Source organism: Delphinapterus leucas, chromosome 20, assembly GCF_059928025.1.
Source record: "Delphinapterus leucas isolate spDelLeu-1000000601 "Yukka" chromosome 20, BTC_Dleu_Yukka2, whole genome shotgun sequence".
Lineage (NCBI taxonomy): Eukaryota > Metazoa > Chordata > Mammalia > Artiodactyla > Monodontidae > Delphinapterus > Delphinapterus leucas.
In genome coordinates, this window is record NC_143148.1 from 4,861,927 (window position 1) to 4,934,015 (window position 72,089).

At 39.1% G+C, this 72,089-nt stretch overlaps 3 protein-coding genes across 4 annotated transcripts in view; all 3 read right to left on the reverse strand.

The window, feature by feature from the left end:
- Nucleotides 1–20,468: 20,468 nt before the first annotated feature.
- Nucleotides 20,469–33,355, reverse strand: LOC111180498 (vomeronasal type-1 receptor 4). Its single transcript, XM_089902112.1, has one exon. The coding sequence runs from the start codon at nucleotides 26,255–26,257 to the stop codon at nucleotides 25,370–25,372; it is 888 nt and encodes a 295-aa protein (XP_089758238.1). The 5' UTR covers nucleotides 26,258–33,355; the 3' UTR covers nucleotides 20,469–25,369.
- Nucleotides 33,356–33,548: 193 nt separating this feature from the next.
- On the reverse strand, nucleotides 33,549–46,124 carry LOC111181040 (zinc finger protein 525). Of its 2 annotated transcripts, none has more exons than XM_089902111.1 (3): nucleotides 46,032–46,124; nucleotides 44,541–44,667; nucleotides 33,549–33,662 (listed from the first exon to the last, which is right to left on the reverse strand). In XM_089902111.1, exons 1-3 carry the CDS (start codon nucleotides 46,044–46,046, stop codon nucleotides 33,622–33,624), a joined length of 183 nt encoding a protein of 60 aa, XP_089758237.1. In that variant the 5' UTR covers nucleotides 46,047–46,124; the 3' UTR covers nucleotides 33,549–33,621. The 2 variants fall into 2 exon arrangements, with proteins under 2 accessions (XP_089758237.1, XP_089758236.1); XM_089902110.1 differs by lacking the exon at nucleotides 33,549–33,662 and adding an exon at nucleotides 33,675–38,051 and having other exon boundaries at nucleotides 46,032–46,061.
- A 21,978-nt stretch (nucleotides 46,125–68,102) lies between these two features.
- Nucleotides 68,103–72,089, reverse strand: part of LOC149744556 (uncharacterized) — a 6,994-nt gene continuing 3,007 nt past the window's right edge. The window contains 1 exon segment of the mRNA XM_089902072.1: nucleotides 68,103–72,089. This exon segment is cut by the window's right edge and continues 1,838 nt beyond it. The gene's annotated coding sequence lies outside the window, so the exon portion shown is untranslated.

Genomic DNA, 72,089 nt, shown 5'->3' on the forward strand with positions numbered 1-72,089 from the left:
GGTCTTAGAATTGTGATTTCTGTGGTTTACAAAACTGAGACTAATCATTTAGTGAACATAAAAGGACATTAATTTTATGACCTCTTACTAAAGGGTTACCTATACTTTTCTTGTATATCTGTGAAGATGTCTTTATTTCAACCACGTCAGCTAATGTTCATGACTTCTATCTATTACTATTATGACAATACACTAAGACTTTAAAAAACTGCAGTTTTTTATCCATAAAAAACAAGTGGTACAGCTATTTAAAATTTAGAATGATCCTCCATATACTTTAATATGAAGATGATTCCCTGAATATTTATCTAATGTCACGTCTACAATGGTTTTCAATCAATGACAAGCAGTATCTCCATTTAGATTTTCATTGTACATTTTACATTTCAGGATTCTTAGTCTTCCATGGAAAAGTAGATATAAGTGATTCACACCTAATATAGAAGGGCTTCTCTATTTTTAATGCAGCAACAGTCAAAACCATGAGTTCACATACATACTAGAAATAAAAGCATCGCATGTCATAATTTGAGAGTTATGTTTTGTTTTCAAGTAATCTCAAATAATGTCACTATAAATAAGGACACAATGTTCATAATTATACCTGTGCAATCATCCATTCCCTTGATGATCCATACTGACAAATAATTTTTCAAAGTGTTTTAATTTTGGATTATTTTCTATAATGTTCTGATTTAGACTAATACCAGAAAACAGTTATTGACTGAATGCTATCTACTATGGCTTATGTGGTATTTATTTGCATTTGATTTTTTATTAAAATCTTTCTTACGTCTTTCATGTCATTAAACTTTCTTTGCAGTTTGAACTTTTTGGTGTTTTCAAATGTGTATATTTAGGACTAATGTCTTTCATCACTTACTACACTTGTAGGGTCTCTCTCCTGCATACACTCTCTGATGTTGAGGGAGGTGACAGCTCTGGTTAAAAGTTTTGCCATACTTGGCAAAAAAACTTTGCCATATTTCTCTGCTTATGAATTATTTGGTGTTGAGTAAGATTTGAGCAATGGGTAAAGGCTTTAGCACATTCTTTACATGTGTAATGTTTCCCTCCAGTATGGATTTTCCTATGTCTATTTAGATTTAATAATTGATTATAGACTTTCCCACATTTATTACACTTGTAATGTTCTTTCCTAGTGTGACTACCCTGATGTTGAGTAAGTTTTGAAGACTGGTTAAGAACTCTACCACATTCACTAAATGTGTAATTCTTCTCTCCAATATGGATAGTCTCATGGGTAATAAGACCTGAGCTTTGACAAAGGACATTACTACATTCATTCCTTATATAATGGTTCTCTGAAAATTGAGTTCTCTGATGTTTCATAAGATTTGAGTCTTGGTCAATGGTATTCCCAGTTTCAATGCATGGATATCCTCCAGTTCCATTATAAACACTCTCATAATTATTGAACATAGGGCTTTTGCTTAAGGTGTCACTCATTTGATTACACATGTAATGTTGTTCCACATTATCTCTACTATGATACCTACTGAAGGATGATGGTTGGATAAAGACTCTCCCTTTATTATCAACATTACAGAGTTCAGAACAGGGGGAAAATGTTTGTTGGTTAAAGAATAATGAACCCTTGGTAAGGGACCTCTCAAATTGATCATATTGGGATATTCTTTCTTCATTTTTAAACCTCTGGTTTTCACACGTTTGAATAAATGTTTAATCCAAGCCTATATTCATAATGATCTGAATGATTATTTGCAGCATAGGGTAGATGACTTTCCATAGTTTTCAAAGTTCCTTTCAGAGAATATGGATTTTTTAAAAAAAGTAATGTGGGTCTTTGCTTTCAAAACTGTATTTTTCTGCAAATATTATTGTAAAATAGATTTTTCCCCCAATTGGACTTACATCCTTGATTTCTTTTCAGAGTAATGTTTTCAACATGAGTAAATGTCAAAATTTGTTTGTGTCCATAATAATATCCTTTCAACACTTCACATGCTTGCTTACATTCCCAGTCTTTTATTAAATATAAATTTCCAAGGTGACAGCTTTCTTATTTTCCCAGCAGCACTTTTTTGGAATAAATCTTCTATGCATGGCTTCTTTGGCAACAAACCCTGAGTGTCATGAGAAGTGTGGCTGAAAGATATCAAATAGCAAATTATCCCACTTACTACTTTGAGTGAATATACTTTACAATTTTAAATAAACTTGACAAACCCTTACCTAGATGAAGAATATAAGAGAGAAGATGTAAGTAAAATCAGAAATAAAAAGAGACATTATAAATAATACCATAAAACTGAAAGTAATTACAAGACACTGCTATGAACAATATTACACCAACAAATTGGACATTTTGAAAAAAAGAGATTGAATTTCTAGAAAGATACAACCTACTCAGACTTTATCACGAAGGGATTTTAAAAACCCACAACAAAAGTACAACTAGTAAATAGGCGAAAAAAGTAATTTTAAGAATCCCTGAAGCAGATAAATTATCTGGATGATTCCAGCAACATTTCAAGAAAAAGTAACACCAATTCTCCACAAACGTTTCCAAAGTTTAAAGAGAAATTATCAAAACAGTTTCTGTGAGTCCAGGGTTACCACATATCAAAGCCAAACAAAGACAGTCCAAATTATTTTTTTAAAAAAACCCTGCAAACCAATATCTGTGATGAATACAGCTACAGAGCCTTCAATAAAATACTATCAAGCTACATTATAAAGGACATTAATATAATTATATGCCATGGGGACTTCCCTGGTGGTCCAGTGGCTAAGACTCTGCGCTCCCAGTGCAGGGGGTCCAGGTTCAATCCCAGGTCAGGGAACTAGATCCCACATGCCACAACTAAGAGTTAGCATGCCACAACTAAAAATCCCGCATGTCACAGCTAAAAGATCCCGCACCCCGCAACTAAAAGATCCCACGTGCCGCCATGAAGATCGAAGATCTGGTGTGCCACAAATAAGACGGGGCACAGCTATATATATATATATATATATATATATATATGCCATGAAAAATTCAGAATTATTTGTAGAATTCAAGGGTGTTTCAACAAATAGAAACGTTAAAAAGACCACATACACAGAATGAAGTTTATACCATATAATCTTATCAAATGATGCAGAGAAATAAATTGGCAATATTCAGTACCCTTTCATCATGAAAACACTCATTCTAGGAATCAATGGAACATACATAAATGTAATAAACGTATACAAAAAGCCCAGAGTTGGAGAGAGCGGGAAGATGGTGGAAGAGTAAGACGCGGAGATCACCTTCCTCCCCACAGATACATCAGAAATACATCTACACGTGGAACAACTCCTACAGAACACCCACTGAATGCTGGCAGAAGACCTCAGACCTCCCAAAAGGCAGGAAACCCCCCCCACGTACCTGCGTAGGGCAGAAGAAAAAAGAATAAACAGAGACAAAAGAATAGGGACGGGACCTGCACCAGTGGGAGGGAGCCGGGAAGGACGAAAGGTTTCCACACACTAGGAGCCCCTTCGCGGGCGGAGACTGCGGGAGGCGGAGGGGGGAAGCTTCAGAGCCACGGAGGAAAGCGCAGAAACAGGGGTGCGGAGGGCAAAGCGGAGAGATTCCAGCACAGAGGATCAGTGCCGACCGGCATTCACCAGCCCGAGAGGCTTGTCTGCTCACACGCTGGGGCGGGCGGGGCTGCGAGCTGAGGCTCGGGCTTCGGTCGGAGCGCAGGGAGAGCACTGGGGTTGGTGGTGTGAACACAGCCTGAAGGGGTTAATGCACCACGGCTGGCTGGGAAGGAGTCCGGGGAAAAGTCTGGACCTGCCGAAGAGGCAAGAGACTTTTTCTTCCCTCTTTGTTTCCTGGTGCGCGAGGAGAGGGAATTCAGAGTGCTACTTAAAGGAGCTCCAGAGACGGGCACGAGCCGCGGCTAACAGTGCGGACCCCAGAGACGGGCGGGAGACGCTAAGGCTGCTGCTGCCGCCACCAAGAACCCTGTGTGCGAGCACAGGTCACTCTCCACATCTCCCTTCCGGGGAGCCTGTGCAGCCCGTCGCTGCCAGGGTCCCGGGATCCAGGGACAACTTCCCCGGGAGAACGCACGGCACGCCTCAGGCTGGTGCAACGTCCCGCCGGCCTCTGCCGCTGCAGGCTCACCCTACATCTGTACTCCTTCCTCCCCCCGGCCTGAGTGAGCCAGAGCCCCTGAATCAGCTGCTCCTTTAACCCTGTCTTGTCTGAGCGCAGACGCCCTCCGGCGACCTACACGCAGAGGCGGGGCCAAATCCAAAGCTGAACCCCGGGAGCTGTGCGAACAAAGAAGAGAAAGGGAAATCTCTCCCAGCAGCCTCAGAAGCAGCGGATTCAATCTCCACAATCAACCTGATGTACCTTGCATCTGTGGAATACATGAATAGACAACGAATCATCCCTAATTGAGGAGGTGGACTTTGAGAGCAAGATTATTTTTTCCCCTTTTCCTCTTTTTGTGAGTGTGTATGTGTATGCTTCTGTGTGAGATTTTGTCTGTATAGCTTTGCTTTCACCATTTGTCCTAGGGTTCTGTCCGTCCATTTTTTTTTTTTTTACTTAAAAAATTTTTTTTCTTAATAATTATTTTTTATTTCAATAACTTTATTTTATTTTATCTTACTTTATTTTATTTTATCCTCGTTCTTTCTCTCTTTCTACTTTTTCTCCCTTTTATTCTGAGCCCTGTGGATGAAAGGCTCTTGGTGCTGCAGCCAGGAGTCAGTGCTATGCTGCTGAGGTGGGAGAGCCAACTTCAGGACACTAGTCCACAAGAGACCTCCCAGCTCCACGTAATATCAAACGGCGAAAATCTCCCAGAGATCTCCGTCTCAACAGCAACACCCAGCTTCACTCAACAACCAGCAAGCTACAGTGCTGGACACCCTATGCCAAACAACTAGCAAGACAGGAACACAACCCCACCCATTAGCAGAGAGGCTGCCCAAAATCATAATAAGGCCACAGACACCCCAAAACACACCACCAGACGTGGACCTGCCCACCAGAAAGATAAGATCCAGCCTCATCCACCAGAACACAGGCACCAGTCCCCTGCACCAGGAAGCCTACACAATCCACTGAACCAACTTTAGCCACTGGGGGCAGACACCAAAAACAATAGGAACTACGAACGTGCAGCCTGCAAAAAGGAGACACCAAACACAGTAAGATAAGCAAAATGAGAAGACAGAAAAACACACAGCAGATGAAGGAACAAGATAAAAATGCACCAGACCTACAAATGAAGAGGAAATAGGCAGTCTACCTGAAAAAGAATTCAGAATAATGATAGTAAAGATGATCCAAAATCTTGGAAATAGAATAGACAAAATGCAAGAAACATTTAACAAGGACCTAGAAGAACTAAAGAGGAAACAAGCAACGATGAACAACACAATAAATGAAATTAAAAATACTCTAGAAGGGATCAATATCAGAATAACTGAGGCAAAAGAACGGATAAGTGACCTGGAAGATAAAATAGTGGAAATAAGTACTGCAGAGCAGAATAAAGAAAAAAGAATGAAAAGAGCTGAGGACAGTCTCAGAGACCTACGGGACAACACTAAATGCACCAACATTCAAATTATAGGGGTCCCAGAAGACGAAGAGAAAAAGAAAGGGACTGAGAAAATATTTGAAGAGATTATAGTTGAAAACTTCCCTAATATGGGAGAGGAAATAATTAATCAAGTCCAGGAAGCACAAAGAGTCCCATACAGGATATATCCAAGGAGAAACACGCCAAGACACATATTAATCAAACGGTCAAAAATTAAATACAAAGAAAACATATTAAAAGCAGCAAGGGGGCTTCCCTGGTGGCGCAGTTGTTGAGAGTCCGCCTGCTGATGCAGGGGATGTGGGCTCGTGCCCCAGTCTGGGAAGATCCCACATGCCATGGAGCAGCTGGGCCCATGAGCCATGGCCACTGGTCCTGCGTGTCCGGAGCCTGTGCTCCGCAACGGGAGAGGCCAAAACAGTGAGAGGCCTGTGTACGCAAAAAAAAAAAAAAAAAAAGCAGCAAGGGAAAAACAACAAATAACACACAAAGGAATCCCCATAAGGTTAACAGCTGATCTTTCAGCAGAAACTCTGCAAGCCAGAAGGGAGTGGCAGGACATATTTAAGGTGATGAAGGAGAAGCCATACAACCAAGATTACTCTACCTAGCAAGGATCTCATTCAGATTTGATGGAGAAATTAAAACCTTTACAGACAAGCAAAACCTGAGAGAGTTCAGCACCACCAAACCAGCTTTACAACATAATGCTAAAGAAACTTCTCTAGGCAAGAAACACAAGAGAAGGAAAAGACTTAGAATAACAAACCGAAAACAATTAAGAATATGGGAATAGGAACATACATATCGATAATTACCTTACATGTAAATGGATTAAATGCTCCCATGAAAAGACACAGATTGGCTGAATGGATACAAAAACAAGACCCATATGTATGCTGTCTACAAGAGACCCACTTCAGACCTAGAGACACATACAGACTGAAAGTGAGGGGATGGAAAAAATATTCCATGCAAATGGATATCAAAAGAAAGCTGGAGTAGCAATTCTCATATCAGACAAAACAAACTTTAAAAGAAAGACTATTACTAGAGACAAAAAAGGACACTACATAATGATCAAGGGATCAATCTAAGAAAAAGATACAACAATTGTAAATATTTATGCACCCAACATAGGAGCACCTCAATACATAAGGCAAATACTAACATCCATAAAAGGGGAAATCAACAGTAACACATTCATAGTAGGAGACTTTAACACCCCACTTTCACCAATGGACAGATCATCCAAAATGAAAATAAATAAGGAAACACAAGCTTTAAATGATACATTAAACAAGATGGACTTAATTGATATTTCTAGGACATTCCATCCAAAAACAACAGAATACACATTTTTCTCAAGTGCTCATGGAACATTCTCCAGGATAGATCATATCTTGGGTCACAAATCAAGCCTTGGTAAATTTAAGAAAATTGAAATTGTATCAAGTGTCTTTTCTGACCACAATGCTAAGAGACTAGATATCAATTACAGGAAAAGATCTGTTAAAAAATACAAACACATGGAGGCTAAACAATACACTACTTAATAACGAAGTGATCACTGAAGAAATCAAAGAGGAAATCAAAAAATACCTAGAAACAAATGACAATGGAGACACGACGACCCAAAACCTATGGGATGCAGCAAAAGCAGTTCTAAGAGGGAACTTTATAGCAATATAATCCTACCTTAATAATCAGGAAACATCTCGAATAAACAACCTAACCTTGCACCTAAAGCAATTAGAGAAAGAAGAACAAAAACCCCCCAAAGTTAGCAGAAGGAATGAAATCATAAAGATCAGATCAAAAATAAATGAAAAAGAAATCAAGGAAATGATAGCAAAGATCAATAAAACTAAAAGGTGGTTCTTTGAGAAGATAAACCAAATTGATGAACCATTAGCCAGACTCATCAAGAAAAAAAGAGAGAAGACTCAAATCAATAGAATTAGAAATGAAAAAGGAGAAGTAACAACTGACACTGCAGAAATACAAAAGATCATGAGAGATTAGTACAAGCAACTCTATGCCAATAAAATGGACAACCTGGAAGAAATGGACAAATTCTTAGACAGGCACAACCTGCCAAGACTGAAATAGGAAGAAATAGAAAATATAAACAGACCAATCACAAGCACTGAAATTGAATCTGTGATTAAAAATCTTCCAACAAACAAAAGCCCAGGACCAGATGGCTTCACAGGTGAATTCTATCAAACATTTAGAGAAGAGCTAACACCTATCCTTCTCAAACTCTTCCAAAATGTAGCAGAGGGAGGAACACTCCCAAATTCATTCTACGAGGCCACCATCACCCTGAAACCAAAACCAGACAAAGATGTCACAAAGAAAGAAAACTACAGGCCAATATCACTGATGAACATAGATGCAAAAATCCTCAACAAAATACAAGCAAACAGAATCCAACAGCACATTAAACAGATCATACACCATGATCAAGTGGGGTTTATTCCAGGAATGCAAGGATTCTTCAATATACGCAAATCAATAAACGTGATATACCATATTAACAAATTGAAGGATAAAAACCATATGATCATCTCAATAGATGCAGAGAAAGCTTTCGACAAAATTCAACACCATTTATGATAAAAACCCTGCAGAAAGTAGGCATAGAGGGAACTTTCCTCAACATAATACAGGCCATATATGACAAACCCACAGCCAACATCATCCTCAATGGTGAAAAACTGAAACCTTTTCCACTAAAATCAGGAACAAGACAAGGTTGCCCACTCTCACCACTCTTATTCAACATAGTTTTGGAAGTTTTAGCCACAGCAGTCAGAGAAGAAAAGGAAATAAAAGGAATCCAAATCGGAAAAGAAGAAGTAAAGCTGTCACTCTTTGCAGATGACATGATACTATACATAGAGAATCCTAAAGATGCTACCAGAAAACTACTAGAACTAATTAATGAATTTGGTAAAGTAGCAGGATACAAAATTAATGCACAGAAATCTCTGGCATTCCTATACACTAATGATGAAAAATATGAAAGTGAAATCAAGAAAACACTCCCATTTACCACTGCAACAAAAAGAATAAAATATCTAGGAATAAGCCTACCTAAGGAGAAAAAAGACATCTATGCAGAAAATTATAAGACACTGATGAAAGAAATTAAAGATGATACAAACAGATGGAGAGATATACCATGTTCTTGGATTGGAAGAATCAACATTGTGAAAATGACTCTACTACCCAAAGCAATCTACAGATTCAATGCAATCCCTATCAACTACCACTGGCATTTTTCGCAGAAGTAGAACAAAAAATTTCACAATTTGTATGGAAACACAAAAGACCCCGAATAGCCAAAGCAATCTTGAGAGCGTAAAACGGAGCTGGAGGAATCAGGCTCCCTGACTTCAGATTATACTACAAAGCTACAGTAATCAAGATAGTATGGTACTGGCACAAAAACAGAAATATAAATCCATGGAACAGGATAGAAAGCCCAGAGATAAACCCACGAACATATGGTCACCTTATCTTTGATAAAGGAGGTAGGAATGTACAGTGGAGAAAGGACAGCCTCTTCAATAAGTGGTGCTGGGAAAACTGGAGAGCTACATGTAAAAGTATGAGATTAGGGGCTTCCCTGGTGGCACAGTGGTTGAGAGTCCGCCTGCCAATGCAGGGAACACGGGTTCGTGCCCCAGTCCGGGAAGATCCCACATGCTGTGGAGCGGCTGGGCCCGTGAGCCATGGCCACTGGGCCTGTGCGTCCGGAGCCTGTGCTCCACAACGGGAGAGGCCACAACTGTGAGAGGCCCGCGTACCGCAAAAAAAAAAAAAAAAAAAAAATGAGATTAGAACACTCCCTGACACCATACACAAAAATAAGGTCAAAATGGATTAAAGACCTAAATGTAAGGCCAGAAACTATCAGACTCTTAGAGTAAAACATAGGCAGAACACTCTATGATATAAATCACAGCAAGATCCTTTTTGACCCACCTCCTAGAGAAATGGAAATAAAGACAAAAATAAACAAATGGGACCTAATGAAACTTAAAAGCTTTTGCACAGCAAAGGAAACCATAAACAAGACCAAACGACAACCCTCAGAATGGGAGAAAATATTTGCATATGAAGCAACAAAGGATTAATCTCCAAAATTTACAAGCAACTCATGCAGCTCAATAACAAAAAAACAAACAACCCAATCCAAAATTGGGCAGAAGACCTAAATAGACATTTCTCCAAAGAAGATATACAGATTGCCAACAAATACATGAAAGGATGCTCAACATCATTAATCATTAGAGAAATGCAAATCAAAACTACAATGAGATATCGTCTCACACCGGTCAGAATGGCCATCATCAAAAAGTCTAGAAACAATACATGCTGGAGATGGTGTAGAGAAAAGGGAACACTCTTGCACTGCTGGTGGGAATGTGAATTGGTACAGCCACTATAGAGAACAGTATGGAAGTTCCTTAAAAAACTACAAATAGAACTACCATATGACCCAGCAATCCCACTGCTGGGCATATACCCTGAGAAAACCATAATTCAAAAACAGTCATGTACCACAATGTTCATTGCAGCCGTATTTACAATAGACGATAGATGGAAGCAACCTAAGTGTCCATCATTGAATGAATGGATAAAGAAGATGTGGCACATATATACAATGGAATATTACTCAGCCATAAAAAGAAACGAAATTGAGTTATTTGTAGTGAGGTGGATGGACCTAGAGTCTGTCATACAGAGTGAATTAAGTCAGAAGGGGAAAGACAAATACCGTATGCTAACATATATATATGGAATTTAAGAAAAAAAAAGGTCATGAAGAACTTAGGGGTAAGATGGGAATAAAGACACAGACCTACTAGAGAATGGACTTGAGGATACGGGGAAGGGGAAGGGGAAGCTGTGACAAAGTGAGAGAGTGGCATGGACATACATACACTACCAAACGTAAAATAGATAGCTAGTGGGAAGCAGCCGCATAGCACAGGTAGATCAGCTCGGTGCTTTGTGACCACCTAGGGGGTGGGATATGGAGGGTGGGAGGGAGGGAGACCCAAGAGGGAAGACATATGGGAACATATGTATATGTATAACTGATTCACTTTTTTATAAAGCAGAAACTAACACACCATTATAAAGCAATTGTGCTCTAATAAAGATGTTAAAAAAAAAAAAAGAGTTGCTGGTTTTGGAGAAGATCAAAAGAATTTAGATAAAGATGGCATTTAAACAAAGATGGAAATTGAAAAATTTTTTTGATTGTGTATTCAGTAAAAACTTTAATAAACAAGAAGAAATGACAAACATTTCCAACAGGTCCAAAAAAACAAAACAAAACAAAAAAAACAAAACGCCCAGAGTTATCAATATACTCCATAGTGGAATACTGAAAGCCTTTCCTTTGCAATCAATAACGTCAAGAATGTACACTTTCATGACTTTAATTCAACATAGTACTGTATTGCCTAGATAAAACTATCAGACCAATAAAAAAGGGGGGCATCCAATTCAGAAAGGGGGAAGTAAACTGATCTCTATTCACAGATGATAAAATCTTACATAGAAAACCCTAAAGAATCCTCATGAATAAACAAATATAGAACTCATAAACAAATTTAGCAGAATTCAAAATATAAAATCAAACATAAAAATTAGTTGTGTTTCTATAACAGAAAAAAATCAAGAAAGATATTAAGAATATATGTACAGTGAGAGAGTGACATGGACTTATATATACTACCAAATGTAAAATAGATAGCTAGTGGGAAGCAGCCACATAGCACAGGGAGATCAGCTCAGTGCTTTGTGACCACCTAGAGGGGTGGGCTAGGGAGGATGGGAGGGAGACGCAAGAGGGAGGAGATATGGAGATATATGTATATGTATAGCTGATTTATTTTGTTATAAAGCAGAAACTAACACGCCATTGTAACGCAATTATACTCCAATAAAGATGTTTAAAAAAAGAATATATGTACATTTATATTCTGTAGCATCAAAGAATAAAATACTTAGGAATTAACTTAATGAAGGAGGTGAAAGACTTGTATGATAAAAATTATAAAAGATTGCTGGAGGCAAATAGAGAATATATAAATAAACAAAAACACATTCAATGTTCCTGAACTGGAATACTTAATATCATTAAGTTGTCAATAGTACCCAAGGTGATCTATAGTTGCAAAGCAATCTCTATCAAAATCCCAATCAAAATTTGACAGAAATAGAAAAGCTCATTCTAAAATGTATGTGGAATATCACAAAACACTAAACATCCAAAACATTCTAGTAGAGAAAGTGTGAAGTTGGAGGCATGACACTTCCTGATTTTTAAAACATAAAACTATAGAATTTTACAACGCTATAGTTATCAAAAAGGGTAGTACAAACATGTAGACAGAAAAAGAATAATGGAACAATAAAGAGAGCACAAATATAAGGTCTCAAGGTCATGGTCAAATAATCCTCAACAAGAGTGGCTATACCACCCAATGGGAAAAGGATAGTATCTTAAGCAAATGGCACTGGGAAAGTTGGATGTTTGAATGGAGAAGAATGAAGTTGAACTCTTACCTAACATCACTTACAAATACTATCTCAAAAGGGACTGAAGATTTAAACATAAACCTGTATCTATGTATCTCTTAGAAGAAAACGGTGGGGAAATGTCCTAATACATTTGCTTTGGCAAAGATTTCTTGTATATGAAACCAAAAACTCAGGCAACAAAAGCAAATACAGTCAGGGAATTCCCTGGTGGTCCAGTGGTTACAAATCTGTCTTCCAATGCAAGGAGCAAGGTTTCAATCTCTGGTTGGGGAACTAAGATCCCACATGCCGTGGGGTGACTAAGCCTGCACACTGCAACTACTGAGCACGTTGGCCACAACTAGATAGCACGTGTGCTGCAACTACAGAGCTCACTTGCCACAACTACAGAGCCCATGTGCTCTGGAGCCTGTGCGCCACAACTAGAGAGAAGTCCACGCGCTGCAGGGGAGGATCCTGCATGCCCCAACAAAGATCCCATGTGCCGCAGCTAAGACCCAACAAAGCCAAAAATAAAATAAATAAATAAATATATTTAAAGAAAAGCCAATGGGATTACATTACATGTAAAAACTCATGCACATTAGAGGAAACAGTCAATGGGGTGAAAAGGTATCCTGTGGAATAAGAGAAAAATTTTGCAAAGCAAGTAACTCATATGGAGTTACAATCCAGAATACATAAAAAACTCCTACAACATAAAACATTATGTTTATGTTGCAACTCCTAGCAACATTAATAAACAAATAACACAATATATGGGCAAAGGATTAAATAGACATTAATCCAAATAAGATACACTTGTGGACAACAGAAATGTGAAAGATACTGAAAATCAGTAATCATTTGAGAAATAAAAAAGAAAACGACAATGAGGTGTCACCTTACACCCAACTTGCATATATATATATATGCAAGGATGTGGAGAAATTGGAATCCTTATGCACTAAGGAAATATAAAATGTCACAATCGCTATAAAACACAATATGGAGGTTTCTCAAAAAATTAAAAATAGAATTTCCCTCACATAACAATAATATAAATTCATCAATAAATAGATGTGAAATTAAGACTATTTCTATAACTACTCACCAAGACAGAATAAAACAAACATTGATCATTAACTAAGAAGAGAAATAAAGTAGGTAAGCCACAAACACAGTAGGGGTAATAATTAAAAGACAAAGACATGCATAATTTTATTGGCAGTAGACATATGGGACATTCAAATTTGAATGCAACACCACACGGTCTTAGTGTACTGAGTTGAAAATTGCCATGTACATTCATGAAATATAGGTAAAGACAAAAGTACAATTAACTAATTTGGGACAACCTATCATTAAAAAAAAAAGAAAATAGTTATGGAATTGCTAAACAAGAATAAGAGAAAATTTTACTCTTTCTCAATTTCTGAAAAATCGTATATATACTATTAAAATATAATCCTTTTAAATACTATAATTTTGAAATGGTTTATGCACGCAAAAAGCAACCATTTTGAATCACTGGCATGTGTTGCAAGGCAGGAGAATTTCACAGAAAATGCATTACAATGAATCATTTAAAAATCTCTAATGGGGGCTTCCCTGGTGGCGCAGTGGTTGAGAGTCCGCCTGCCGATGCAGGGGACACGGGTTCGTGCCCCGGTCCGGGAGGATCCCATATGCCGCGGAGCGGCTGGGTCCATGAGCAAAAAACCTCTCATGGAAAATTTGAATGAATTATTTAAATAACAGTAGAGAAATTTGTCATGTTATTAATATATTACTGCTATACATACACAAATTATCAAGGCTGTAACCCATACTTTAGAAGAAAAATAAAACCTTATTTATAAATAAAAGAACATGAAAGTTGTAAAATCTGCAGAGAATCATTGATATATAAATTAATAGTTGTGATTACATTATACCATGATTCAGATACACACTGAGGAAAGTAAATGAATAAAATGACTACTTTTTGGTTGAAGAAATGAACCAAACATTTTCACAAATACAGGGTGCCTTCTAATTATCTAAGGCACTTCTTACCAAAGACGTTTTCATCTGAGCATGTTATACTAGATCTTTTGAATCTAAAATCATGTATGATTTTGACACAGAACTAATGAGAAAGTGAAAAAATACAGGACACAGCAACCATAATGCCATATTAAATAAGGCAGACTTATAAAATTACAGTTATTAGGAAATTAAACAACAATTGGGACTTTAAAATATGGTAGCCAGTGTTCCAAGCGCTGCTATGGAATGAACATATTCAAGACTTCTATGAGATAAATAAACATATTAAGTTATTCTACCATTGATGGATTGGGCAAGTACACTTAAAATGTCTCACCTTAGTTCATAGAAAGTAAAAATGTCTCATGTTAGTTCATTGGAAGTAAAATGGAGGATTACATTCTATAATTCTGGGGAGATGCTTGATGCTCTGATGAAATTACTGAGTCTGAACTTTGTAGGGTCATGTTTGAAGTTTCCACTGGATTGGGTATTCCAAGAATTTTGTCACCTAATCCCAATATCTCCATGACTCTCCTCACACATTTCTGACTTGAGGCAGAAACAGAACTTAACATAGAGTTACTCAGAAATGTAAACAGTTTTCCCTAGAACCTCCAAAGCAACAGAAGAGCAGTCAGGTCATGAGGGTCATCACAGGCCAAGAGGAGGATTTTGGCTCTCACTGTGAATGTGAAGGATAATCACTGGGGCTGAAGAAGAATACACGGAGGATTTAAGAGCCTAAGATGGGAGCAGGAGATGTCCCTCTATGACAGCAACAGAAATAAATCTAGGGTTCGCAAAAATCATTTCCATTGAAGCATGTCTTCCCAAGCCATAATATAAGACATGACTTCCTCTGTGATCTTTGGACCTCTCACCTGTGTCATCTGCTTCATTCATTTGCACGTACCTGGTTATACAGCTACTGTCTCCATTCCCTTCACATCTCAGGGATTCTTCTTTTACTCCAAAAAGGGGACCTGTTAATTAGAAAAATGAACATAAGTTTTCCTGGAGATCCTACATTTTCCAATCCAGTATTGAGCTTAGATGAGAAGAGAAGGTATTGTAGAATGTTAAAATATTCTAGAAATTGGCTTCCCCAATTACCGGTCTTTTGAAAACTCCTTTATTTTAGTAGACAACAGTTAAAAAATCAGATCCTGAGATTCTGACCAAGAACTATTAAGTAAAAAATAAAGGGTAAAAGTCTGATTTTAAGATGCGGGCAGCACTATCTTATAGCACTGAACTTATAGAATTACCACTAATCTAGTGAAGGATGAAGATTACCTCAAGAAAGCAGAAGGTTGGAATTATGATGAATCATCATGCAGCCTTTCTGTCTATACCCACAAACTCCCATTTTTTCCTTGAAAGCAGGGATCTGAAACTCTATTGTAGGACACAGAAGATTCCAGGAGACTTTCTACAAATGAAGGAACCAAAACCCTGTGGATGGATAAGGAATTCTGGAAGGAAGTTATCCACACCCAAGGAGACCAGGTTCCTATTGTTCTCTAACATCACATTCTTGTGAACAAGATCAGGCATTCCCACTCATCCTGAGAAAATTCTATGGCCACATTTGTGAATGTCAACAGCCCCTGAGATTAAAGAGTACATTTGCCAAGTGGCAATGGGAAGCGTTCATTATTTCTTTTTTTAACATCTTTATTGGGGTATAATTGCTTTACAATGGTGTGTTAGTTTCTGCTTTATACCAAAGTGAATCAGTTATACATATACATATGTTCCCATGTCTTCCCTCTTGAGTCTCCCTCCCTCCCACTCTCCCTATCCCACCCCTCCAGGCTGTCACAAAGCACCGAGCTAATATCCCTGTGCCATGCGGCTGCTTCCCACTAGCTACCTACCTTACTACGTTTGTTAGTGTGTATATGTCCATGACTCTCTCTCGCCCTGTCAAAGCTCACCCTTCCCCCTCCCCATATCCTCAAGTCCGTTCTCCAGTAGGTCTGCGTCTTTATTCCTGTCTTACCCCTAGGTTCTTCATGACATTTTTTTTTTCTTAAATTCCATATATATGTGTTAGCATACGGTATTTGTCTTTTTCTTTCTGACTTACTTCACTCTGTATGACAGACTCTAGGTCTATCCATCTCATTACAAATAGCTCAATTTCGTTTCTTTTTAAGGCTGAGTAATATTCCATTGTATATATGTGCCACATCTTCTTTATCCATTCATCCTATGATGGGCACTTAGGTTGTTTCCATCTCCGGGCTATTGTAAATAGAGCTGCAATGAACATTTTGGTACATGACTCTTTTTGAATTATGGTTTTCTCAGGGTATATGCCCAGTAGTGGGATTGCTGGGTCATATGGTAATTCTATTTGTAGTTTTTTAAGGAACCTCCATACTGTTCTCCATAGTGGCAGCGTTCATTATTTGACCCAAGATGAAAACAGCAAGTTAAGAGAACTGGTTTGTTTTAGGACAGTGTCTTGAATTATGCAATAAAATAATTTTTTTACACAGAAATATTCTGTACCATATTTCTAACTCCAAGAAAAGAGGATGACATATGATTCATGACACCACTGTAGAGACTATTATTATCTTGAAGAGAAATTATAAAATGATGGCATCAACACAGGCATATGCATTTTTGAATGTTGTACTTCCATTACACAGGATAAACTGTATATATTTCTCAGGTGGAAAAGTCATAATGAGTTAGAAGTAAAACTGTCATATTTTAATATGTAAGAAACCAAACTGGGGATAATGTAAAAATGCAGATTTTTGACTCAAGAGCTCTGGAGTGGAGCCTGAGTTCCACATTTTTAACAAGCTCACTTTTAACTAGTAATGCCAATGTCTCTGGTCCATGTACCACATATTTTGATACCATAACAGTAGAACAGCATGGTAACAATCTATGGTTAACTTTGAACTTAAAGTGTTTAATGGATTTTGCAGGTCTAATAGAATAGTAAGCATACCAGCAACAATTGTTTTTCAATATTTATGATATATAATATAGCTTTCTACCTTTTTTTAAACATATTATTGAATGCACCACATAAATAATTGAAGAAACATAATGTTACTCTTCCTTTTTTTGAGAATATTTTGTCAAACATTCATAAAATGGTAGAGCTTCGGTTTCACTCCAGTTTACTTGAACTAGAATTCATCTAAAAAGAACACAGACAAATACACAGACAATCCTACTCAAAGTTTATAGCAGTTTCCATAACTGGGAAGAGCAACAGAAACAATAAAAATGGATCAGATAATGTTAACATATCGTGCACAGAGTTATACATAAAAAGAGCAACTTTGTACATATTTAAAGTGATACAGTATGTGGAGTCCAAACTACAACACAAATGAATATGTCTACACAACAGAAACAGACTCACAGACACAGAGAACAGACTTGTGGTTGCCAATGGGGAGGGGATTTGGGGGAGGGAGTTTGGGATTAGCAGATGCAAACTAGTGTATATAGGATGGATAAACAACAAGGTCCTACTGTAGAGCACAGGGAACTGCATTCAATATCCTGTGATAAATCATAATGGAAAAGAATATGAACAAGAATATATATATGTATAAATGAGTCACTTTGCTATACTGCAGAAATTAACACAATATTGTAAATCAACTATACTTCAATAAAATTTAAAAACATAAAAGTGATAGAGAAGAAAATATACATGTCAACGAAATCAAAATTTTTACTTAGATAAATCTTATAAATCTGTGGAGGATAATCTTTGTATTTTTTTATTTTTATTTTTTTTGCAGTACGCGGGCCTCTCACTGCTGTGGCCTCTCCCGTTGCGGAGCACAGGCTCCGGACGCGCAGGCTCAGCGGCCACGGCTCATGGGCCCAGCCGCTCCGCGGCATGTGGAATCTTCCCGGACCGGGGCACAAACCCGCGTCCCCTGCATCGTCAGGTGGACTCGCAACCACTGCGCCACCAGGGAAGCCCAATCTTTGTATTTTTAAAATACACTAGGGTGCAAACATACATAGTGATATAAAATAAATTAGAGCTATTGGTTTAAATCTTTTCGTTCCTTTAAGATCTTTATAGTTTGTGCTGAGCTATATATTAGAAATTTGACACCATTAATGTAATATGATGCTTGGAAACTTTCTGGAGAATGCAAAGGAGTGATTAAAAAAAAAAAGAGTATGTCGGCGATATGAGTGTGGAGTATAATGGAAACTGTCAAAACCTTGACTGATGAAAAGGCTTGACGAAAACCTTCACTTAAGGGCTTCCCTGCTGGCACAGTGGTTGAGAGTCCGCCTGCCGATGGAGGGGACACGGGTTCGTGCCCCGGTCCGGGAAGATCCCACATGCCACGGAGCGGCTGGGCCCGTGAGCCATGGCCGCTGAGCCTGCGCGTCCCACATGCCGCGGAGCGGCTGGGCCCGCGAGCCATGGCCGCTGAGCCTGCGCGTCCGGAGCCTGTGCTCCGTAACGGGAGAGGCCACAACAGTGAGAGGTCCGTGTATCGCAAAACAACAACAACAACAAAAAAAACCTTCACTTACAAAACCCAGTATCTCTAATAAGTAAAGTTGAATTTTTATATTTCAAAGCCAACTGCAAACAAAGAGAAACTAAAAAGAAATGGAGTTTCTACATTAACTGGAATGGTTTATACATTTCCCTCATTAAATCTTTCCAAGACTGTTATTAAGGCTAAAAAAAGTTTGAACTTCATAGTGCAGGAAATTGGCAGAAAGTACCTGAATCAGTGAACCTCAGGTGTAATGGGATAAATTGGTATCAGGTGACTGAAGCACGCAGCAGGACACATTATCACTGCTTAGGTATTTTGGGCAAAAATAAGGAAATCAGAATCTACCAGGGGAAAATATGAGTTTTATGCAAATTCCAATCCATATATACCTCCCTTGTTCCGTATCCCTAACAGTGCATTTAAATAGTAAGTTTTTCTTACAAATAGTCTGTTTTCTTCAGAACTTTCTGAGGAATTCTGGACCATTAAAGTCAACCTGTTTATACGTGCATTTCCTTAATCCTGTTCTAAAGAGCTGATGTTGCATCCATATATCAACTAAACACTTCACTCTTCCCTTCTTCACTAAGATCCCCAGATCCAACCCCACCCCAGTGGGAAGCTTGGCTATCAATGCCTTCCCGTGTTGATCTCTCACAAAGAGCTCTCAGTAGCTGAAAGTCATTAATTCTTGGTGAGAATTCTTCAGGCTCTGCAGGGAGCCTTGATGCAGACACCTGAGAAAAGGCTCTGGGATATGAGGGAGAAGTATTCTAAAGCACTGATTTTGACTATAATAAAAGGAAAAAAAATTAAGTAGTTGAAAATAACCACACTAGGCAACATCAGAAGTAGAGAATTAAAGGTTTGTAAGTTCTTAGCCCATGATATTTCAGGAGGAAAAGCAGACACAGCCTCTGATATAGGACTGGATATTTACCTGAGAAACTGCCGTTTCCTCCTCTTTCTCCTCCTGTGCTGGGTCCTTTTCTCATCAATATTATGTTGAGGAATCACACCAGCATCTTGAGAATATACCTTCAGTGGTGTCAGCACAGCTCCTTCACCTGCTCCCAGCACAGCCACAGGCGGAAGGACCTTGAAATGCTGAAAAAGCCAACCTCTCCTGTCCTTTGTCTCAGGAGAGACTGGGGAACAATCAGCTACTACAAGGAAAACAAACTGAGGTTTTTCTTTGTTGTCTACAGTGTTCTCTCCTCATACAGACAACCAAAAATTCTTCTAACACAGAATATGTGGGCTGCACTGACATTCCCTTTCCAACCCCCCGTACAGGCGACCCCGCTGCCTCTCCCAGGACTGAAGCTTTGTCTGAACTCTCACAAATGTAGCGGTGAGCTGACGTATTTCACCCAGGCCTCACCTTAGAATCACCTGGAGCACGTAATACAAACAACACTGACGCTCCCACAGCACCAATAGCCAGACGCTGTGGGGAGGGCACAGGTGATGTGATTTATTTATATTGGTCATGTGATCCCACTGGGAAACCAGATGAGAGTCACTTAGCTAAACGTTTTCTCTGAAGCTTTAAAGTGAATACAAATCCTTTGGGGCTCAGCTCCCCAATCTAAGAAGTTATGAATCAGCAGGTTTGAGGTGAACCCATGAAATGACATGTTTAACAAGTTCTCTGCTGGTGCTGATGTTACTGCCTACAAGACCTGTTTTCCATAGCACTGAGCTATAGCGATATCACACACAGCACACCTGAGACCTCTGAGTAGGGTGAGCAATTTGGGGCTGTAACTTCTAGAAGCACTGGCTCTCAGCCTGATATCCTGGGGATGGGGCTCTTTTTGTTATGGGCATGGCCCTGTCCCAGCCTAGTTCATATGCCCTTGGGGAAGGGGAGGTGAGTGATTGACAGGAATCACATGATGGCATTGGGATTGTGTGAGACTTGTTCTCAGAATTCTCTCAAAAGTTACCCTGAGTCCTTAGGTCCTTTCACCCCCTCCTCTCCCTGGGGCCACATGCATTCACAAAATGATTTGCAGCGACCTCCTGTCTGTAGGTGAGAGAGCCTCCATCTTCAGAGAGGAGGTGCATGAAGGTTTTTACATCACAGCTTTCTTTGAAAATAAACCAAAGGCAGCAATGGAGGATGGATTAAAATGTATGTTGGAAAGGGACAAAAGCCTTTGGAAATGATGTCATAAATGTGTACTTGATGATACACAAAGGAAGTAATGATCAATATTAAGTAATAATGCACATTATAACTGAATTAACAGATGATTTTTTTTGGTGTTTTTGCCCTATTGTATGTGTGTTTCTATGTTTTAAGAATTGTATGGCTATAGTTTGTTCTCTCCCCACTCCTTACATAATACTTATATTTTATCACATCTATATAGTGCATTAATTGAGATAAAAATAAAAAAAGGGAAACATGTCCATTTTCTAAATATTATTTGAGAGCATTAAATATTTTGAAATATCATATTAAGTGTGTATGCACCCATACCAATGTTTTTTTTTAAGTTTAAACAGTTTTGGTTTTTTTAAAGAGTAATTTTATTTCTTGGGCTTTTTTTTTTTTTTTTACATCTTTATTGGAGTATAATTGCTTTACAATGGTGTGTTAGTTTCCGCTTTATAACAAAGTGAATCAGTTATACATATACATATGTTCCCATATCTCTTCCCTCTTGGGTCTCCCTCCCTCCCACCCTCCCTATCCCACCCCTCCAGACAATCACAAAGCACTGAGCTGATCTCCCTGTGCTATGCGGCTGCTTCCCACTAGCTATCTACCTTACGTTTGGTAGTGTATATATGTCCATGACTCTCTCTCGCTTTGTCACAGCTTACCCTTCCCCCTCCCCATATCCTCAAGTCCATTCTCTAGTAGGTCTGTGTCTTTATTCCTGTCTTATCCCTAGGTTCTTCATGACATTTTTTTCTTAAATTCCATATATATATGTTAGCATACAGTATTTGTCTTTCTCTTTCTGACTTACTTCACTCTGTATGACAGACTCTAGGTCTATCCACCTCATTACAGATAGCTCAATTTCATTTCTTTTTATGGCTGAGTAATATTCCATTGTATATATGTACCACATCTTCTTTATCCATTCATCCGATGATGGACACCCAGGTTGTTTCCATCTCTGGGCTATTGTAAATAGAGCTGCAATGAACATCTTGGTACATGACTCTTTTTGAATTATGGTTTTCTCAGGGTATATGCCCAGTAGTGGGATTGCTGGGTCATATGGTAGTTCTATTTGTAGTTTTTTAAGGAACCTCCATACTGTTCTCCATAGTGGCTGAACCAATTCACATTCCCACCCGCAGTGCAAGAGTGTTCCCTTTTCTCTACACCCTCTCCAGCATTTATTGTTTCCAGATTTTTTGATGATGGCCATTCTGACTGGTGTGAGGTGATACCTCATTGTAGTTTTGATTTGCATTTCTCTAATAATTAGTGATGTTGAGCATCTTTTCATGTGCTGCTTTTCATGTGCTTCTTCTATGTCTTCTTTGGGGAAACGTCTATTTACGACTTCTGCCCATTTTTGGATTGGGTTGTTTGGTTTTTTTGATATTGAGCTGCATGAGCTGCTTGTATATTTTGGAGATTAATCCTTTGTCAGTTGCTTTGTTTGCAAACATTTTCTCCCATTCTGAGGGTTGTGTTTTCGTCTTGTTTGTGGTTTCCTTTGCTGTGCAAAAGCTTTTAAGTTTCATTAGGTCCCGGTTGTTTATTTTTGTTTTTATTTCCATTACTCTGGGAGGCGGGTCAAAAAAAATCTTGCTGCGATTTATGTCAAAGAGTGTTCTGCCTATGTTTTCCTCTAAGAGTTTTATAGTGTCTGGCCTTGTATTCAGGTCTTTAATCCATTTTGAGTTTACAAACACTGAAACTTTTAATGTCTTACACCTGTGTCTTTAGCAAATATATTGTTAAAATCATATATTATGTAGTCTTTTCGGATTGGCTTCTCTCACTTAGTAATATGTGTTTAAGGATCTTCCATATATTTTCATGCCTTGATGCTTACTCATTTTAGCACTGAATAGTATTCCATTCCCAGTATGTACCAGAGTATATTTATCAATTCACTCACTGAAGGACACCCTGATTGCTTTCAAGTTTTGAATAAAGGTGCTATAAATATCCATGTACAGGTTTCTGTGGAAGTAAATATTCTATTCCTTTCAGTAAATACCAATGAGCAAGCCTGATGGACTGCATGGTATGGGGATGTTTATTATTGTAGAAACTGGCAATCTGTCTTCCAAAGTAGCTGTACAATTTTGCATTTCCACTCACAATGAATGAGATTTCCTATTGCTCCACATCCACCACAGCATTTGTTATTGACCCTGTTCAAATTTTGGTCATTCTAAGGGGTATTTAGTGTTATATCATTGAATTTTTAATTTGTATTTCACTGATGACATGTGATGTGGTTCATCTTTCCACTTGGCTTATATGCCAAGTGTCTATCTTCTTTGGTGAGGTATTTGTTAAGTTTGTTGACCCATTTTTAATCCAGTTGCTAGTTTTCTTATTTTTTTCTTCCAATCTATCTTGTATCCAATCTGTATTCATTTTACTTCCTATTCTTGTCTAATTGCATTAACATGGACTTCTTATACAATATTGAAAAGAAATAGTGAAAGGAGACAACCTTGCTTCGTACCTGAACTTAGTGAGAAAGCTTCTTATCAAGTGTGATGTAAGCTGTAAGGTTTTTTGTAGATTTTCCTTATTAACATGAGGAAGCTTCTTTCTATCCCCAGTTTACACAGAGTTTTTATCAAGAATGGTGTTGAAGTTTGTCAAAATTTTCTTCTGCATATTGATATTATCATATATTTTTTCATCATTAGTGTGTTGATGACATGGATACAAGTACTTAATTTTGCAGTATTGAAGCAGCCTTGCCTGATTGGGATAAATCCCTTTTGGTCGATTGCACAATTCTTTTAAAACATTGTTGGATTCAACTCGCTAATATTTAATTGAAGATTTTTGCATCTTTGTTCCTGAGACATATTGGTCTGTTATTATGAATATTATTAATGTTTTTGTCTGGATTTGGATATTCTGGTTTGATGTAAGACATTTGGGGAAATTTTCAGTCATTACCATTTCAAATACTTTGTATTCCTTTCTCTCTTTATTCTCCTTCTCATATACCCATCGTACATATGACACACTGTTTTAATTGTTGCACAATCTTTTCATATTCTGTTCTGTTTTTCTTTTCCAGCCCATTTTCTCTTTTGCTTCAGTTTTGGAGGTTTTTACTACATCTTCAAGCACAGAGATATTTTTCCTCAGTTGTGTCCAGTCTACTAATAAGCCTCTCAAACACATTCTTTATTTCTGTTAGTTTTTTTCCTAATGTATAGCATTTCTTTTTGATTTTTATTAATTTTTTAATCTCTCTGCTTATATTGCCATCTAATCATTCATGCTGTTTATTTTATCCATTACAGCTCTTAGCATATCAATTGTAGTTGTTTAAAATTCCTGGCTATTTCCCCAATTTTTAATTCTACTTCTGTTTTTTTTTGTGGTACGCGGGCCTCTCACCGCTGCGGCTCCTCCTGTTGCGGAGCACAGGCTCCGGACGCACAGGCTCAGCGGCCATGGCTCACGGGCCCAGCTGCTCCGCGGCATGTGGGATCCTCCTGGACCGGGGCACAAACCTGTGTCCACCGCATCGGCAGGCGGACTCTCAACCACTGCACCACCAGGGAAGCCCATCAAATTACATGCAATTTCACCCCAGAAATCATGTATTTAAAAATTTTCAACACTCACCTGATGTCTTTAAAAAATTAGCAAAAGCATGTTTTGTGCTCTCTTTCAGCCACTCTAGATCTTACTGGCCAATTCCAAATGAAAATGTTTAAATGTGCATTCATAACATCACATTTCAAATGAGTGCAATCTCTTCAAAGATGAAATATAAGAAGTTCATATTTAGGCCCCCCCAAATCTTTACTCTCTGAATCTGAAATACCCTTCAGCTTAGCACCACACTGTTCACTCTTTTCTGGGATTTTTTTTCTTGAATGACCATCTTGGATGCTGTTTATGTCATGTAGCTTTTCCTACAGTTCCATGCATACTTTATTTCTAGGAAAATTATTATTCCAGATTGATAGTTACACACACAAACACTTCTCCTTAAGTCTCAACTCCTGCTTAATACTGCCTAGACTCTGAAGCTCTCTTACAAGCATTAATAAAATTTCATTTACATAAGTATTTATATGATAATTGCATAATAATGTATTTAAAATTGTATTATGATGTATTGCTTCTTCTTTTTTTTTTTTTCAGTACGCGAGCCTCTCACTGTTGTGGCCTCTCCCGTTGCGGAGCACAGGCTCCGGACACGCAGGCTCAGCGGCCATGGCTCACGGGCCCAGCCACCCCGCGGCATGTGGGATCTTCCCGGACTGGGGCACGAACCCGTGTCCCCTGCATTGGCAGGCGGACTCTCAACCACTGTGCCACCAGGGAAGCCCAATGTATTGCTTCTTTAGGAGCACAAACTTAACTGTTTTGTTCACCACCCTTGTAAGTGACTGTTTAATAATTGTACTTAGGACTCAAAGAGGGATGAATAAACAGCTGAACAAAGTGCAAATACAAGCAATTTACATATGTCTCATAAGACTAGGTGATTATTTAATCTTTATACAAGAAAAGAAGAGCCTGGATACTCTGAGGTCATGACTCATGAGAATATAGGGGCTTACAGTTGGGAAACATGCAGTAATCAGTGCAGCAGAGTTCACCAGCCACCTGCTGGGATTGTTAAAAAGAGCCAAACACATGTGAAAGATTGAAGAGAGAGTGTACAAAGACACAAAAGTGTTCACCAGGACAAGGATGCTTTGGGTGGCTCTAGATTCAGGGGAGGATCTTGGAGAGATATTGGTTGTATGAATGTATAGCACCCTTTGCTTGTGCCTAGGCAAGATGAAAACCATGGAGCCACAGGACCAGATCATGCGCACCAAACATGAAACATCAGGAAATAACAATAATCCTACATTCAGTAAGACTGTGATTCTGTTATGAATTAAAGCAGAACAGAATCCCAAATCTTTTTGCTTTGTGATGTTTTTGTTACTCCCATTATCTGTCACACACCTAGTAAATATAATATTTATCAACATGTGCAGAATCCAGCGGAGGAAAATAGAGGATTCAATGTATTTGGGAACTTTCATTTTAAGCTGTGCCCACCTGGAGTTCCTGGGACTGATGTTGATGGTCTGGCGGACACTCAAGAGGCAGATGTTGCCAATGGACACATACCTGGCCTCTCTGTGAATACAGTAAACAACTTTGCGTTCAACATCATTGAGAAAATGTTTCCACCCAAACGCTCCCATTGTCCTTGGGATTCCTGCAGAGAGCATGACCAAGGATTTGGCTATAAGCAGACGCTCAACACTCAGATCTGTGAATCTTAGGCTGTATCCAGTGAAGTGACAGAAGAGATAATGGTAAAGAAGAGAGAAATTTCCCAGGATTCCAAGTATATTCTGGGATAGGAAGATCATTTTACTGCAAAATCTCTGGCAACCATCCTGTCAGTTCTCTGTGAATGATATTTCCCTTCTGAGCTAGAGTTTCCTGAACAGAAAGATGAGGCATGTGTTACATGTGTTATATCAACTGAAATCCAATCTTCTCAACTTATTATTAGTTTCCACTGAGATAGATTACCTTAATGTTTTTCTTTTAATAAGAGGTTTCCAAGATTTTAATATATAAATTTTAAAGAGCTTTTATATGTCATATGATATCACTTATATGTGGAATCTAAAAAAAAAATGGTACAAATGAACCTATTTACAAAACTGAAATTGAGTCACACATGTAGAAAACAAACTTATGGTTACCAAGGGGGAAAGGGGGGAAGGATAAATTGGGAGATTGGGATTGACATATACATGTTACTGTATATAAAACAGATAACTAATAAAACTTACTGTATAGCACAGGGAACTCTACTCAATACTCTGTAATGACCTATATGGGCAAAGAATCTTAAAAAGAGTGGATATATGTATATGTATAACTGATTCACTTTGCTGTACAGCATAAACTAACACAACATTGTAAATCAACTATACTCAAATAAAAAAATTAATTTAAAATGAAAATAAAATAAAATAAAAGCAGAGAAAATCTGAAAAAAAAAAAAGAGCTCTACTGATGAGTGAATCACTGCTATGAAGGTCATATATGTACTTGGTAACTTCTTTATTTTTCCCAAACCTGTGAGAAGGAACTACTATTACTTTTATTCTCAAGAAGAGGAGAACTTAGGCACAGAGAAATTAAGTGATTGGACTAAATTTATACCATAGTTATAGGCAGGAAAGGACTTAAACTTAACTTGTCTGATAAAAACCTAGCACGTTTAATCACTATGACATACTGACAAATCCAGGTAGCTGTGTTCTCCTAATAGTTTAAATATATATTTAGCTGCTTTGATAATGTGTCGTAATATTTTAAGTCAGTGGTCATTTATTTTATAATTTTAGTTGTAACAAGTTTCCATTATGTGTAAAAATGTATTTCATAGACAAATAACAATTGTTCATAAAGATTTAGAGATCTTAACCAAATGTAAATTCTGGGATTTTTAAATACTACAGAAAGCTGCCACATGGCTAAGTTGGATTTAATAAATACAAGAGCGGCTCAGTGTCAGGACCACAATAGAAAGTGTCAACCGCTTTTGTGCCTGAACGAAATGTAATACCACCAAACACAGGAATTATCGATCATACTGTGCCATAAAGTAGTGGATATGAATCACTAATGTGTAATATAATCGCTAGTGTAGAATAATTTCTAATAATTTCTGATCATGTATCCACGAATATACTAATTCATGAGTAAAAGTATTAACAAGAAAGGTGGATTGTCTTATATTTTAACATTTAAGAAAGTATGCAAAATGGAATCTCCTCTAATGTGTAAAACTGTGCTTTTTATTAAGTTGGAATTAGACATTTTTAATCGACAGTAGAACATTTTTAAATAAGTGAAAGTATCACGATATATTTGTGTCTGACTGCGGCTATCTGAGACTCATCATAAATTTACATTTTTCTTATGTACTGATTCCTTTTCTTCAATAGGGAAAACAGACTCATCAAATTAAACAGACCAAAGACATTTTCAGGAGGTAACAATTACGGTCTCCATTAAGTACTTCATATACCCAAAGGAAACAGTTTTATACCAGGAAATGCCATTTCGATTCACCATTTCTGCACAGGCCTAAATAACTTGTAGATTCATCTTACTCTTTATGATAAGCAGAAGGTGTTATAGGCACGCACATCTTCAGTAATCCTGAAAATTTAATATATGGTTTCAGTAAACGAGGCTGAACTTCAGACTGCGTTCAAAACTATGGTTCTTCAGAAAATTAAAAGTCAAGCTGCATTATCACTTGGAATCAATGCTGGGAATCAAGGTTATTGTGGATTACACTAAATCATACTCCATAAGTCAGGAAACATTATGGATTGATGTTGGATCTATAATCCTGATCTCTCTTTACTAGTCCAGCTCAGAATCATTCCATCTTTCTGTGTGGCTTTGGCGCTGGACTAGATCTGAACCCTGAAGAATTCCTCTTTCTGAGATAATCACTTACCCCTGTTCCTGATACTGGCAGACTCTCCCTCTCAGACTGAAATAGAAAATTGTAACACGACTTCTTTCAGTTCCCAGGATGCTGTGCAATGCAGTGTGATGGTTTGAAAACCAGTACCTGTGTTACATGGGGGGCAGTCAGACCCCTAGATATGGGTTTACATTTCTGTGATCTCCCCTCCCCTCAGAACTGCATTTATCTTTTCACTTTTAGCTGCAGTGCGAAAGCAGGCTCAAGAGGATATGTGTGAAAAACTTAATTAACTTTTTAAAAGCTGTTAATTACCATTAAAACTACAATCAATTTGTCATTCCCAAGGAGACCATTGTAGTGCTTTGAGAAGCTTTTTCTTTCTTTTTTTTGGGGGGGGGAGAAGCTTTTTCTTTTATATGATCTGGGGAGGCTGACAGGTTCTCATATGGAATGAGCAGGAAATACTGAGTTGACTGGTGAGAGTCTGGCAGTGAAGCTCTTGTATCTTGCTGACTTCTCTGCTCCCCTGAGAAATTTTTCTACCCAACAGTGAGTTCTTTCCTAATCTTCAGACCCGCAAGAACAAGCATCAGTTAAGTATGAGCAGAGAAAAAGAACCAAAGTGCCTGAGAATTTCCAAGCCCTATAAGTAAAAGGAAGACCATGATGACAGCAATTTATATTATAAATTATTGCATATATTTGTCCAACTCAATGCCAATGAATTTGGAAGTCTAAGTGGTGATAAAGATGCTTTCTAGTAAAATGTATTTTGCCAATATGGACCCATTCTCAAGTAGTCTAAAGAGAAAAATATACATAGAAATATATAAATCTATAAGCCTCTCCCCCCAAAAAGCACCTCGATAGTAAGTTTTAACAGATGCTACTATTTAACTGTCACATAAGTCATTGCTACTTGCTCAGTTCAAGAATGTTGAATGGTTACTACCATCCTCTACAACATTTTTTCCCTGCATTTTCAGCAGAATTGATTGCTTTTGTAAATAAATAAATATACAACGTGAGTTCAACTAATCCTTTTTTCTGCATACAAGTCTACATTTTTTTTCTGGGTTTACTGTTCAAACCCTCCCAATTTCCAAGCCAGAAATAAGAGCAATAAGCTAGACTTCCCCAGTAACTACTACATCTATATACACACACACAGAGAGAATTTACGTTCATTTGTTATTGCTATAAAATCAGAGTGACTAAGATTGTTGTGGTCTGATAAAAGAAGAGGGATAAGCATGAGATGGAGGCTTGGAAGGTTAGTAGGTTGATTAGTAGTAAACCTACTAGTAGGTTTACACTCTCTTCTCCATCTTCCAAGTCTGTGTTGCTCTTTTTAATAATCCCAGTTGGTTACCAGTGAACATCTCTGCATTCGTTGCTGCATGTTTCCCAACTGTCAGTCCCTTTCTTCTCACAAGACATAACGTCAATGTAATACAGGCTCTGCTTTGCCTGTGTAAGGAATGCAAAAGCTCCTGATCTTATCAGAAAGAGATAAAGTTATGTTTTTGTACCATGTTCACTTGTGTATTCACTCATCCTCACGGAGCTGTAAGTGAAATTATGGAAGTCACATCACAAGGGAATGGTGCACAAGACATAAAATTCTGCCCCATAATAAACGATGAAAAGTAGTAGCAACTGTAAATGAAACATTATGTAATTATTATGTAATTACTTATACAATTGAATTGTATTAATGTTTGTAGTGGAGTAGTTCAGAGTCAATGAAATTTTAAAAAAACAGAAACAAAAAAACAGTAGAGCCTGACACAATCTGGACATCCTGAGGATGTCTTTGAGTGTGTAACTTTCAATTTCACATAATGAATTTATCCAGAAATTAACTAAACATGGAATTCCTGGAAAAGTTCCATGAAAAAAAAGAATAGCATGCAGGATGGTCATTAAGAAACTGAAGAGAAAAATGTTCTCAGGGAGTAATGAGGTACCATGGGGTGAAGATGGAATGGAAATCAGTTTCAGAGAGTAGGTATATTAGAAGCCAAGTTACGAAATTTGTATGTTTCATCGTTATAAAGATGGTGCTCATGTGAAGTATAATGATATATAGGAAGACAGCATATTTAATTTTTTTTCATGTAGCAATGGCCAGATTAAATGGAGTGGGGAAAAAGAGAGTATAAAGATGTTTTGGACAATTTTAAAAAAAGAAAAAAAAAAACCATGAGGTGAGTGAGAAAATTTAAAAAGACGTGATGTTTGGGATAAGATGGCATGGGTTTTGGCATCTGTAGAAGATAGATTTTCCTGTATAGTGTGAGGATGCCATCTGAGCGTATTGGAAAGAAAGCGATTTGAAGGAGTACTCTCATGTCAATTACATGAGGAATTAAGCGGAGGTTTTTACTAAACACACACAGTGGAGGAATACTTATTTGGGGAAGAAAGTCACGAATCCTTTTTGTTTCTGTGGAGTTGATGGCAGGTGGATTTCTGCAGGAGCAAAACAGTTGTCTCAAGTATAGGAAATATTTTAATATAGCTATCTCTGTAAAGTATTAAAGATACAATCAATTGAAAACAAAGAATGAGTTTGAAATAATGGATATTGATATGTTGAACCTTGTGGCCTGGAAATAGAGAAATACAAATTTTTAGCTGAGAAGAGGCACTTTGAAATATTTACCACATATTAGACCATAAACATACACACACACACACACACACACATATATAATGTTAGATTATGTTTGTTATTCATCAAGTAATAGTACTGGGAAATTGTACCTTAATAAATGTTGTAATAGTACCATTTAATTATACTGATGACCTACTGTAAAGTCTATTATATGGTCATGTTGTGTTTTTAATAGGTTAAAAAGCCATGACATATATTTTTCTTTTTTTTTTTTTTTTTTTGCTGTACTCGGGCCTCTCACTGTTGTGGCCTCTCCCGTTGCGGAGCACAGGCTCCGGACGCGCAGGGTCAGCGGCCAAGGCTCACGGGTCCAGCCGCTCCGTGGCACGAACCCATGTCCCCTGCATCGGCAGGCGGACTCTCAACCACTGCGCCACCAGGGAAGCCCTATATTTCTTTATTTTACTTTAATCCAAATGTTTTAACTAGATCTCTTGAAAAAAAAATCCAACTGGAGTCAAACCATGTTAGACCTGGAGGAAGGAGATGAGGATGGTGGAGGAGGAGGGTGCTGAGCTCACCTCCCCCTATGAACATATCAAAAATATTTTTACATCTACATGGGGAAAAATTCTCTTGCAAAACTAAGTGGAAACTGGTAAAAGGACTCCTGTACAACCAAGGCTGTAAAGAAAGATATACACAGAGTCACGCAGGAAGGGAGGTGAAGCAATCAGGGTGGGATCCACAGGGATATCACAAGCTTGGAGATCCTCCCTGGAGAGTAAGGGGTTCAAACCATATACTGGGCACCCTAGCCCTGGGGTCCAACCCCAGGAAGACAATTCCCCTTGGTTAGTTTGAAAACCAGCGGGACTTAAAGGAGGGCTGTAAGAAACAGATTCCGCTTGTGAAGACCACACGCATGCTCACTTACTCCCAGGAACAAGGTGGTGAAGGAAGCAGACTGAAACTGCCCGGGGCTCTGGCCAGTGTCCCGACTGCTCCAGTGAGTGCCCTGGCCCACACCAAGTGCCCGCCCCAGCCCCTCTAGCTCCAGCACAGCTCCCCACCAGGGAAGAGACTACCACTGCAGGGGAGTGTGCACTTGGGGAAGCAGGGGGGTGGTGAAGAGCAGGCTAGACCCGGCACTGCATCTGAACAGGGGGAGAGGGGAGAGCACTCATTACTGGTGCTCATGGAAGCGGCAGATGAGGAGTTGTCTGGAACTCTGACATGCCAGGAACATCCCAACACACTCCAGCCCACACCGGGCACCTGCTCTGACCCCTCTTGCTTCAGCACCGCTCCTTTTGGGTTGAAGGTGCTGTTGCCAGGAGGATGGAGGGCACACACTCAGAGGAAACAGAACCAGCTTGGGCCCTACCCTCAGGGCTTCTGCTCCAGCACCTTGGGACCCAACCCCACCCCTAATAGGGTGGTGATGGTCACTGAGCAGAGGGGAGGGCAAGTTCCTGCTCGCACCTGGCTCTGGCTCTATCTCCTCCATCTCCAGCAGCACCTCCCACCAAGGTGACAGCTGATAGCAACCCTGGGGAAGACGTGACCTGTGCTTACTTCAGATGCAGCTCTCCCACCAAAGCCACTGGGCACACGCAACCGCATAGAGATGCTCCCACATAAGGGAGGCTTACTGACTCACCTAATTTCATTGAGACAGAGAAAGTTAACCAAAATGAGAAGACAGAGGAATTTGTTTCAAATGAAAGAAAAAGAAAAAAAATAACTGAAAAGACAACTTATAAAAGAGAGATACACAATTTACCAGATAAAGAGTTCAAAGCATTAGTAACAAGAATGCTAATGGAACTTGAGGGGAAAAATAGATGAACACAGTGAGAATTTTAACAAGGAACAAAAAACATAATAAAAAATCAGTCAGAGTTGAAGAATACAATAACTGAAATGAAAACCTCAATAGAAGGAATTAACAGCAGACTAGGTGATACAGAAGAAAGTATAAGTAATCCGGAAGACAGAATAATGGTAATCATCTAATCATAACATCAAAAAGAAAAACAATTTTTTAAAAAATGAGGACAGTTTAAGAGACCTCTGGGACAACATCAAGTGTACTAACATTCCCACTATAGGGGTCCCAGAAGGAGAAGTGATAAAAAGGTTAAAAATGTATTTGATGGGGGCTTCCCTGGTGGTGCAGTGGTTGGGAATCCACCTGCTTATGAAGGGGACATGGGTTCGAGCCCTGATCCAGGAAGATCCCACGTGCTGTGGAGCAACTAAGTCCATGCGCCACAACTACTGAGCCTGTGCTCTAAAGCCCACGAGCCACAACTACCAAAGCCTGCACATCTACAGCCTGTGCTTCCACAAGAGAAGCCACCACAATGAGAAGCCTGTGCACCACAAGGAAGAGTAGCCCCCCACCTTGCCACAACTAGAGGAAGCCTGCATGCAGCAATGAAGACCAAATGCAGCCAAAAATAAAATAAAATAATTTTTTATTTTTATTTATTTTTGCGGTACATGGGCCTCTCACTGTTGTGGCCTCTCCCGTTGCGGAGCACAGGCTCTGGACGCGCAGGCTCAGCGGCCAGGGGTCACGGGCCCATCCGCTTCGCGGCATGTGGGATCTTCCCAGACCAGGGCACGAAACCGTGTCCCCTGCATCAGCAGGTGGACTCCCAACCACTGCGCCACCAGGGAAGCCCTAAAATAAAATAATTAAAAAATATATATATTTGATGAGATTATGGCTGAAAAATTCCTGACCCTGAAGAAAGAAACAGATATCCAGGTACAAGAACCACAGAGAGTCCCAAGCAAGATGAACCCAAAGAGACTCACACCAAGGCTGAGAGAATGGCTTTGGAGGTGGTATGCTCTTACAAGAGCATAAATTGCTCTTAAATTGAGAATACCATGAATTAGAATACAGTTACATGCCCTATAATGGGAAGGCTCACACAAGCATAGTGCCTTCTATTTACCAAATGATTGCACAGGAAGGTCCCCGTGAGGCTCACAGTTCTCAACTGAGATTAGCAGGACAGGTGCCACCTCAAAGGAGCAATCTGAGACTCACAAAGGTTAAACAACTTGTCAGGACCCAGAAGTTCTGCACAAAACTCAACTAGTAATCCTCATACTACACCAGAACTATCTTTATACTCCTATTCTTGTCTCATGCTGTATAAAATTAAAAGAATCTCCCCAACTGTCACTACTGGAAGTGCATGTGTTTTATTTCAGGAACTATGACATTCACCAGTATGCCCATAAAATTCTCTTAAAAGCACTAGGAATGCCTGGACCCCACTCAGAGTTTTTGTGCAGAGACATACGGTATTAGAGAACCATATTAGAAGACACATTCCATCCAAAAGGTAAGACCTGTGCTTGCGCATCTTTCTCCATGGTCAGGCTCTTGAGAAGCCCTGCCTTGAACAACCAAGCTTCTGATCCCTGTTTTTAAGGACAAGATTGAAGCTCTGTTCATTCAGAAATGAAAAGAATCACAGTGGTGCTTCTAGACTTCGGTCTTCCTCTTTCTTCAGAAGGTCTGCTCACTTCATGCAGGACTGGTGGTGGTTCCAAAACGAAGTATCCACCAATCCATATACAGCAAACACATTAAATACCGAATTCTCTAGTTCTACCCTTGTGCTTCTGATTCAGGAGTTCTTGGAAGTAGAGTAGACCTGTATTATGTGGGATGTAGGCACATCCACATTTACAATACTCATGAAACAGGAAGAGGTGATGAGTAGACAGTTGTAAGAATTATTGTTAGACTCATTTATCATATCCTTTATTCTCATATCAACAAACAGCTGGATTTGAATTTTGTAAAAGCCACAGCAAACCACATTCCCTTTAACTTTTTATTTTGAAATAATCACAGATGTACAGGAAGGTACAAAGATAGTAGAGGCATTCACCTAGTTTCCTCCGATAGTTATATCTTACACAAATATAGTACAGTATCACTCTGTGGACACAGTAAACAAATTTGCAACCAAAATCGCTGAGACAATGTTTCTGCCCAAAAGCCATCACTGTCCTGGAGATTCCTGTAAAGATGAAGACGAGGGAGTTGGCTACAGGCAACCTGACCATCAAATCTGTGGACCCTAACCTTCACCTAGAGAAGGAAAGCAAGATATAACGGTAAAGAAGAGAGAAATTCTCCAGGATTCTACTCATAGTCTGTGATAAGAAGACCATTTCTATTGCCAAGAAAACCTGGAGGATCTGTTAGCTCCCAATGACTGACATATTTCTTCTGGGGGATGCTGCAGGAGAACCTGAAGCAATGGTTATATTTATGATTTCAACTGAAATTCAATATTCTCCATTTACCATTAGTTCTCACTGAGAAATATTTACTTAAGTTTTACTTCCATTAAGAGCCTTCTAAGAGTTGAATATGTAACTCTGAAAAACCTTTACAATGTAATAATCACTGCTAGGAAGCTCAGTAACATCTTCATTCTTCACAAATCTTGGAGATGGAAACTACTACTATTTTTATTCTAAAGAGGAAGAAAACTTAAGCACAGGGAGTTCAGTGATTTCAATAAATTCACACATTGGTGAGCAGCAGATATGGGGACTTCAACTTAGTGGAGACGGTAACAAAGTATAGTATTTAACCATCATGATATACTGAAGAAGTTTAGCTATGTTCTTCCAATAATCTAGACCTATATTTAGTTGTTTTTGTAACTTGTCAGCATGTTTTAGATTAGTGGTATGTTATTTTGTAGTTTTGGCCGTGACAAGTTTCCATTTGAGTAAAGATTTTTCTATATGCCAATACCAATTATGCATCAAGCTTTTGAGATCTTAATAAAATGCAGATGCTCTGACTGCAACACAGAATAACAGGAACCTGGCCCATGACCAATTCGGATTTAATGACTGTAAGACTGCGTCAACATTAGTATGGTAACAGAGAGGCTCTTTACGCCATGAACAAAACGAGGTGGCACCTATCACTGGAATTGAACAATTGCATGATACCCTAAAGTGTGGTACATAAAACACTACAATACAATAAATACCCTACAATACAATAATACCCTAAAGTGTGGTACAATAAAACACTACAGTAGGGCTGCAGGATACAAGGTTAATGTATATATACCACCAATGAACAAGTGCAATTGAAAATTAAAAACAAAAACCAAAAATAAAGGAAAGAAAATTTAAAACAAAGCACTTTTTACATTAGGACCGAAATTTTTAAAAAGTTCCTTTACAGGTGTAAAGTTCCTTTACAGGTGTGTTTCATCATGGCAGCACATGAGAGGTCTGTGATGAAGATATAACATCATTAACAGATTTTGAACCTCAGATTAAAAGTCACTAAAAATGGAGCCTTATCAAGAAATCTAAGAATAAAAACATTTCATAACTTGGTAAGTGGGCCTTTTCAAACATCCTTGATCCTTTGACCCCCCCCGCCACCATCTCATGAATTTTAAATGATTTTAACTTTTAATTACTCTGCAGAGTGTAACATGATTTGACTAATCTTCAAGAAGGACTAGACTTAGTTCTCCCTACTAATAATTCCCTGATGCACGGTACATTCTGAAACCTGCTTCAACAATTTACCTCACTCATTATATTTGTAAGGGTTTTCTCCATTATGAAATCTTTGGTGGTCCTGAGGCCAGGTCATTTCTTGAAGGCCTTAATATATTCTCCTGTAAGGTTTCTTTCCAGTATAAATTTTCTCATCACTCCAAACATATGAACATTTAATAAAAGCCTTACCACACACTTTACATCTGTATCTTCACTCCATGTATATTCTGGTGTCTGTTGAGACTTGAGTACTGCTTAAAGGCTTTGCCACACTCGTGACACCTGTAAGGTTTCTCCCCAGTATGAATTCTCTGATGAACTGTAAGGCTTGAATTCTGACTGAAGGCCTTGCCACATACATGACATTTATATGGTTTCTCTCCAGTATGAACTTTCTTATGTTGAGTAAGGTTTGAGCTCCCAGTGAAGGCTTTGCCACACTCATGACATTTGTAAGGTTTCTCTCCAGTATGGATTCTCTCATGGCCCCAAAGGTGTGAACGTGTGGTGAAATCCTTACCACACTCATTACATTTATAAGGTTTCTCTCCAGTATGGATTCTCTTATGTTGAGCAAGATTTGAATGCTCAGAAAACGCTTTGCCACACTCATTACATCTGTAAGGTTTCTCTCCAGTATGAATTCGCTCATGACCCCAAAGGTGTGAACGTATCATAAAGTCCTTACCACATATGTTACATTTATATGGTTTCTCCCCAGTATGAATTCTCTGATGCCTTGTGAGGTTTGAGAGTCTGTTAAAGGTTTTGCCACACTCACTACATTTGTAAGGTCTCTGTTCAGAATGAATTCTTTGATGATTAGCTAAGACTGAGCAATGGCTAAAAGCCCTCCCACAGTCATTACATTTGTAGGGCTTTTCTCTAATATGTGTTTTCTGGTGTCGTGTAAGCAATGAAGGATGTGTTAAAACCTTCCCATTTTTATTACAAATGTTGGTTTTGACACTAGAAGGAATTATTTGAAGTGGTGAAACTGAGGAACAGTTTTTGATAGACTTCTCAACGTGATTACATTCGTAAATTTTCTCCTCAGTTTGAAAAATCTGCAGTTCAGCCAAATGTGAATGAAGGCTTAATCCAAGCCTATTTTCCAAACATTTCAAAAACTTGTTTCCTGAATAGCCTATGCTACTTTTTAGTTCCTTATTCCTCATATATGACTTGTAATACTTGTAATATTGAGACATACTTCTTACAGAAACATTCTGCTTTAAAGGAAAATTATTCCAGGATTTATGATGTTGTTGATCTCTACTACCAGTGAGATTTTTGCAAGGGGTTGTAGTCACTCCTTTGTAACTTTTTTCTTCATATTCCCACTGATTCGCAAACTTGTGCATATTTTGCTGGACTTCACTGAAATCAAAATCATCAAAATCATGACTTACAAGTCTTTCAAAAGCCAATGTCTGAAATAAGTCTCCATTATTAATGTCCTGTTTTGGTGATAATTCTTTGATCACACATCTGGTAGACATATCTGTAAGATATAAGGCTTCCTTTTAACCAGATTGGAAGATAGATATTTTATGCTGAAAAATATAATATTACACCAAAGGTAAAACTCACAATTAACAGACTTATCAAGCTTTACAACCATGGTCTGCAAATGTTTAGGAACACAAATGAATAAGATTCCTCTAAAAAGAAAGGGTGATTACACGCAATTCAAATTATTTTCAGGAAAGCCTATTTTCAAATGCTCTGTTATCAAAAGTTACAATAACCTTGAAAGAAAAGGAATTTCCCCACAGGCACCCCAAAGCACACACCAACTCATGGGAGGCATACAACTGTCTAACATTTGAAAAATAAAAGATATTAAAAATAATCACTGGGGTCCAGTGGTTAAGACTCCATGCTCCCAATGCAGGGGGCACAGGTTCAATCCCTGGTAGGGGAACTAAGATCCCACATGTTGCATGGTGGGAGGAAGGGAGGGAGGGAGGGAGGGAGGAAGGGAGGGAGGAAGGAAGGGAGGAAGGAAGGGAGGAAGGAAGGGAGGAAGGGAGGAAGGGAGGAAGGGAGGAAGGGAGGAAGGGAGGAAGGGAGGGAGGAAAAGTTTCTTAAGAAAATTAATATTAAAAAAAACACTACTGAATACTTGTATACAACACTAAAAGAACACTGTAAGAATAGCAAAACATTATTTTGAATACTTGTTATACAACTATACCCATGAAAAACAGGCATACTGCAACATAATGATTAGTTCACTGTGCTTATATTACATAACATATGCTAAATATTAATTATCTGTTAATCAAAATAAACAGTAACAAACATTTTAGTAATGTGAGACAAATCCAGCCATAAATCATAAATAATAAGCATTTACATTTGTTAAATACACACACACACAGACACACACACAGTGTATGTGGAATTCTAAAGAATTCACCTATAAGACTAAAAGAAAGAACGCACAATATGAGAACTGGAAAATATGTTAAAAATCACTGATTTTGAAATAAAAGGTCCAGGTAAATATGTAATATTACAGAAATTAATGGGGAAATGTGACAACAAAACTGACAAAGCAGGGAACGCCAAATGTACTTCTCTGTACAAAACAAGAAATGAACTCACAAAAACTGTCAGAATCAACTTTATAAGAACTCTGGAAATTAATCAAAGGATTCCAGCTACCAGGAACACTCTTAACCAAGAAAAAGGCAGCTGTTTTTTCTTACCTTGACCCATCCCTGTTCCTCAGCTAGGCAGTGGCCTTGAAGATGAGAACCCACAGGCTGGTACAGGTTTCCAGAACCAGAGGTGACAGAACAGGCCTTATAAAGAATTTCAACTGGTTGGGTTTTGGTTTTTTGGTTTTGTTTTTCTTGTTTTGATCTGCCTGATGGATACCTAAAGGACTGGCTCAAAGTACTTGCAAAACTATACCTAGGTGGAACTGCTAACCTGAGGGCTTGGTCAAAAACATTTAAAGGTAAATATACTAGCCACTGCCACCTAGGGCAAGGGATAACAACTTGGGCAAACAATGGACAAATCGAAAACCCTGAGAAAAAAGTGGGGAGTGAGTTGTACTGGGAATTAAGGACTTTGAAAATCTCCCACATATTCCAGGGAATCTAGATAGATTTGGGCATGCCTAGGACTGGCAATATAAGAAAAGACCTGAGAAGCTCCTAAGCCCTCATGTCCAGCTGAACATCAGATTTTCTGCAAGAAGTGAATGCTAAGGCAGAGTTGTAAACTCCTTGCCTGAGTGTTTAAGGAACTCTCCAACAGAAAGAGCTCATCTACAAAGAATATAAGGTGGTTTTGTTTTGGTTTTGGTTCCAGGTGTTTAAGGAAATCTGTCAAATCACTAATTGACCAATAAGTCAACAAAGACTTCAGTGGCCACACACAGCAATGAAAACACATCACACAAAATTAGTTGAGAGAAATAAAGACACAACAGCAGTCACAAGAAACAACAACAAAATCCAGGGGGGTGAGTGTGGGGGGAGGAGTGGATTATGATTTCCAAGGTTCCAACATACTCAAAATATCCCATTTGTTAAACAAAAGGTTACAAAGCAGGCAAAGTAACAATAAAGTACCAATATAACCCATACAGAAAAATGAATAAATAAATAGCATAAATTGTCCATAATGGAGCCTAAACTTTGGACTTAAACAACAAACACTTAAAATCAACTAATTAAGCTAAAGGGAATGATGGACACAGAATTAATGAAGGTAAGGAAAACAGTGTTTAAACAAATAGAGAATATCAATAAAATGATAGAGATTATAAAAAGAAACTAAACAGAAATTCTGGGGCTGAAAGGTAAATTTATCAAAATGAAAAATTTCCTAGAGAGGTTCAGCACCAGATTTGATTAGGCAAAAGGGAGTATCAGCAAACTTATAGGTAGATCCATCAGAATTACCTAGTCTAAGGAGCAGAAATAAAGAAAGACTGAATATAAATGAACAGAAACTCGGAGACCTGTAGATACCATCAGTGGACGAACATACGAATAATGGGAGTCCCAAAGAGAATGAGAAAGAAGGCAGAAGGAATATCGGAATATGGTCAAAAATTTCTTAAATGTGAGTAAAGACATGAACCTACAAATCTAAAAACTGAATGAACCGCATGTAGGAAAACTCAAAGAGAATCACACGATAACAAATTATAATCAATCTGTTAAAAGACAGAGGGAAAGAGAGAATCTTAAATGCAGCAAGGGAGAAGGTAGGTATTTGTCATATACAAAAGATACTCAGTAAGATTAAAAGCTGATTTCTTGCCAAAACCATGGAGTCCAGAAACAGTGGATGACGTATTTGAAGTGTTGAAAGAGGAAAAAAAACTGTCAGCCAATTCTATCTCTAGAAAAACTGTCTTTTAAAAATGAGGGAGAAATTATGACTTCCAAGATAAACCAAAGTTGATGGATTTTCTTACGACTAGACCTGCCCTGTAATAAATAAAAGAGAGAACACTTCTTTTTTTTTCCTTTTCCATTATGGTTAATTACAGGATATTGAATATAGTGCCCTGTGCTATACAGTAGGACCTTGTTGTTTATCCATTCTATATATAATAGTTTGCATCTGCTAATCCCAAACTCCCAATCCATCCCTCCCCTACCTCTCCTCCCCCTTGGCAACCACAAGTCTGAAAAGAGAGAACATTTCTTAATTCATTCTATGAGGCCAGCATTATTCTGATACCAGAGCCAGACAAAAACAGCTCAAGAAAAGATACTACAGACCAACATATTTTATGAATATAGATGAAAAATCCTCAACAAAGTACTAGCCAATTGAATACATAGCATATTAAGATTATATATCATAAAAAAGGCAGCCTTGTTCCAAGAATTCAAGGGTAGTTGGTTCAACATATGGAAATCTATCAATATAATAGCCCACATCAATAGTAGGGGGGGGGGGGAACTTACATAATCATCTCATTGTATGCAGAATAGATATTTGAAAAAAATCCAGAAACCGTCATGATGAAAACAGTCAGCATACAGAAAGTGAACTTCCTCAACCTGATAAAGATCATTTATGAAAAACTCACAGCTAATATCATACACAGTCAATGATGAAATAATAAAAGCTTTCCACCTAAAATAAGAAATAAGACATGATGCCCACTTTCACCACTGCTATCCAGCTATTCAGTGTTGTACTGGAAGGTCTACCCAGAGCAATTAGGCAAGAAAAAGAAATTAAAAGTATATAAATTGGAGAATAAAAAGGAAAATTATCTCCATGAGATGACACAATCCTGTATAAAATACACACACACACACACACAAACAAGACCTACTAGTCTTAGAAACGATGTCAGCCAAGTTGCAGGATACAGTATCTACATATGAAAACCAGCTGTTTCTATACATCAACAATGAACAATTTGAAAAAAATTTTTAAAAATAATTCCACTTACAATAATATCCAAAGAATAAACTACCTAGGAATGAATTTAAGCAAGGAGATGAAAGACATATAGGCTGAAAACTACAAAACATTGCTGATATAGATAACTATTAAGGACCTACTGTATAGCACAGGGAACTCTACTCAATACTGTGTAATGGCCTATATGGGAAAAGAATCTAAAAAAGAGTGGATATCTGTATATGTGTAACAGATTCACTTTGCTGTACATCTGAAACTAACACAACACTGTAAGTCAACTATACTCCAATAAAAATTAAAAAAAAACATTGTTGATAGAAATTAAAGAAGACCTAAATAAATGGGAAGACACTCCATATTTATGATAATATTTACCAATATGGTCTATAGATTCTATGTAAACACTATCCAAATTCCAAGAACATTTCCTGGAAAAATGGAAAAGATGATGAAATTCATACGGAACCGCAAAGCGCCCTGAACAGTCAAGACAATATTGCAAAAGATATGATATACACAGAATAGATAAATCCACAGAGACAGAATGCAGACTGGTAGTTGCCAGGGACTGGGGACAGAGGAAAATGTTGAGAAACTGCCTAGCAGGGAATGAATGCTAATCATACTTTTTTGAACAATAAACAATGGCATACACATGCAATGAACACTGTTGCAAGAACAACAGTTTGGCCAACGGTCTCACTGATATGTGGTTATGAACTTGCAATTTTCTCCCTAGAATAAATCCCTGTATCTGAGACAACCCCAAATCAAACAGGATGATCGTTAGTATACTTAATCAACATTGCCACACTGCCCTTCAGAGACACTTTTGTGATGATCCACAAAACCCAGAAGGACAACTGGAACCATTTGTGTCAGGCTCTCATGATACTTTCTATCTCAGCATCCTGGAACATGCTGACCACTCTACTCAGTTACTTCAGAGGGCACTTGCCCATGAAGCAGGATGATATTGTAACATCTAAATCAAAGCATTCTCCACTCAGAATTTTACCCAGTGAAACTCTTCGTGGGAGAGTTCACTAGAGCTTCTCCAGCACCTAAAGGGTGGGTTATCACAGCAGAAAACAGAGAATAACATTTCAGACACCAAGTAGGTGTATTTCAGAAGCAAAATCACACACACTCAAAAAAACATGGAAATCAGGTACAGCCCAAGTTTTTCCACATTTGCATACTAAGTAGGCACTGCAAGAGAGAGAAAAATAAAAGATACGAGAGTAAAGCAAGGGATTCAGATTTTGTGGGATGTTGAAATGGGCCCTGGGGTCTGCCTACAAACCCCAAAATGTGCCTGAGATATGCCCCCCCGAAGGACTGGGGATCAAAGAAAGGTTCTCTCTGCCCACTGTCTTTACAATACTGCTGAGGAACAATCTCAAAAGATTCATGCTAGTCCCATGATACATGCTCCTAAAGGCAAAAGCAGAAACGAAGAAACGTCTGAGGCACCTGAAGGGGCACAGAGGGCTTGAGACAGGCCCCTGTACTCGCCTGGGGCCCCAGATGCAGTGGATGAGCAGCCCGTGTCCCCCATCCCCAAAAGAAGGTCTCTCACGTATGTGAAATGGGGATGGAAGCTAGAGAAGGAGAGGAGCCGGGACAAGGGAGACCTCAGCTTGATGTGTGTGGACTGAGAACTGAGTCTAGAATGAGAGGCTGGTCCCCCAAAGTCCAAATACAAAAACAGTCACAGATGGCAGGTAACAGAAAGTTGTGAGTCAGGATAAAGACTTTGCCTTTGTCTTTGCAACGAGATGGAATACCACTGGGACGGGAGGAAACTTTTAAGACACATGAATAAGAGGAGGGGAAGTACAATTTCCTTCGAGAGCTCGCAGCAATAAACTTCTGTCTTCCCAAAGACCTCTCACATTTAGGAAGAATTTCCTAAAAAACATTTGATGAAGTAGCCACCTCTTTGCCGTCTGAGTTCTTCCGTATGTTCGTATCGTTGATACATTCCCGCCCACCTGATTTTTTTTTTTTCTCTCTATTTTCACCTCACTCTTCAGAGGCCAGGGCTCTCTCCCCTGCTCCAAGATGAAAATAATATTCACCTCAGAAAGACAGACTCCTGCTTACATGAAAAAAGGTGAATGATGTGCTGTGCCTTTTCCGTAATATAATTCCAGCCCTTTGCCCAGCTGAAAAGGACAATACAGATGGGATAGAATAGTATTTCACAAATTTGTTCAATGACGGTCTTCTTCCAAATGCTTAAAGGATATTTTAAATATACAGATATGTAGCTTTCTTCCAAGAACTACTAAACCAATAGTACAGAAGTAAAAGTGGGCAGATAGCTTAAAATTTTGCCATAAGGTTTTGTGCTTACTCAACTTCCAGAACCACCACCACCTAGCATGTCGTGGACAGATCAGCTGAAGAAAGAGGAGGTTTAAATTCCAGACACTCCATTATAAAGCCCCTCATTTCTGAATCAACGTGGCTTCAACCGTAAGTGAACAAGGCAGGGGTTCCCAAGAGACTCAGGATAAATGCAAAGACACCCTAGGGCAGATCCCAATTTCTGGAGGGAAACTATCCTCACCCAGGGAGACCAGGTTCCTGTAGTTCTCCAACATCACGTCCCTGTACAAGGCCCTCTGAGCAGGGTCCAGGCATTCCCACTCCTCCTGAGAGAATTCTATGGCCACATCCCTGAATGTCAACAGTGCCTGAAATAAAAACACATTTCACCAAGAGGCCATCAGGAGAGTACTTATCTTCACAGCAAATGGGAAGTGGAGAGAGGTGCCAGCATCAATTAGATAGAAGTCAGTGTCCTGATAGTGCCACAAAGAGAATCTTGAACAATATATCCCTAATTTTGCTTTATTATACTTTTCTATCAGAGGATATCAAATCTACTAAATTACTGAGGAATTTAAAATTGCATGCAAAAAAAAATATATATATATATACACAAATGAAAAAAATTCAACAAAGGGTTGTCTATACACAGGTTCCAGACATTATACTCCAAATGATAACTAACTTCCAGATGAGGTACAGTAATGTCTTTAGGGATGACAAAGTCCACAGTAGCTTTAAAGAAAGGTGAGAACTGAAAAAATGGGATAATGATAATTACAGTAACAACCAAAAGTTACCATACAGTAAGCATTACTCCAAATGTTTTATAAGTATTAACTCATATAGCAACATAGCATCCAATTTATTCCCACCTTACAGAGGACCCAACTCTGTTATTCAACAGCTAATAAATGGCAGCCATCACCTGAACCAGGTTGTCCAGCTTTAGAACAGAACCTACAGCATCATACATTTAAGTATCAGATATGACATTAAAAGTACGATGACACAGTTGTTTCCTAACTGAGAAAACCTGAAACAAGTTCAAGGCTGAAAACACGGAACTGGCTGAAAGCTCAATACATATACACGTACACACACATGCGTACATACAATGAGCACTGTCCTTATTGCTCTTAACTCATTAACATGGCACGGTAGGAGAAAACTTAAGGACGTGGAAAGCATGTAAGACACACTTTCAAAGTTAAAATAAATATAAGACTTATTTATGAAATGATGGTGTTGTTTATACACACCATGGGTTCCTGCTCACATACACAAGTGGGTGCACTATAAACATACACACCAAAATTAACTGAAATAAAAGTGGTAGTGTCTAAAATGACATTTTTAAAATACACCTTCATTTTCTTTTATTTTTTACTTGTGTATTTCAGCATTTTTGGTACAATGAACATGTATAAATTGTACTAAATTTAATTAAGATTGTCAACATTATTCTATAGTAGCCTGGTTATTAAAAAACACTGCAAAAATTGAGAAAAAATACATCAGAAAACTTAACTTTGATCTCCATAAATACATAGAGTGTGTAAAAATACAGAAGAGAATCTGTGTGGCGATGAGAGAAGATTGAAGGAAGGCCGTGGGGCGAGTCCAAGCAAACCTGTCAGGCAGGATACTTGAGAGTGAGAGATTATCAAGTCCAAATGGCATTTCAGGACAGAGAGGACTGAACAGTAAACTAAGAATATGATTTTACCTGAGAAAGAGTCATTCCTGACTCCTTGTCCTTTCCTCTTCTTCCTCTTCAGGGCTTCTTTCTCAGGCAAGGTGAGCCCTGAGATGTCAATCCTGAGTGTCAAAAGATGCTGTTTAATGCTTGGAATCGACACACCCCCTTCCTGTACCACAACCACACACAGGGAGGACCTCAGCATGTGGAACAGACGGTCCTCTGCTGTAAGGTTTTTGACCCCTTTCTTCAGAACTCACTCCCCTCCTGGTTAAGCCACACACAAGCTGCAGCAGTGGGGACCTAGGAAGGACTGACCCTCCCCTTCAGGTCAGAGACCCGGTCCTGACCGAAGGCCATGCAGAGGACAGCACCCCCTCCACCCCTCTAGTTTAAGGGCTGGTCTCAGTCCTCAGAAACAGATGAGCCAGAGCCCTAGTGCTCAGGGCTGGATACAGATTCGATCACCTGAGACTACTTAGTCAGCCATGACCTAGAAGAAAACTCTACGGGAACTGGGCACAAAAGAGGTATCTGAAAATGGCTCAGCAATCTAATGGAAAGTCAGGGTTGAGCATCATTCAGAGGGGTCAACCCCAGCACACCTCCCACTCTGTGGCCCTGCTCTCTCCTCGGGCCCTGCCCCCTGTATCTGGATAGTGGAAGGGGAAGGAGCAGAGACAAACGCACAGAGCAGGCATTACAGGGTAGGGCGGGGGGAGGAGTGTGGCTGCAAATTTAAACGAGAGACTCAGAAAAGGCCCCACTGAGAATGGGGGCAGGTGTGTTATCAGAACAAAGATCTGGGGGAGGAGGTTCACCATGTGCATTTGAGGGGTCAAAGAGTTCTAGGAATCCCTGAGGCAGCGGTGACCCTGACTCCGGGAAAAGCAGAGACATCTGTGTGGCTCAATCTCAGTGAGAAGGGAGGAAACAAGCAGGAGATGATGTCACACAAGTACTGCAGGAAGCAGATCAGCAAGGCCCGTGGTCTTCAGACATTTTTCTACCCCATCCCAAGTGTATGTATTGTCTCATCCACCTTAACATCTAATTCTTTTGTATCTCAAGTTAAAACACATATGAATAATGTAATATCCTGTATATTTGAAAAGCAGCCAAGATGGTCACACTGGCCCCAGGAGGTATGCCACAGCTCTTAACGGAAATGTGCAGGGCTGTAGGGGCCAGGAGCTAATGTCCGCACAGTGTGGCAAGAAGATGCCTGTGAGACGTGCCAGCAGGGATGTGAAGGGCACCGCTGGACAACAGGAGTCTGGAGTTCAGGGCTGAGGTCTGAGAAGGAGATGTGGAACTGGGAGATGAGAGGATGTCTAAAGCCATAAGATAGGATGATGTGGAAAGTCACTGAGTGCGGCCGGAGAAAAGGTCCCAGATGGAGCTTGGGGCCCTGCCCCCATCAGCGACCAGGGGTTGAGGCAAAACCAGGAGAAGAAAATGAAAAGTGAACAAGGAGAAAAGAAAATTGAAACAGATGGCCAGACTTAAAATGGTAGTTTAAGTTTATCTTTAAATACTGGGATGTCCTGCAAGCCATGAGAAAAAAAAGAAAAAAGTGTTTAATGGAAGAGGGAGTGATCAACAGTTGCTGATAGGACAAGACAAAGACTGTGAATTAACCAGTGGGTTTAGAAACAGGGAGGACATTACAGCCTCTGACAAGGAAAGTGGGATGGTAGATGGGAAAGCTTGATTGGATGGGGTTCCAGCAACAGCTGGAAGCAAAAGCTGATGAACTATGTTTGACAAATGGTGCCATCATGTCCTCTTGCTTGAGGACAAATCACTGTTTATCTTGAGAACATGTACATAATGGGTTGTGTCTGCTTGGTTATAAAAAAGGGTGAGATTTCTTTCTGCCATAGCAATCTTTTTGGTGGAGTCCCTGTGACGCGGGTATATGTCCAGAAGTGCAATTGCTGGATCACACGGTAATTCTATGTTTAATTTTTTGAGGAAATTACCACTGTTTTCCACAGCTTCTATATCATTTTACCCTTGTAAACAATGCACAAAGGTTTCAATTCTCCACATTCTCTCCAACACTTGTTATTTTCAGTTTCTTTTGATAACAGCCATCCCAATGGGTGTAAAGTAGTATCTCACTGTGGTTTTGATTTGCATTTCCCTTACGATTGGTGATATTGGGCATCTTTTCATGAGCTTATTGGCCATCTGTATATCTTCTTTGGAGAAATGTCTATTCAAGTGTTTTGCCTCTTTTTCAACTTTGTTTTTCAGTGGTAGTTCTTTATATATTCTAGATAATAATTCTTTATCAGATATATGATTTGCAGAATTTTCCTCTTATTCTGTGGGTCGCCTTTTCACTCTGTGGATAGTGTTCTTTGGTGCACAAAGTTTTTTTATTTTGATGAGGCCCATTTAACTATTTTTTCCTTTGTTGCCCGTGCTCTCTGGTGTCACATCCAGGAGCCTGGATTTTGTCCCAAAGGCAATGGGAAGCCAGCAGAGGGGTTAATGCCAGGTACTGAAATGGTCTAACTTCAGATTTACTTCCGATGCAGAGACAGAATTCTGAGACAGACTCTGTCTCTGAGCCCTGTATCTTTCCTAGTAGTTTTCATCATCGTTGTTGGCCTGGCACTCTTTTAAGCTTATAATTACAATGGTTACCCTCTTGCAGAAAAATGCCACATAGATATCCATACAATATTGTCAATCATTTTAGGGGTCGCTGTCATTCAGCAATCCTGATCTTGTTCATCACCTCCGTGTTGTAGGTAGGTTCACAGAGGCCCAGAAGGGAAGTTACCTTGAGAACATCTGAGCTGAGTGAGAACTGCATGTCACTGAATTTTGAAAGGGTGGCCTAGAAGAGACAGTGAGCAGTTTGTCCTTATCATCTCATTCCCCTTTGAAAAATTCCAGGATCATGTTTAATACACCTGAGCAAAAGACACCTCTTTTGTGGTTTTAATCACATTGACCCCAAGCATTTACTCCCTCTTTTGCAGAAAATCACAGTGAAACACTGAAGAAATATAAAATGATGAACACAGATTTTGGTGCTGAAACTTTTAAAGAGGGTTAGCTATGGAAATAGGATCAGTGCAAATTTCTTTACCATGAACAGACGGGCTCTGTTAGAACAAAGTTTCAAGTCGATCCAGCCCATACCTCATTATTTTCACAGAATGGACAACAGGGACTTGAGCGGAACATCTACTTTGTAGCTCACAGCTCACTAATTCAATAAATCACACAAAGGGGACAAAAGAGGCTGCTGAATATTAGGCTAACTCACTAAACTAAGTTCTAACCATTAAGATGCTAGACACCCTTACCAAGTATATGCTGAAACAGTCTAAAATTATTTACTAAGTACTACACAATGTTTCAACATATGACAAACGGTAGAAAGAATGCAGTCTTTATAATCTGAACTAGACACAATATATTCAAAAGGGAAAACAATTTGGGACTTTTTTTTTTTTAATCTAATGACTTCTGGGGTCAAAATTTGTTTTTTAATTGAGACTACCTAATATTTAGAATAGAATGATGACAGCTGGTTATCACGTCACCGAAGCTTATTTCAGAAGCTGATAATTATTTACAGAGAAAGGGGAGTTCGGTATACTAAAATTTACCTCAACATACTTTTTAAAAGAATGAATTAAATGTAAGAGGGGTGCAAAAATGTATGTCCATTTAAAAGAAGAAAAAGCAACGGTTTTAATATTCCCTTAAAAAGCACCACGTAGTGACGGATTCAGTAATTTCTTGTCCCGGCTCACCTCCCTCACACCATTCCAAGCAAAGATGGCAACGCACAACTCACAGACAAGTCTCCCCTCGTTGTCAGAGTAAAGGGCTGCAAATGGAAGCTACACTGTGAGGCGAATAATTATAAAACGCACAAGCCTTATAAACAGGAGTTTTGCAACTCTCATTCTCATCTGTAAAATTAAAACAATTAAGCAAATTTTAAACTAAATATATTACAGAGCCACAAGGCAATATATCACACCTTAGCTATATCCCATCAAGTCACCACTCACGCAAAATCAGGTTCCCCTTCTTTCACTCTACTCTGTATTTCTGTTAATCTGTTTATGTCTCCCTTTCCTTGTTTCTCTCCATCGTTCTCCTTTTCTGTGTTTCCTCTCTCACTCTCGCTGCTCTTTCTCCCCTTTTCTCTATTCCTTTCCTTACACTTGTTTTGCACAAGGCTTGAAACCTATTTCAACTTCAGTTTCTCCTTCTCCCCAGTCTGTTCCCAATCTCTATATATGTCTGCCTTTTTCTCCCCGCATTTCTGTGTTCCCTCTGCTCTCCATTACATTCTTTCCTATTACACCCCCCCTGCCCCGCCTCACTGCATCCCTAGCTGGCTAGGTTCTCTCAGCGCTGTTTCTCACTCTGCCAACCCTAAGCCCTCGTTCTGTCCCTCCACTCAGCTCCCCCAACTGTTTTTCTCCTAACCACTCTGTCTGAAGTGGCTTGACCTTCGTGGCTGGAGCTCCTCCCTTTCCTCTGTGTTTCTATTTTCTTTTCTCCTCTTGCTACTTTGCCGAGTTATTCCCTTTCACTTTGTCTCTCTTCAAGTCCTTCCCAGATCCTCTATTTTTGCCTTTTCTTTATGCGCCGCCCCATTGATCTTATTCTCCCTCTCACTTTTCTATTTCTCTTCATTCTCTCTCTGTCTCTCTTTCTCCTGATCATCCTCACTCCCTTGTCCGGCCGCTTTCCTGGTCTCCCCTTTGCAATCATCACTTCCACAAAGCACCAGATCCCCGCGCGGGGGAGGTGACTTGCTCTAGGGGCACCCCGAGTTCTTCAGTCCTAAATCCCATCCTTCTGAAAAGTGTGCTCTTCCGAGACACTGGGCTTCTTATTAAGGGGGCGGGGGGGACGGGGGGAGGTTCCCAGGAAGGCGGTGGAGTCTGCTGAATCCCAGGGCCAGGGAGAAAGCCAGGCCTCTATGTGCCAAGAGGGACAAGGATGAGGGGAGACGCGCAAAGTGTTTGAATCTATCTCAAAAGTCCATCTGCCTTGACGCTGAACAGCGCGGGGCGGGAGGAGTGGTCAGTGAAGGGTTTTACAGGACAACAACGCGGCAGGCGGGTCTAATGGCCCGAAGGCCCAAAATCCATGGGCGGGGAAGGCCTCGGAAATATTTTAACCGAAAATGAACGCGGACCCCCAACCCAGCAGCGAAGCGGTCAGTCTTCGGGAACTCTCACCGGGACGCCAGAACTTACCGAAGGTAAGAGGCACGGGTGCAGGAATGTTAACGTCCGTAGCAACCCCAAAACTCCAGGCGTATAGGACTGTGGACTGAGACGCTCAGGTTTAAACTCAAAAAGACGAAAACTCACAGACGCCGACGCGACCTTAGCCTCAAGTTATCCTCTTCCGGTCTGCGAGATACTGCGCGTGCGCGCTTCTTTCGGGGAATGCTGGGGGCGGGGCCTAGGCGGAGCTCCTTCGAAAAGGGGCGTGAATGGTGGCCAGGCGTAGGCGGGGATCGCGGGGGGGCGTGGCGGAGCCGCGCCGGGGCGGGGCCGGGGCGGAGCCGGGGCGGACGGGGCGCCCCTCCGCAGCTCCCTTAGGGCATGTTTTCTTTCCGAGTTTGGATCACTTTGAATTTCTTTCCTGTGCCGCGGAGCCGGGCTGCTCCTTGCCTGTTTTAAGTTGATGTTTCAAACAACTTAAGGGGAAAACTTAGAGTTGAGAGGCCACTTGTTGAAAGCTAAGATGTTTACGTTTTAAGTAGTTGAAAACGAGCTTAGTCAAAAATCGTTTTTGCAAAGGGGTGCCGGGTCCTGAGAGAGAGACGAGGCGGACTCTGCGGTCTGGGAACCCGGACCTGGATTCAGAGTCGATGTGGGGAGATAGTTGGATCCAGGAACGCCTCCTGCAATTAGAATTTAATTTAAGCGATATAATTAAGCAAGGAGTGCAGTTGTCTGTGCAAGAAATGCAAACTTGAATGTGAAATGCAAAACTCTACGGGTGGGAAATGGGCCACTTCGTACGGACGTCCATCAGAACGTCATATCCATTTACATTCCCCATTCACCCTGTGCTCAGCCCTGTGCTCAGTTCCAGAGGCTTTCATAGGTACAAGACCTGGGCAGGGGGAGGTAGAGGCATGAGGCATATGATATTTAGGTCACCAACCACTGCTTTAAAAAAATTAAAAATCAAAAATTAATATAAACTGTATTGTTCTTTATAGTACTTGTTATTCTATTCCACACCTAAGGCGAATGATAAGTACCTCTGAGATAAATTCTTGTGACGTCATAATTCATTTGTCAGTAATTTCCAAAGATAACAATCTAATTCACTTCACATTTATCCAAGAGTAACTAGGAAGAATATTTTTAATAAAAATATTGTTTTACATTTTAGCTCTTTTGTTTATTTTCTATTTCTCAATGTTCTGTCAGGTGTGAATAACAAACCCTATATGTACTCTTTAGAAGCCTACTGAAGTTGTTTTCACCTCAAAAATACTATTGCAATATTTCCAGGGGTGTTTGATAGGGATGTCTATATTATTTTATATGAACCCTAAAGGAAGCAAACTAGATTTATAGAATTTCCAATGGTCTCTTTTATAGTCTTTAAGGCAATTTCCATGAGCTAATATCCACCATGAAATGTGTTTCTTTCAAATCCCTAAACGTAGAAGATTTCTCTCCAGTAATAATTTTTTAATGCGATAAAAGCATTTTGAATAAAAAGTCTTTTAACGTATATTTAATCTGTAAGGTTTCACTGCAGTATATATTATATGATTTTTCACAAATTTTAAGCATTGATTATAGCTTTTTGATGTTCATTACATTTGAATTAACTGATATTTAAGGCTTCAGCATCATTAGTCATAAATTGAAAAGATTTCACTCCCAAAATAATATTCTGACGATCCCCCACAGATTGACTTTTGGACGAGAACTTCACTACACACATTATATTTTTAAAAATTACTCTTGTGTATTTATTTCCTGATGTTTAGTAATGTTTGGCTTTTGGTTAAATACACTGCCCCTTTCATTATAGTTTTAAGATATCCCCCAGTATGCATTTCTGATGACCAATGATGATTCATGCTGCCTAAAGACCTTCCAAATTCACTGCATTCGTTAAGCTTTTTTCTAAATGGTATAACTCTGATATTTGTAATCAATGAAGAATGGATCAAAACTTTCCCACCTTTATTGCAAATATTGGTTTTGACACACGGAAGGATTCTTCCAAGTAGTGAAACTAAGGAACCATTTTGATAGATTTCTTATCTTGATTACATTTATTCTATGCATGCTCAATTTTAAATCTCTGCAGTTCACTAAGATTTAACTGAATGCTCAATCCAACCCTATTATCAAATTACTCCATGCATTTGTTTCCTGCACTAGACACATTTTTTAATGAAAAAAATATATACAGTGTCAGGGCTAGATTTTCAGATCTTTAGAAGGTAGACTGTGTAAATTATGCTGTATTATGTATTATTGCCAACTAGCCATGTTGGCACAAAAGAGATTTCAGCATGGACTCCCATGTTCTCATGCAAATAAATAAATGGATGGTGAAACTTTTCATCAGACAGAACATCTGGAGAGAAGCCGATCATAGGTGAAATTCATAAATCCACATTGCTTAAGGGAAGTTTTGTTGCCTGTATAATTTACAAGGGAGCAAAACAAACTAATTCACAAGAAAAAGAAAGGATATTTCCTTAATCGCAGGAAGATTTTGACATATGTCTCCCTGTAGTATTATAAAAACAGATGCAAATTATTAAAGATTATTAAAGACTTCAAAATAAAGACTTCAAAAATTTGAAAAACACAGGAAGTAGTTTGGCCTACTGTATTAAACTCTGTGTCAGAAAAATAGAGACACTACATTTTTAAAGCACACTGTAATATACAATATTTACGACTGCCAAAATTTTAAAAAATATCTCGACTTAGGTAAGGAGACACTTTATACAAAAGATGATTGCAAGTAGAGAGAATGCTCTGACCACAAGATCTGCACATCTATAATGGGTCTTTTAAAAAGGAACATTAAAAACTTAGGCTAAAGTGGGGTTTATCCCAGGAATGCAAGGATTCTTCAATATACGTAGATCAATCACTGTGATACACAATATTAACAAACTGAAGAATTAAAAACCATATGATCATCTCAATAGATGCAGAAAAAGCTTTTGACAATATTCAACACCCATTTATGATAAAAACCCTCCAGAAAGTAGGCATAGAGGGAACTTACCTCAACATAATAAAGGCCATATATGACAAACCCACAGCCAACATCATTCTCAATGGTGAAAAGCTGAAACCATTTCCACTAAGATTAGGAAGAAGACAAGGTTGCCCACTCTCACCACTATCATTCAACATTGTTTTGGAAGTTTTAGCCACATCAATCATAGAAAAAAAAATAAAAGGAATCCAAATCAGAAAAGAAGAAGTAAAGCTGTCACTGTTTGCAGATGACATGATACTATACATAGGGAATCCTAAAGATGCTCCCAGAAAACTACTAGAGCTAATCAATGAATTTGGTAAAGTAGCAGGATACAAAATTAATGCACAGAAATCTCTTACATTCCTATACACTACTGATGAAAAACCTGAAAGAGAAATTAAAGAAACACTTCCATTTACCATTGAAGCAAAAAGAATAAAATACCTAGGAATAAACCTACCTAAGGAGACAAAAGACCTGTATGCAGAAAGCTATAAGACACTGATGAAAGAAATTAAAGATGATACAAACAGATGGAGAGATATACCATGTTCTTGGATTGGAAGAATCAACACTGTGAAAATGACTCTACTACCCAAAGCAATCTACAGATTCAATGCAATCCCTATCAAACTACCAATGGCATTTTTCACAGAACTAGAACAAAAAATTTCACAATTTGTATGGAAACACGAAAGACCCTGAGTAGCCAAAGCAATCTTGAGAAAGAAAAACAGAGCTGGAGGAATCAGGCTCCCTGACTTCAGACTATACTACAAAGCTACAGTAATCAAGAAAGGATCGTACTGGCACAAAAACAGAAAGATAGATCAGTGGAACAGGAGAGAAAGCCCAGAGATAAACCCACACACATATGGCCACCTTATTTTTGATAAAGGAGGCAAGAATATACAATGGAGAAAAGACAGCCTCTTCAGTAAGTGGTACTCAGAAAACTGGACAGCTACATGTAAAAGAATGAAATTGGAACACTCCCTAACACCATACACAAAAATAAACTCAAAATGGAATAAAGACCTAAATGTAGGGCCAGAAACTATAAAACTCTTAGAGGAAAACATAGGCAGAACACTCTATGACATAAATCACAGCAAGATCCTTTTTGACCCGCCCCCTAGAGAAATGGAAATAAAAACAAAAATAAACAAATGGGACCTAATGAAACTTCAAAGCTTTTGCACAGCAAAGGAAACCATAAACAAGACCAAAAGACAACCCTCAGAATGGGAGAAAATATTTGCCAATGAAGCAACTGACAAAGGATTAATCTCCAAAATTTACAAGCAGCTTATGCAGCTCAGTATCAAAAAAACAAACAACCCAATCCATAAATGGGCAGAAGACCTAAATAGACATTTCTCCAAAGAAGATATACAGATTGCCAGCAAACACATGAAAGAATGCTCAACATCATTAATCATTAGAGAAATGCAAATCAAAACTACAATGAGATATCGTCTCACACCGGTTAGAATGGCCATCATCAAAAAAATCTAGAAACAATAAATTCTGGAGAAGGTGTGGAGAAAAGGGAACCCTCTTGCACTGTTGGTGGGAACGTAAATTGATACAGCCACTATGGAGAACAGTATGGAGGTTCCTTAAAAAACTAAAAATAGAACTACCATACGACACAGCAATCCCACTACTGGGCATATACTCTGAGAAAACCGTAATTCAAAAAGTCATGTAACACAATGTTCATTGCAGCTCTATTTACAATAGCCAAGACATGGAAGCAACCTAAGTGTCCATCGACAGATGAATGGATAAAGAAGATGTGGCACATATATACAATGGAATATTACTCAGCCATAAAAAGAAATGAAATTGAGTTATTTGTGGTGAGGTGGATGGACCTAGAATCTGTCATACAGAGTGAAGTAAATCAGAAAGAGAAAAACAAATACCGTATGCTAACACATGTATATGGAATCAAAAACAAAAAATGGCCATGAAGAACCTAGAGGCAGGATGGGAATAAAGATGCAGACCTATTAGAGAATGGACTTGAGGACATGGGGAGGGGGAAGGGTAAGCTGGGATGAAGTGAGAGAGTGGCATGGACATACATACACTACCGAACGTAAAACCGATAGCTAGTGGGAAGCAGCCACATAGCACAGGGAGATCAGCTCGGTGCTTTGTGACCACCTAGAGGGGTGGAATAGGGAGGGTGGGAGGGAAGGAGACAGAAGAGGGAAGAGATATAGGGATATATGTCTATGTACAGCTGATTCACTTTGTTATAAAGCAGAAACTAACACACCATTGTAAAGCAATTATACTCCAATAAAGATGTTAAAAAAATAAAACAAAAACCAAAAACTTAGGCTAATACTAACAGTGCACTTGTTCAAGAACTTTGAGATATATGTCTTTGAATGGCATTGAATGGCCTTGCATCTTCATTAAGGCTATTGTATCTGTCCCTGTCACATACAAGAGACATTAAGTACTGTATTGAAAGACGTTGCTCTAAATTACCAAAGTCAGAGGTCTATGTAACTGTTATATAAACAAGGAGAACCCAGCTGTTATAATAGGAAAAATGTTTTTTCCTTTGCTGTGTTTCTGATGCTCATGGAAAAAAAATCTGCAAACACTATCAACAATTTTTAGGGTCATGATTAGACAATAAAAGCAGTAATTAAAATGTCAGATGCAGGTAACATTCAAAAGTTTAATATGTCCTAGCATCCTCTCTCCTATCAGCTGAGCCCTGCTAGAGACAAGTAGGAGAGGAAATACTCTCACTTCCCCTCAGATTCCCTTCCTCTTCCCCATTCCAAGGTTTCTATTGGCTGATTTGTTTCACTAGCTTCACTACTCGCTGGTCTTGGCTGGTGTATAAAGCTGCAACACAGTAGTAGTTTTAAAGATATTTTAATTTTTATCCCTACAGAATTTGGCAGGACGATCACCAGTCCCGGAAATGCTCCGGAGGTGGGGTGTAGTGAAGTCCATGTCCCTCCCTTTTCTCAGATCCCACCCCCGTATTGGTCTCCAAGCCCACCCCAGCAAGCTACCTTGGGATACCTGGCCACAGTCTAGATGCTGCACTTGATGGCCATGGCCACGCCCAGAGCCCGCCCCCTGCACCGACAGGGAATGGCAACGCATGCACGGTTTCCAGAAGACCTGGAAGAAGATGGAGAGGATGGGGGTGGTGTTCACACCTTATGCAAGTGTTTCCGTCTTCCTGGTTCAGACTTGACATTTGCGGCCCTCTCATTCACAAACTGTCCACATGGATAACGGGGGGTGTCTCCAGACGTTAAAATTCCCACAGTAGTTTGTCCCGCAAGAGCCCCAGCTTCACCATGAGATGCTCTCAGCTGCAGGTCCTGGAGGTCTGCATCCACCTCATGCTAAAATCGCTCTGAGGTTGATCCCCTTCAGTGGCCTTTCTGCCTTGAGGCTGTGTGGACGCTGCCTGCTGTTGGGGAAATATAATTTAAAATGAAATATTTTTCCAAATCAGAAAACCTCTTCGCAAAAGCAGTAGAGAAATGGAAGACTTTTTTTTTTAATTGAATAAACATTAAACCAGAATGTGATGCAAATCACAGGCAATCTGCTGACACTAAAGAGTTTGCAAAATCAGAAATAAATCACAAAAAAATAAAAACAAATCACAATTTTATAGCCAAGCAGAAAAGTCTATTGCCTACATGTTCCCAAGATAAACAATAGCTAGTCATGAGGTGAGAGTACTTGCCCACACTATTTGTAACACACAGCTCATGCTGGATTCGTTGGTAGTTGGGGTGACCATCTTTTGTCCAGAGGAAAAAACAAACTTCTCGTAACTTTATGACAAGAGATAATTTTGCAGCTTGGAGCAAGGTTCCAGGAGACAGAAGTTAGGCTGCCACCCTCTGAGGAAAAAAGGACCCTCAAAATGGAGTCCAGGGACTTCCCTGGTGGTGCAGTGATGAAGAATCCACCTGCCAATGCAGGGGACATGGGTTCGATCCCTGGTCCGGGAAGATCCCACATGCCGCGGAGCACCTAAGCCTGTGGGCCACAACTACTGAGCCTGCGCTCTAGAGCCCGAGAGCCACAACTGCTGAAGCTCATGTGCCACAACTACTGAAGCCTACGCGCCTAGAGCCCGTGCTCTGCAACAAGAGAAACCATCACAATGAGAAGCCCGTGCATCACAACGTAGAGTAGCCCCCACTCGTCACAGCTAGAGAAATCCTGCGCACAGCAACCAAGACCCAACTCAGCCAATAAATAAATAAATAAAATCTATTTTTAAAAAATGGAGTCCATGTTGCTAAGAGAGTTACTTAAAATGGACCTGGCAGAGTTAAAGAAGGCAGGGTTTAGGCACATTCTTGGGGGTGGGGGGAGGGGGAGGCGAGAACCATGAACTTTTGAACTAGGCCAAACCATAAATAGTCCAAGGATTCCACAAGGATAATCCGCAACTTGTCACAGTAACAGACTTCTACCTCCCACTAGTGATAATGTAGGGGGGCAAAACTTGCCACACCAAAATGTCTCTTTGGCAAGTGGGTTATTTCAAGCTGAAAAGAATCAGTATCCAAAAGGCTCAGGAAAAAACACTGACCTTCCTCCTAACTGCCTAAAAGCATGTAGATAGAGGGCCTTTTCCTGGAATAGAGATATCAGCAGAGATATCTACAAAGAATATGGACTAGGTATGGTGGGGGAAACATGGCAGGGCCTAGAGATCAGAGTTCACTGTGTGCCATTGTCTCTCCCTGGCCAAGCAGACATTTGTTTACCAAACATTTGTTTTTCCCTCTTCATGTGAGTTGCCTCAAAACATTACTACCAACGTCTTTTGTCTTTAGCTGAAGATGGCATTTAAGGTGAGGGCTAAGTGCATTTTGGCAGGTCACTCAGTTTTCCTGGGCCTCTCACATATATACATGTTATTAAAACCTAAAAGAACCTAGATGGTTAGAGGAAAATTTCTCCCTCCCGACAAGAGCCTTTAGCAACCAACCATGTATAAATACAAATAGATTCAGCTTGCGAGCACTAAACATAATTCTTTCAAAACAACTTTTGCAACCTTTTGGGTTTTTGCCTTTATCAACTCCTGCCTTTTCTCTCCTCCTTGGAACACATTTTCAACTCCTACTCAAATCTTTTGTTTACCAAATTACAATTCTCAGACCAAAAATAAAGCTTTCCTTTGCAGCTCTGCTGTGAATTTTGTTTGACACATCCCACAGAACCTGGGAGATAGGGGTGCTATCTTCTTCGATGTTCCATTCCAAAGAGAAGGCTCCTAGGTCTTGGGTTATAATGCCAACAAACGATCTATTCCTTTTTAAAAGGATTTATATACATGTCAAAGGAAGGAGAAAGTACAGGTTTTCTAAAGTTTCCTAAAGCTCTAAGAAAAATATGAGGAGGCATCTCTTCCATTATTCTCAACAGGTACAATTAAGTCTCTTATTTTTAATTTGTATTTGCCTCTACATTGCCAAGTAATCTTCCTGCTTAAATCTCTTCCCCGACCTCCAACACACATCCCTCGTGCTGTTCAAAGCCCTTACTGGGAAGATGGTTTCATGCCCTTCAAACTCTCCCAGGATCCTTAAGGGCAGCGTCTGCTGTAGTGCCCCAAGTGCAGGCCTAGATGCTGCATCCTTGCCCTGGGCCTGGAATTCTGTAGATCACACTCCTTCCCTGAGAGTCCTCATCCTCAAGTTCTCCTGGGTAGGGACTTGCCTCTCCCCAGAATTTCCCTTGGCAGCCATTGGCTTGGGAAGTCCCCTGACCCCTGTGCTCAGAGAGGTGACAGGTTCCCGTTGTGTGATGAGTTTCTTGTGTCCCGTGTCACATCAAATGACTGTGCTGGGTGTTCCAATTCCAATTCCCACCGGAAAGTGTCCTTCCCAGTAGGGGCGCATATTTATTCCATTCCTGTTTCCCACATTTAACCTGAAATTATTTTTCTTTTTAATTTTCAAAGTACTTCTCCTTTTAAATGTATTTTATCAGATTCAGATTATGAGATTTCTATGATTTTCTAATTCTTATTATATATTGAAAATATTCACACATATATATATAGTATATAATTTTACTCCAATTTTAAAGTTCACTTGGTAAAGATGTCCAATATGTTCACAACTTACTTTAACCAGTTTAGCCTAATACTCAACAGCCTAGTTTCTTCCCTTAATTTGTTATATTAGTGTAAATTTTCCCTCAAGTTTCTTTGCTCTTTTCTACACACGTTGAATGATTCCAACAGAGCCCATCTGTTCATGTTGGAGGAACTGCTGAGAGCTTATTTCTATATTTGAACTGCTTTTATATTTTCTAGGGCTAAAAACTAGGTCTCAACATTTTAAAAAAAAATTACTGTGACTTTATAGAAAAAAAAATGTCTGTTTTTAACCACTGAAGAAGTTTCCTCGCCTCAGGCACATGAAAACATCCTGGAGGGCTTCCCTGGTGGCGCAGTGGTTGAGAGTCCACCTGCGGATGCAACGGACACGGGTTCGTGCCCCGGTCCGGGAAGATCCCAAATGCTGCGGAGCGGCTAGGCCCGTGAGCCATGGCCGCTGAGCCTGTGCGTCCGGAGCCTGTGCTCCGCAATGGGAGAGGCCACAACAGTGAGAGGCCCGCGTACCGCAAACAAAACAAAACAAAACAAAAACCCTGGAATTTTTAGTGTTATGGTCAGAAAACCAAACCCTGCTTGCATGCCCCTAGAGGGCAATGGGCTTTTCATTTTTGGAAGATTTTTGATAACTGATTCCATCTCCTTACTTGTCGTTAGTCTGTTCAGATTTTGTTTGTGATTCAGTCATGGTAGGTTGTACATTTCTAGGAATTTACTTTTCTAGGTTATCAAATTGGTTGGACTGTTCATAGATCTTTTGTATTTGTTATTTGTTGTAATATCTCTTCTTTCATTTCTGATTTTGAGTCTTCTTAGTGTAGGTAAAATTTTATCATTTTAAAATCCAGCCCTTAGTTTCCTTGACCTTTTCTATTTTTTTTTTCTGGTCTCTATTTTATTTATCTCTACACTGATCTTGGATATTTCCTTCCTTCTACTAACTTGAGCTTAGTTTTTTTTCTTCTTTTCCAGTCACTTGAGCAGCAAAGTTAGGTTTGAGATTTTTTTTTTTTAGTGTGGGTCAAAAAGTATCTTGCTGTGATTTATGTCATAGAGTGTTCTGCCTATGTTTTCCTCTGAGAGTTTTATAGTGTCTGGTCTTACATTTAGGTCTTTAATCCATTTTGAGTTTATTTTTGTACATGGTGTTAGGGAGTGTTCTAATTTCATTCTTTTACATGTAGCTGTCCAGTTTTCCTAGCACGACTTACTGAAGAGGCCGTCTTTTCTCCACTGTATATTCTTTCCACCTTTATCAAAAATAAGGTGACCATATGTACATGGCTTTCTCTCTAGGCTTTCTATCTTGTTCCATTGATCTATGTTTCTGTTTTTGTGCCAGTACCATATTGTCTTGATTACAGTAGCTTTGTAGTATACTCTGAAGTCAGGGAGTCTGATTCCTCCAGTTCCATTTTTTTCCCTCAAGACTGCTTTGGCTATTCAGGGTCTTTTTTGTCTCCATACAAATTTTAAGATGATTTGTTCTAGTTCCGTAAAAAATGCCATTGGTAATTTCATAGGGATTGCATTGAATCTGTAGATTGCTTTGGGTAGTATAGTCATTTTCACAATATTGATTCTTCCAATCCAAGAACATGGTATCTCTCTCCATCTGTTGATATCATCTTTAATTTCTTTCATCAGTGTCTTATAGTTTTCTGCATACAGGTCTTTTGTCTCTAGGTAGGTTTATTCCTAGGTATTTTGTTTTTCTATTGCAATGGTAAATGGAAGTGTTTCCTTAATTTCTCTTTCAGATTTTTCATTAGTGTATAGGAATGCAAGAGATTTCTGTGCAATAATTTTGTATCCTGCTACTTTACCAATTTCATTGATTAGCTCTAGTAGTTTTCTGGTAGTGTCTTTAGGATTCTCTACATATAGTATCATGTCATCTGCAAACAGTGACAGTTTTACTTCTTCTTTTCCAATTTGGATTCCTTTTATTTCTTTTTCTCCTCTGATTGCTGTGGTTAAAACTTCCAAAACTATGTTGAATAATAGTGGTGAGAGTGGGTAACCTTGTTTTGTTCTTAAGCTTAGTGGAAATGGTTTCAGTTTTTCACCATTGAGAATGATGTTAGCTGTGGGTTTGTCATATATGGCCTTTATTATGTTAAGTTCCCTCTCTGCCTACTTTCTGCAGGGTTTTTTTTTATCATAAATGGGTGTTGAAATTTGTCAAAAGTTTTTCTGCATCTATTGAGATGAACATGGTTTTTATCCATCAATTTGTTAATATGGTGTATCACGTTGATTGATTTGCGTATATTGAAGAATCCTTGCATTCCTGGGATAAACCCCACTTGATCGCAGTGTATGATCCTTTTAATGTGCTGTTGGATGCTGTTTGCTAGTATTTTGTTGAGGATTTTTGCACATATGTTCATCAGTGACATTGGCCTGCAGTTTTCTTTCTTTGTGACATTTTTGTCTGGTTTTGGTTTCAGGGTGATGGTGGCCTCGTAGAACGAGTTTGGGAGTGTTCCTCCCTCTGCTATATTTTGGAAAAGCTTGAGAGGGATAGGTATTAGCTCTTCTCTAAATGTTTGATAGAATTCACCTGTGAAGCCACCGGATCCTGGGCTTTTGTTTGTTGGAAGATTTTTAATCACATTCTCAATTTCAGTGCTTGTGATTGGTCGGTTTATATTTTATATTTCTTCCTGGTTCAGTCTTGGAAGGTTGTGCTTTTCTAAGAATTTGTCCATTTTTTTCAGGTTGTCCATTTTATTGGCATAGAGTTGCTTGTATTAATCTCTCATGATCCTTTTTATTTCTGCAGTGTCAGTTGTTACTTCTCCTTTTTCATTTCTAATTTTATTGATTTGATTCTTCTCCCTTTTTTACTTGATGAGTCTGGCTAATGGTTTATCAATTTTGTTTATCTTCTCAAATAACCAGCTTTTAGTTTTATTGATCTTTGCTATCAGTTCCTTCATTTCTTTTTCATTTATTTCTGATCTGATCTTTATGATTTCTTTCCTTCTGCTAACTTTGGGGTTTTTTGGTTCTTCTTTCTCTAATTGCTTTAGATGTAGGGTTAGGGTGTTTTTTTGAGATGTTTCTTGTTTCTTGAGATAGGATTGTATTGCTATGAACTTCCCTCTTAGAACTGCTTTTGTTGCATCTCATAGGTTTCGGGCCGTCGTGTTTTCACTGACATTTGTTTCTAGGTGTTGTTTGATTTCCTCAGTGATCTCTTGGTTATTTAGTAGCGTATTATTTAGCCTCCATGTCTTTGTATGTTTTACAGTTTTTTTCCTATAATTGATATCTAGTCTCATAGCATTGTGGTTGGAAAAGATACGTGATACGATTTCCATTTTCTTAAATTTAACAGGCTTGATTTGTGACCCAAGATATGATCTGTCCTGGATAATGTTCCATGAGCACTTGAGAAGAAAGTGTATTCTGTTGTTTTTGGATGGAATGTTCTATAAATATCAATTAAGTCCATCTTCTTTAATCTGTCATTTAAAGCTTGTGTTTCCTTATTTATTTTCATTTTGGATGATCTGTCCATTGGTGAAAGTGGGGTGTTAAAGTCCCCTACTATGATTGTGTTACTGTTGATTTCCCCTTTTATGGCTGTTAGCATTTGCCTTATGTATTGAGGTGCTCCTATGTTGGGTGCATAAATATTTACAATTGTTATATCTTCTTCTTGGATTGATCCCTTGATCATTATGTAGTGTACTTCTTTGTCTCTTGTAATAGTCTTTCTTTTAAACTCTATTTTGTCTGATATGAGAATTGCTATTCCAGCTTCCTTTTGATTTCCATTTGCATGGAATATCTTTTTCCATCCTCTCACTTTCCGTCTGTATGTGTCCCTAGGTCTGAAGTGGCTCTCTTGTAGACAGCATGTATATGGGTCTTGTTTTTGGATCCATTAAGCTAGTCTATGTCTTTTGGTGGGAGCATTTAATCCATTTACATTTAAGGTAATTATCAATATGTATGTTCCTATTACTATTTTCTTGTTTTGGGTTTGTGTTTGTAGGTCTTTTCCTTGTCTTGTGTTTCCTGCCTAGAGAAGTTCCTTTAGCATTTGTTGTACAGCTGGTTTGGTGGTGCTGAATTCTCTTAGCTTTTGCTTGTCTGTAAAGATTTAAATTTCTCCGTCGAATCTGAATGAGATCCTTGCTGTGTAGAGTAATCTTGGTTGTAGTTTTCTCCCTGTCATCACTTTAAATATGTCCTGCCACTCCCTTCTGGCTTGCAGAATTTCTGCTGAAAGATCAGCTGTTGACCTTATGGGGGTTCCCTTGTATGTTATTTGTTGCTTTTCCCTTGCTGCTTTTAATTTTTTTTCTTTGTATTTAATATTTGATAGTTTGATTAAGATGTATCTTGGCGTGTTTCTCTTTGGCTTTATCCTGTATGGGACTCTCTGTGCTTCCTGGACTTGATTGACTATTTCCTTTCCCATATTAGGGACGTTTTCAACTATAATCTCTTGAAATATTTTCTCAGAACTTTTCTTTTTCTTTTCTTCTCTTGGGACCCCTATAATTAGAATGTTGGTGCATTTAATGTTGTCCCATAGGTCTCTGAGACTGTCCTCCATTCTTTTCATTCTTTTTTCTTTATTCTGCTCTGCAGTAGTTATTTCCACTATTTTATTTTCCAGGTCATTTATCCGTTCTTCTGCCTCAGTTATTCTGCTATTGATTCCTTCTAGAGAATTTTTAATTTCATTTATTGTGTTTTTCATCATTCGTTTGCTCTTTAGTTCTTCTAGGTTCTTGTTAAACAGTTCTTGTATTTTCTCCATTCTACTTCCAAGATTTTGGATCATCTTCACTATCATTACTCTGAATTCTTTTTCATGTAGACTGCCTGTTTCCTCTTCATTTGTTTGGTCTGGTGGGTTTTTACCTTGATCCTTCATCTGCTGTGTGTTTCTCTGTCTTCTCATTTTGCTTAACTTACTGTGTTTGGTGTCTCCTTTTCACAGGCTGCAGGTTCGTAGATCCTATTGTTTTTGGTGTCTGCCCCCAGTGGCTAAGGTTAGTTTAGTAGGTTGTGTAGGCTTCCTGGTGGCCTGTGTTCTGGTGGATGAGGCTGGATCTTGTCTTTCTGGTGGGCAGGACAACATCTGGTGGTGTGTTTTGGGGAGTCTGTGACCTTATTATGATTTTAGGCAGCCTCTCTGTTAATGGGTGGGGTTGTGTTCCTGTCTTGCTAGGGTGGCATATGACACCTTGGCATAGGGTGTCCAGCACTGTAGCTTGCTGGTCATTGAGTGGAGCTGGGTCTTAGCATTGAGATGGTGATCTCAGGGAGAGCTTTTGCCATTTGATATTATGTGCAGCCAGGAGGTCTCTGGTGGACCAATGTCCTGAACTCAGCTCTTTCACCTCAGAGGCACAGGTCTGACACCAGCCTGAGCACCAAGACCCTGTCAGACACACAGCTCAGAAGAAAAGGGAGAAAAAAGAAAGACAGAAAGAAAGAAAGAGAGAAGGAGGGAGGGAGAGAGAGAGAGAGAGAGAGAGAGAGGAGAAAGAAAGAAAGAAAGAAAGAAAGAAAAAGAAAAAAGAAAGAAAGAAGAAAGAAAATAAAGTTATTAAAATAAAAAATAAAAAAATTGTTGAAAATAAAAAAATTAAAAAGTAATAAAAAAAGAGAAACAAAACCAAAAAACAAATCCACCAGTGATAAACACTAAAAACTATGCTAAAAAAAAAAATGACAGACAGAACCATAGGACAGATGGTAAAAGCAAAGCTATACAGAGAAAATCACACAAAGAAGCATACACATACACACTCACGAAGAGAAAAAGGAAAAAAAAATATATATCGTTGCTCCCAAAGTCCACTGCCTCAATTTTGGGATGATTAATTGTCATTCAGGTATTCCACAGATGCAGGGTACATCAAGTTGATTGTGGTGATTTAATCCGCAGCTCCTGAGGCTGCTGGGAGAGATTTCCCTTTCTCTTCTTTGTTCGCACATCTCCTGGGGCTCAGCTTTGGATTTGGCCTGAGGGTGTCTGTTTTTGCTCAGACAGGACGGGGTTAAAGGAGTGGCTGATTAGGGGGCTCTGGCTCACTCAAGCCAGGGGGAGGGAGTGGTACGGAATGTGGGGCAAGCCTGCACTGGCAGAGGCCGGCATGACGTTGCAAGAGCCTGAGGCATGCCATGTGTTCTCCCGGGGAAGTTGTCACTCCTGGGGAAGTTGTCACTGGATCACGGGACGCTGGCAGTGGCGGGCTGCGCAGGCTCCCAGGAAGGGAGGTGTGGATAGTGACCTGTGCTTGCACACAGGCTTCTTGGTGGCTGCAGCAGCAGCCTTAGTGTTTCATGTCCGTCTCTGGTGTCCATGCTGATAGCCGTGGCTCATGCCCATCTCTGGGGCTTGTTTAGGTGGTACTCTGAATCCCCTCTCCTCGTGCACCCCAAAACAATGGTCTCTTGCCTCTTAGGCAGTTCCAGACTTTTTCCCAGACTACCTCCAGGCTGGCTGTGGTGCACTAGCCCCCTTTAGGCTGTGTTCATGCGGCCAACCCCAGTCCTCTCCCTGGGATTTGACCTCTGAAGCCCGAGCTTCAGCTCCCAGCCCCCACCCGTCCCAGCACCAATCCTCTATGTGGGAATCTCTCTGCTTTGCCCTCTGCACCCCTGTTGCTGCACTCTCTTCCACGGCTCCAAAGGTTCCCCCCCACCACCCCCTGTCTCTGCCAGTGAAGGGGCTCCTAGTGTGTGGAAACCTTTCCTCCTTCACGGCTCCGTCCCACTGGTGCAGGTCCCGTCCCTATTCTTTTGTCTTTGTTTATTCTTTTTTCTTTTGCCCTACCCAGGTACGTGGGGGAGTTTCTTGCCTTTTGGAAAGTCTGAGTTCTTCTGCCAGCATTCAGTAGGTGTTCTGTAGGAGTTGTTCCACGTGTAGTTGTATTTCTGATGTATTTGTCGGGAGGAAGGTGATCTCCATGTCTTACTCTTCCACCATCTTGAAAGTCTCCTCTTACTTATCATTTTCAGGCTGTTTTGTAGTTAGTTCCCTTGTTCCTTTCTTCCTCTCTTGCTGACTTCCTTTAGGAATTGATGGTTTTCTATAGTGTTATGCTTTGATCCCATTTTATTTTTGTGTGTACCTTCTGTAGGTTTTTGCTTTGTAGTTACTATGAGGCTTACATAAACCATCTCAGAAATAAAAGCCTATTTTACACTGATAACTTTGATTGCTTTAGAAAAACTTTAACCTTTAATTTCCCCATCACATTTTACGTTTTTGCTGTCACAATTTAACTTTTTTTATATTAACAAATATTTAGTTATTTTTTAATACTTTTTCCTTTTAACTTTTACACTTGAGCTAAGTGGTTAACATACCGCTCTATTAGAGTATTCTGAATTTAACTATATATTTCACTTCACCAGTGTATTTTCTTTGTGTTAGTAATTGGCTTTCTTCAGTTTGAAGTTCAATGTCCAGGGATCCTCAAAATAGCTTCTCTTAACCTTTTTTTCTTGTGACTGAGCCATGCTTTCATGTTTCTTTGCATTCCTCATTAACTTTTGTTGAAAACTGGCATTTTAAATATTATAATGTGGAATTCTGTATATTAGATTTTCCATTCCCTTTATGGTTTGTTTTTGCTGCCTGTTGTGGGTTGTAATTTGTTTAGTGACTTTTCCAAACTAAGTTTGTAAAGACTGTCTTCATTATCACGTGTGGTCAATGTAGTCTGTCTTCCATTAGCTTAGTAATCATATTGTGGTTTGAGAGATTTCATTCAATGCCTGGAGAAGAAACTTTAAAAAGGAGAGAGGGAGAGAGGACAGGAAGAAGGAAGGAAGGAAAGGAGGGAGACAGGGAGGGAGACAGGGAGGGAGGGAGGGAGGGAAGAAATTACTCTTTCAGTATTTGCAGATTGGCTCTTAGTTTTGATGCTCCTTCAATACCTAACCAGGCCATTTACCACTCTGCTTTCACCTTTACTTTCTGTGCAGTGCCAGAGAAGATAGCTTATGGTTTTCTCAGGTACTTTATTTCTCAGTATATGTGGGTTATCCAAGAAGCCCTTATTCCACACACATCTTTTTTTCTCAGCCTCCCCCCATGCTTTTGGTCTTTCTATTGCTTATTCCATTATTCCTTGCCTTAGTCTGCTGTGACCAATACTTTGCCTTAAAGTGTTGTATGATTCTCACTGAAGTCTGCCAATGAGACAAACCTGTATGGAATTTGGAAGGCAGAAGTGGAGCAGAAAATGTTAATCTCAGGAGAACTCAGTGACTAGATAAAAACTTTGCAAACCTCCCCACCATCCCTAGCTACACATTTAAGGCAGCGAGAGCAGTAACTTCTCAGACATAACCATAAACTTTGGCCTCTCCACCCATCCTGGAGTTTCAGGATGTAGTTGCCAGCAACTCTATGATCCACCAGTCTTTCATACATTTCACGATTCAAACTCATTTTAAATTCTTGCCCTAATTTATAAATGCTTCTTACTCTCAAGTAATTGTATGTACATGTCTTCCTAACCAAACACAGGTTACAATCTCCAAGAATACTATTTTTTGTTTTCAAAGTCTAGAAATCTCAACCAGCATGACTGTACTGGTTCTGTAGTCCATTGGTCCTCCCACAGTTTCATCCCAACATAAGAATGATTGATGAAATTTTAAAGGCTAATAAAGGAATTCTGATGCTTAAAAATATCGAACAGATGGGACAACTGGATACCTAAATGCAAAAGAATAAATTTGAATCCCTACCTCACATCCTATACAAAAGTTAATTCAAAAGACATCAAGAACTTAATGTAACAACTATAAAATACCTTGAAGAAAACATAGGTATAACTCTTCCAGACACTGGTTATACAATGTTTTCTTAGATATAACACACCAAAAACACAAGCAACCACTCCCCAAAATAAAGTTTCATCAAAATTTAAACATTGTGTATCAAAGAACACTATCAAGAATGTAAAAAGACAATCACAAAATAGGAAGCAATATTTGCCAATAACATACCTAATAAGGAGATTATATCTAGCATATATAAAGAATTCTTAAAACAATCTAAAAGAGACAAATAACCCAAGTAAAAAATATGCATAGCATTTGAATACATATTTCTCGAAACAAGATACACCAATGACCAACAAACACATGAAAATATGCTCAAGATCATTAGCCATTAGAAAACGCAAATAAAAACCACAAGGAGACACTTTACACCTGCTGAGATAGAAAATAACAACTGTTGATGAAGAAGTGGAGAAATTAATCCTCATACATTGCTGGTAGGAATATAAAATGGTGCAGCTGCTTTAGAAAAGCTTGGCAGTTCCTCAAGAGATAGGTAAGTTATTCTTATGACACAGTAATTCTACCCCTATACATATACCCAAGAGAACTGAAAACATATGTCCAAAAAAGTTGTAAATGGGCGTTCACAAAAGCATTATTTAAATAGCCAAGGAATGGAAGGAGTTCAAAGAATTTTATACTTCAATGAAGTATTCTTCAGCCACAAAAAGGAATCAAGTAATGATACATGTTACAACATGGATGTCTTGAAAATATTTTCTAAAAGAAAATATTTTCAGTGAAAGAAGGTAGGGACAGAGGCCACATACAGCTTTCACTTATATGAAATATACAGGATAGGGACATACATAGGGACAGAAATTACATTAGTAGTTTCCAAGGAGTGCTAAAGGGTATGGGGTTTCTTTGGAGGGGGTGATGAAAATGTCCTGGAATTAGTGCTGATGGTTTTGCAAAATTGTGAATACACAAAACCCACTTAATTGTCAAGGGGTCAATTTCATGTCATTTGAATTACATATAAATAAAATGAACGAAAAAATCTAATATTACATTGAATTCAGAAAAACGTTCTGATCTACTGACTCTGGTCTGCAACACCTTGGAGATACAGGGCTTAGCATCACTGCAACAATGGAATCAAGTGATGATGGTAGTAATAATAATGGCAAGAAGGGAAATAATTTGAGATAAAATAAGGTAAAATAAGCGTATTTTTAACCAAAATTCCAGTATGACTTCTAGGACAGCAATAGGTCTCCTGCCTCCAAATTACAAGATTTCAATTCATCATCCCATATCATTCCAGTTCTTTCACTGCACTAAAGACATAAAAGACCCTCTTTCTTCACGTTCATAGATCACCTATTTTGTACCTAATGTTGTTATATGAGCACTACCTTATGCTGTGAAAGTTTCAAAATAACTACTTTGTCAGACTTCCTTGGTGGAGCAGTGGTTAAGAATCCGCCTGCCAATGCAGGGGACATGGGTTAGATTCCTGGTCCGGGAAGATCCCACATGCTGCAGAGCAACTAAGCCCATGCACCGCAACTACTGAGCCTGCATTCTAGAGCCCGCGTGTCACAACTACTTAAGCCTGTGCGCCTAGAACCTGTGCTCCACAAGAGAAGCCACCACAACACAGCACAACACCGCACACAGCAGCAAAGAGTAGCCCCCCGCTTGCTGCAACTAGAGAAAGCCTGCATGCAGCAACAAAGACCCAACACAGCCAAAAATAAAAGTAATAAAGTAATTAATTAATTTAAAAAAACACTTTGTCTATGTATCCTCCAAACGTTTTACTGACTATAGAGGTGAAATGTAAACTAGATATATAAATTAATTTAAAAGGTGTGAGGAAAAACGTGGTAAGGAAAAATTTTATAAGAACATAAAAGTAAATTTTAACACAGTTGAAAAAGAACTATGAACGATAAGCCTTATTACCATAATCTTAAATTGAGATTTTTATAGCTTTTGAAAACTTGCTCTAATAAAATTATTAAATCATATTTATTGTCTGATAAACATTTCTACACATTACTTTCATGAAACTACAATAAAAATACCACAGGCGGTTTACCTAAACAGTATTTCACAAACACTTTCAACAATTATATTGTATAAAGGATCCTATATGTGCAACAGAAAAGAATGTGTACACAGTTATTAACATGAGGAAAATTGTGGTCTTTCCCAACCAGGGAGTAAGAAACTTCAAGAGTAAACATTCAGTGTTGAATTAGTCTTGAATTCATTTTTTATTATTTGACTACTAACAGCTTTTAAGTCTCCCACCCCTCTTCCCATTCTACCTAACTTAGGCAAGATGATTAGAAAGCCTGGGTCTCCTTTTCTTTGGCACTGGTGGAAAGTTTAAACCATTCAGATACCCTCTCTTCAGCCCCACCCATATCACCATAAAAACCCCATACCAACAAAACTGAAGAAGAGAACCCATAATACATTAATCATGACGACTTAGATCATAGTTTTACATCTATTATATACCACTCAAGCCCTCATTCAAATTTATACTGTATTGTCTCATAAATTCAGTGTTCCTGCTCTTTCAGGAAACTTTGAACATGAACCTCACCCAAGGAAGGATGTTCTTTCATCTGATTAAATCCTTCCCAGAGACCTTCATGGTGACATATGAAACAACAGTAACGAAGGCATAAAATAAAGATTTCAAAACTCAGGTTGAAAGCCATCAAAAAGTAAAGTAGCCTTTTCAAGAAATCTCAAATAAACACTTACTAAATTAAGATCACAGAACTTTTCCACAGGTATCCTTGTAACTTTGTCAGCCATTACAGGCTTTATGATTTTGATTTTTCATTACTAAGAAGGATTTAACTTGAATAACCTCTGAT

Coding starts and splice junctions, on each gene's coding strand:
- LOC111180498 (XM_089902112.1), bottom strand. CDS start 26,257: ATGATCTTCCTATCCCAGAATATACTTGGAATCCTGGGAAATTTCTCT.
- LOC111181040 (XM_089902110.1), bottom strand. Junction 38,052..44,540: donor CAGGAACCTGGTCTCCCTGG/GTGAGGATAGTT, acceptor TATATCTTACAG/ATATGTCTACCAGATGTGTG.